The sequence below is a fragment of the Phoenix dactylifera genome, chromosome 15, assembly GCF_051530095.1.
Source record: "Phoenix dactylifera cultivar Ajwa chromosome 15, Ajwa_hap1_PhDact_Kaust_v1.1, whole genome shotgun sequence".
Taxonomy (NCBI): Eukaryota; Viridiplantae; Streptophyta; class Magnoliopsida; order Arecales; family Arecaceae; genus Phoenix; species Phoenix dactylifera.
The window spans coordinates 12,516,185-12,588,273 of NC_143204.1; the positions used below are offsets into that span (position 1 = coordinate 12,516,185).

At 36.9% G+C, this 72,089-nt stretch overlaps 2 protein-coding genes across 13 annotated transcripts; one reads left to right on the forward strand and one right to left on the reverse strand.

Annotated features, from left to right (window-relative positions):
• The first annotated feature begins 19,984 nt into the window (after window positions 1-19,984).
• LOC103695483 (arabinosyltransferase RRA3-like) lies at window positions 19,985-26,036 on the forward strand. The gene is made up of 2 exons (XM_008776823.5): window positions 19,985-20,498; window positions 24,645-26,036. Exons 1-2 carry the CDS (start codon window positions 20,310-20,312, stop codon window positions 25,755-25,757), a joined length of 1,302 nt encoding a protein of 433 aa, XP_008775045.3. The 5' UTR covers window positions 19,985-20,309; the 3' UTR covers window positions 25,758-26,036.
• A 3,304-nt stretch (window positions 26,037-29,340) lies between these two features.
• Window positions 29,341-55,025, reverse strand: LOC120107902 (uncharacterized). Of its 12 annotated transcripts, none has more exons than XR_016398460.1 (6): window positions 54,657-55,024; window positions 48,676-48,706; window positions 42,775-42,996; window positions 42,566-42,643; window positions 30,224-30,337; window positions 29,341-29,761 (listed from the first exon to the last, which is right to left on the reverse strand). XR_016398460.1 is itself a non-coding variant. In XM_089927410.1 (5 exons), the coding sequence occupies exons 1-4, from the start codon at window positions 54,798-54,800 to the stop codon at window positions 42,581-42,583; spliced, it is 453 nt and encodes a 150-aa protein (XP_089783536.1). In that variant the 5' UTR covers window positions 54,801-55,012; the 3' UTR covers window positions 35,943-36,340; window positions 42,566-42,580. The 12 variants fall into 12 exon arrangements, 2 of the variants coding, with proteins under 2 accessions (XP_038977351.2, XP_089783536.1); XR_016398459.1 differs by having other exon boundaries at window positions 30,224-30,362; XR_016398458.1 differs by having other exon boundaries at window positions 30,224-30,349; window positions 54,657-55,023.
• Window positions 55,026-72,089: the final 17,064 nt, after the last annotated feature.

Below are 72,089 nucleotides of genomic sequence, written 5' to 3' on the forward strand. Positions count from 1 at the left end.
TGTCATAATAAATTTCTAAGTTTTCTCTCTTGCTCTACTATAACCCTTATCTCAAAATTTACTCTTGAGAGTTGTTTTGATCTTATATCCATGATGTTTTATGAATGTATCGAGTATGTATCGAGCGTATCGAGAATGTATCATTTCTTTTTTTCTTGAATGTTTATGTACATATGCATTTGAGTTAATGGCATTAACACTTCCATATGACTTCAATAGCTTTGTAAGCATCAAAATAATACTAGGATCCTCAATCTTCCCCTTTTTTATTATTACAAAACATTGAGTATAAACAAATTGGCATTCATATGATAACATGCTTTTGGTTCAAGAGTTTCAAAATAGTCCAATCTAGAGTATGTATCAATGAACCAAAAGTTATCCCTATCTTATCCAAATGAATGTCAAAAGAATTTCAGCTTTGCTCCCCTTTACTCTTGTATATCATTAAAGACAAATTTTTCAAAAGTTTGTGCCAAAACAAGAGTTTCATGTTATATATCGAGGCAAGAAAAATCTCTACGATTATATGCCAAAATTCAGATTTTATTTTTGTCAAAATTCAATTTTTTTTTTTGTCACATGTCTCCCCCTTAAGTACATAATATACGCCCCTTAGTTTAATGTTGATGCTCATATTTTCTCCCCTATATTATTTTTTTTATGGAATTTGCTTCTAGTTTCTCTCTTATATTTTCTCCCCCTTTTTATCATCATCAAAAAGAATGAATAACAATGAAATGGATAGCATTGTAAGGACAATCAAAAAGATCATAACTCAAGAGAAACATTATATTTCATCTATGCCAAAAGTACAGTATTTTAGAGAAGAAATACAAACTACCACAAGTCAAAACAAATATAAAATCTAGGAGACACTTTAAAAATATACTTTATGATAATGCTTTAGAGTTAATCAGCTTTAACATAATCAATATATTTCAATCTAAACTGATTTATATTCAATTCAAAGCATAAAGCATTATGAACATATACTTAGATATTTCTCTTCCGTTTTGACAACATAAAAATGATTGCAAAATAATGAAACATTAAGGATAAAAAGTTTGGCTTTAAGAATGAGACATTTAAGATACGAGCCAGAAGAGATCTCTAAATATAGATTCCAAAGATAGTTTTCAAATCGAGTGTAGATGGAATCTTTTTCAAGTTGTTTCAAAAAGTATCAAGAATGATATTCAAAGAAAGCACGAATGGAAATCCAACCCTTTTTTTTTTTGAAAGATCATTAATATCATATGAAGTCTTTTTCATTGATTTTTTTAAAAAAAATATTAAGTATATAGCAACATGAGAGCAATCTAATTAATTTTTAGAGTATAGTATAAGATAAGATAAAGATCAAAACTTATATACTCGAAAAATACATCATGCTGAATCATTGATTCTTAATGACTTCAAAGTTCTTTCATGATATAAAAGCATTGGGGCGTAATTATCAAAACATGAATTCATATAATGTATGATACATCTTAGAGCATACACAAAATCCAAAGATTTGAAAGTTCTCTTAGAGTTCTTTTAAAGACCTTCTTTTACTTCTTTAAAGATCATAGCATTAAAATTAATTAAAATGAATTGGCTCAGGATTGAAACACTAAAGTGCAAGCCATAAGAATTCATTAGTAGATTCCAAAGTAAATTTTCAATACTAAGACAAATGGAATCCTTTTCAATTAGTTTTCAAAATAAATAATTTATCGATAAAGTACAGATGAAAATCCATCTTTCAAAAGATATTCAATGAAGCACAAAGTCTGATACTACTTGTTGGATCAAGCGCTTGCTAAAGTCTTTTGCCAAATTTATATAGAGTAACCTTTAATGATTTTTCTTTAAGAACATTCAATTCTCTTTCATTTATGTAAGTCTCTTAATATCAATTCATACTTTATAAGTCAAATAGTTAAATTCAGAAATTGACAATAATGATCATGAATCAAACATAAAATATTTAAGGTATGCATTAAATGAAAGTGACTTTTGAATAAGATGCAGAATGCAAAGAGATTTAATATTTAAAGCTCCCCCTCAAAAGATGTGTTGTTCTTTAAACATTCTTTTCTTTTATTGAATTTCAAATTTTAATGATAAGTGTGAATAAAACTGAAATTTTGTGATATCAAGAATGTAGAGTGATTTAGATTTTTTTTTTAAAGATTTATAGCAATCACTCTTTTTAATCTTTCAGGAACAAATTATGCTTCCTTTTAATTTTTGAGAATATGCACTGAAATATTAATCAGAAAATAATTCTTTTGAAGCTCAAATTTCTTTCAAAAGCAATGACATTTTCTTTTCTTTAAGAATTATTTGAGTGGGTTGAAATATTTCAAGCTTTTGGATCATTCACTCTCTACTTAAAAAATAGCTTTTTTTTAATGATAAAAGCAATTAATTTTAAGTATATATTTATAAATTTTAATTTCTTAGTCATAGTTTCTCAGCAATGTATACATGAAGCACAATAATTTTTTTTAATATGAAAATAAAATTATATATTTTGAAATATTTGTTCGTAATCAAGATTATTAAAAATATATCATTTAAACCAATTTTAGTAAACTTATAAGATAAAAAATGATATGTTTCATATGCGTATCGGAGCAAACAACCAAGGTATCACAATTAATTCTATTTTTCCTAAACTGTAGTTTTCACATAGGAATCATATTGAATTATTCTTCAGAATAATGCAATCATTGAAGCTCATAACAAAGGTTATATAAATGTAAAGATATAAGCAATTCTTATATTAAGTTTAAACTTTTATACAAGATTAGATTCTGAATTTTATAAGAATTTTCAAGAAAGCTTTCAAAATTATGGTTTGAGATATGTATCTTCTACATTGTAGTTTATCTTAAATCATTAAGATTGAAAATACATATTTCAAAAATATTAGAGCACGTTCAGAATCTTTATAGTTAATACTGAATTTTGGTATAAATTGGAGGACATTATGTACTAATGTTAGGCAAGTTGAAAGATAAATTAGAATCAATTCATTCTGCCTAATTTGCAAATTCAGATTATTCTTTTATTTTATTTTTTAGAAGATATTCACTAAAACAAAATGATGTTGTTGTTGGTAGAAACATATTTCAATCAAATTATCTAGGCATAGAGCATTACAAATTATATGTGAACAAGATCCTCAAATTTTTTTTTTTTTGAATATTGAAAACTCATAATTCAAAACATCATGCCACATGTAAAACATAGTATGCATACCATTAAAGCATTAAGAACAAGTATGTTAAGGATCAAAATCAATTCTTTTCAAATAAAGTTTCCCCTATTTAAATACAATATAGCACTGATTTTATTCTTACGGTGTGTTTTCAAGTGTTTGAAACTTCATTTGATTTTTCACAACCTTCTTATATATTTTCATTTATTTCTCATTCATTCCCCAATTTTTTTAAAAAAATTTCTTTCTTTAACCAATCAATGAACATTTTGATTATCTTCATTTATTTTTCGGTTTTACTTTTCTATGCTCTATACTCTATTTGCTCCCTATCCGGTGGAGTTGGAAGGGGCACGAGGTACTACCACTAGCCTTCCTCTTGTGCTGTTCCTGATATACCCTACATCGAATAGTTGGATCAGATAGTGCCGGGTACTACCACTAGCCTCTCCATTGGCACCATCCCTATGATGAGCAATATAGAAAGGTTAAATCGTTCGCTATACAAAAAAATATTCAATTCAAACTCTCCCTGATTAAATGTAATTGATTACGGATTTCATCCCTTTCAAAAGAATGCTCACACAAGTCTCACAAATGTGCTGAATATATTATGCGTGATTTGTTTTTCCTTAAGATTGGTGTATTTGCTTTTACTTAGCTTTTACTTTCCTTGAACAATGTTCATTTTCTTTTTCTTTATCTCTCTCTTTTTTTGCTATTTTTTTCAAGTAATTTACATAAAAGAGTAGAATAAAGAAAGAATCTAATATATCATATAAATGTATATCATGCAAACAACATTTTCATTATGCTCAAGGATTCATAGCTTATCACAAGTTATTTTATTTAAAGCATAACCTTGTGTATTTTACGGTTATGCATCACATAGGCAAAGGTATATTTCAGTTTGGGCAAACCATGAAACAATTTCTAAAAGCATAAGTCAATCAATATATATATAGACATGATATCAAAAAATCAATAATTAAAGACTTTAATCACACCATAATAAGATTTAAGTTATTGACTTTGCTCAGCTAATTTATGAGAGAGATATATGAAACTACCGATTCATTCCGCATTATTCAAGTCAAATACCTACTAGATTTTCTATGTGTGAACTTTTGGCTGAAGAAGGTCCTCTCTCTTGTTTGCATGTGAATATTTATTGTATCTTACGCGGAGGTGTCCTTCAAGTTGAAATCTCTTATTTTCTTGCTCAAGGATCCTGTATTATTAACAAAATCTTTTTCTTTCTTGAAGGAAAGTCATTAGTTTCTTCAAGATACAAAACATTCATACAACATATTTCTTAATTAGATGACTTAATATAGGATATGACAATAATTAAATATTGAGTCACTTTACTCAAGAGATTGCCTAAATATAAGCAAGCACATGTCACTTGAACTAAAGAGATAGTTTTATTAAGCAAGATGGTTGAAGGATAAGCATGTGAGACAATAGAAAGATTCATCAAGATCAAATCAATTTCTTATTTTCATAATCAATTTATTATTTTCATAATCAATTTAGCTTAGATTTTATATGCTTAAGATAATTATCGATAAGACATGCTAGCTAAGTTTTAATCAAATTATCTTAAACAGTTGTTTCTGTCAAAATTCAGATTGCTACATAGAAGCAAAATGATAAACTATATTCTCAATAAAAGATATAGTTTTAATAAGAATAATATGAAGTGATATTTCTACAACTAGTATCTTTTTATTGAATATTCTATATGTATTGCTTGAAGTGTAATATCCAAACACTACACAAAAAAAGAAAATTTCCGACTCTTATTTGTCGACGCTTATTCCAAGCGTCGGCAAAAATTTTTCTCCGCCAATATTTGCCGACGTATTTTAAAAGCGTCGGCTAACAACGACACTTAAAAGCGTCGTCGAAGTTAATATGTAATTGACGACACTTTTAACGACACTATTTAGTGTTGTTAAATAACGATGCTTTTAAGCATCGTCGGAAGCCAAAAAACCACCTCATTTTAGTCCCACATCGGCAGATCTAAAAAAGAAAGAGCTGTTTATATAGCCAAACCCAACCACTCCGCACGGATGGAAGGATGATACCGATCGGGGAGGTTGTTGTATTTCTCTTTGTGCTCCATCAGCACTACGGTTCCGGTTGTTTGTACTCCATCAACATTAGTGATGGAAGAGAATATGCAGACCACAAATGGTATTTTTTTGGCTAAAAAAGCAGTAGTGACACGCCGTAAAGCGTCGGTAGATTCTCTCTTCCAGCGACGCTTTGGAAAAGCGTCGGCAGATCCCCCTCTAGCGATGCTTTGGAAAAGCGTCGGCAAAAGTTTTTCCCACTCTTGAATAGATGACGCTTTTACGACGCTTTTAGAAGCGTCAGAAGATATTTTAGCAACGCTCTCTAGCATCGGGATAGGCTCCAAAAAGCATCGAGAATACTATATTATCCTTTAGTGAAAGAAGCACTTGTTTTAATGAATTTGGCATATCTTTCATTGTTGATAGCATAACATGTACAACTGTAAAACATAAAAGTATGCAACATTTGATTTTCTATTTTTTTTTGAGTTCACAAGGATTTTTCTTCAAAAATAGATTTAATAGAAAACCTTATAATATGACAATCTGTGATGATAGCATTAATCAAAAATCAATTAAGCACGTTACTATCACAAAGCATTGTTATTATACAAATTTTTCAATGGTTTTATTTTTATGTTTTTATAACCCCTATATGCAAGGGTGTTCTTGGTATAAGAATAATTGTATTCAATACCATTTTCTATACAAAACTTATCAACAAATTGATTTTCAAAACTGTGCCATGATACTTCTTTATTTTCATAGTTAGCAAACCTTTTTTTTCATTTGAAACCTTTTGTAAGTTTGTGCCAAAGCAAAAAATATTTCAATTTAAGTGCCAAGAACAAAACCAATGTTATCTTTGAGAAATCACCTATAATTATAAAATCAAGAAGCTTATCTCCTAGGTTCACTATCCTAGAGATCCAAATAAGTTCTTGTGGAGAATTTTCAAAGACTAAGAGGTGGAAACAATATTTTCATATTTAGAAATGATTCTAATTTATTTTTCTAGATGACATGCATAGCAAACTTTGACCTTGCAGAAATTAATCTAAGTAAGCCAATGACAAGGTCTTTGAAATTAAGTACATACTAGCATAAGTTGATTTTATATGCCAAAAGTGGTTTCTTTAATCTTGGTATTCATAGTGCATATATTCAAAGGCATACCAAGTATGTGTTCTCATATCTATGATCAATAAAAGATAATGCCATGGATAAAAACTCTCAATCAAGCATATAGAGAATTCATAATGTTATTCTTAATAAATTGATTAATCATTTAGCAACTTATCCAACAGTAAGTAAAGCATACTATAAAATGAAGTGATTTGATTACATATATACAGATATATATATTTTTAAATATTACCTATATCACTTAATTGATTAATACCTGCAATTCATGTTTGAATCAGATACTAAGGCAAAGATAATGATGAGATGCAAGGATTACTAATTTCATTATTCTTTTCATTTCAATTACTTTTCTTAAGTATATTTTAAATTGCATTTTTTAATATGTGTCTAGAGCATCCAATGTCCAAATTAACATCTTTAGTTAGAGCCTTGAGTGCTAGACACACCTACAGAAAATACTCAGGTTTTCAACTTAGGAACCCAAGCTCTTTTGGGTCCTTGCAGGTTAGCTATAATTGTTCCTTTTGGAACCCACATTTTCTTAATAGCTATTTTGTCCATAGACTTGCAGATTTTAGGATTACAAGGAGTGTACTTCTGCATCCTCTTATTAAATTTAACAAACATAGATTTAACATGAGTAGTAGATAAACCTTCAGTTTTCTGTTTTTTTTTTTTAAGTTCATCAAATTTGAATGTACAGATTTAGAAACAACAGAAGAGATTTTTTTTAGCTTTTGTTCCTGTTTATCAGCATTATAAGAAGCTATTTTAAAATAATTAGAAACTGTTTTAACAAACATATTCTTGAAAGATTTTTGGGTGTACCAAGGTTGATATCCCAATCTAACTTTATCAAATTCAGCTCTTTGATTACTTATCATTAGGTTCAATTTTTTCGAGCTAAAAGTAAATCTTTCAACAACGGATTTCAAATTATCAACTTCTTTAGTTAATTTTTCATTATCTTCTGAAAGCAATTCATTATTTTTCTTAAGTTTATCATGGCTTTCAGTGAGAAGTTGATTTCTCTGATTTAGTTCTTTAGTTTTTTTAATTAAGATTTCAGTTTTATTAGTCAGTTTTAGTTTTTCATCTATTAGGATTTGATTTTCATTCTTCAAGTTCTTGTTCCTAAAAATAAGTTTCTTATGTTCTAAATACAAATCAGAAAAGGCATCATGAAGTTCATCAGATGTAAAATCATTTTCAGTTTCAGCATGTACCTCATATATCTCATCTTCATGTGCCATTAAGCATGAATTTGTAATATGATGCTGCTCTTCTTCTACACATGATGTTTCAGATTTGTTAGTGCATTCATATTTAACTTCAAGCATATTCCATATTTCCTTAGCAGTTGTGCAAAAAGATATGCAATTAAGTTCACTATCATCTAATGCACAAAATAGAACATTCATGGCTTTTGTATTTTGCTGAGCCATTTTTTTATCATGATTAGTGCTTGTGTGTGGCCCATTGACTATGATACTCCATAAATCGTAGTCATGTGCTTGAATAAAAATGCGCATGCGTGCTTTCCAATATGTGTAGTTTATGCCATTAAAAAGTGGAGGTATCTCAATTAATTATTCCTCTTCTAGAAAACTATCTACTTGAGTTGTCATGATTTTTGGCTCTTGATCGTGAAATCAATAATTAATATTAGAGCACCTGCTTTGATACCACTTGTTGCCCAAGGTGACAACCCAAGAGGGGGGTGAATTGGGTTTTCTAAATTTTAAGGCCTCAAATTTAGTTTTTAAGTGAATGTGGTTTGGCCTATGTGATAATATAGGTGCAGTGGAAGCAATAGTAGTAAAGCTCTAAACAATTGTGATTAAGTTACTTTTAGAATTTAAGCTAGAGCAATTGCTTAACTAAAGAAAATAAACCAAGAAGCATACAATGCAAACACAATCAAGTATAGTGGTTCGGTGCACCCCAAAGCACCTACGTCCACTCTCCAAGCGTTTTCTTGAAAATTCACTATAACCCCTCGGATTACAGTTGGATTGTTTTCCGGGCTCACAATCCAAAAATCTTTACAATTGGTTTTCCGGGATCACCAACAACCTATATTGGTTTTACGGGCTCACCAACAACCTACACCGTTGGTTTTACGGGCTCACCAACAAACCTTACAATGAATAAGAAATCAAAGGTATAAAGCTCTTAAATGAGCAAATAAGAAAAATATGCACAAAAGGAAGAGATTAGAAAATAATTGTCGCTTTGTAGATTGCTCTTCTCTTTTTTCTCAAGGTCGCTTCACTCTTCAATGAATTGGTTGAGCTCTTGAAGGCACTTGAATTCTGCTCAATACACTTCTTTTGGGTTTGAACTTGAAGCAACAATTTAACTCTCTTGGATCTCCTCTTTCTCTTGAATGTACACTTAAATTTCCACCTAGATAACTTTCTTTGATGAATAATGGCTCTTAAATACTTCTCCAACCTCCAAAGATTACTTCCTAGCCGTTGGAATGGAGAAACTAGCCGTTTATAGCCGTTAGAAGCTCAAAAAGTGCTTCTACAGAACTAGCCGTTATGCTGTCAGCCGTGCTGGGGTCGACCCGAGCAAATCTGGGGTCAACCCAAGTTACTTTTCCAAGGTCCAATAGTTAAAAATTGCTATTTTACACTTAGCAACAAGTTAAGGGCTTCATTCATCAAAACTATTCATATGAAATAGATGGATGGTGGCGATTGATTGTACATGTTTTTAGTAGAAAGTTTTGTATGGTACCTATGAAACAAACAATCCCACAAATTTAGGACCAAAAGCTTATTTTAAAATTCATACTAATAAAAAATTAAAAATGGAAGGGTTAAGTTGTCAAAGAATTTTCTAAAATTAAGAGAATATCTACCTTTCCAATAACCCCCTCATCTTCCAAATCCGTAGCTTTGCTCTTAGTAAAAAGAAATAAGACACATTGTTGCCCAAGGTGGCAACCCAAGAGGGGGGGTGAATTGGGTTTTCTAAATTTTAAGGCCTCAAATTTAGTTTTTAAGTGAATGTGATTTGGCCTATGTGATAATATAGGTGCAGTAGAAGCAATAGTAGTAAAGCTCTAAACAATTATGATTAAGTTACTTTTAGAATTTAAGCTAGAGCAATTGCTTAAATAAAGAAAATAAACCAAGAAGCATACAATACAAACACAATCAAGTATAATGGTTCGGTGCATCCCAAAGCACCTACGTCCACTCCCCAAGCGTTTCCTTGAAAATTCACTACAATCCCTCGGATTACAGTTGGATTGTTTTCCGGGCTCACAATCCAAAAATCTTTATAATTGGTTTTTCGGGCTCACCAACAACCTACACCGTTGGTTTTACGGGCTCACCAACAAACCTTACAATGAATAAGAAATCAAAGGTATAAAGCTCCTAAATGAGCAAATAAGACAAATATGCACAAAAAGAAGAGATTAGAAAATAATTATCGCTTTGTAGATTGCTCTTCTCTTCTTTCTCAAGGTCGCTTCACTCTTCAATAAATTGGTTGAGCTCTTGAAGGCACTTGAATTCTGCTCAACACACTTCTTTTGGGTTTGAACTTGAAGCAATAATTTAACTCTCTTGGATCTCCTTTTTCTCTTGAATGCACACTTAGATTTCCACCTAGATAACTTTCTTTGATGAATAATGGCTCTTAAATACTTCTCCAACCTCCAAAGATTACTTCCTAGCCGTTGGAATAGAGAAACTAGCCGTTTATAGCCGTTGGGAGCTCAAAAAGTGCTTCTGCAGAACTAGCCGTTTTGCTGTCAGCCGTGCTGGGGTCGATCCGAGCAAATCTGGGATCGACCCGAGTTACTGTTCACAGGCTGGGGTCGGCTCAAGCTTTTCTGGGGCCAAGCTCAAGTCATTGTTCATTAATCTGGGGTCGGCTCAAGCTTTTTTGGGGTTGGCCCCTGCTACAGTGGGGTCGGCTCAAGAAAGCTTGAGGTCGGCTCTCTCAGTCAATTCCAGAAATCTGTTTTTGTAGTGGCTGAAGCTGGGGTCGGTCCGAGCTTTTCCGGGGTCGACCCGAGTTATTGTTTATCTATGCCATATATGCCAGGATGTGCCAGAATATTTCTAAAACGTGCCAGGGTTGACTCCATCTCTTCTGGGGTCGACTCCTACTTTGTGCAAAGTGTTCCAAAGGCGTGCCACTTTGTTCCACGGTGTGCCAAATATATCGGGATCGACTCCAAACTAATTGGGATCGACTCTAACCATATTTTTCTACACTTTGAAGGTTAGTTTTGCACATTGAAACAATAATATGATACTCCAAGCAAATTATGATGCTAGGCACAATAAGGTTTTATTCTCTTGATAGTAAAAATTACAAAATTGCCCTTTAAGGTAATCTTAACTTGAAACTTTATCATAATCAATTTCTAAGTTTTCTCTCTTGCTCTACTATAACCCTTATCTCGAAATTTACTCTTGAGAGTTGTTTTGATCTTATATCCATGATGTTTTATAAATGTATCGAGTATGTATCGAGCGTATCGAGAATGTATCATTTCTTTTTTTCTTAAGTGTTTATGTACATACGCATTTGAGTTAATGGCATTAGCACTTCCATATGGCTTCAATGGATTTGTAAGCATCAAAATAATATTAGGATCCTCACACACCTTTGAGAACTTACAATAAAAATAACCACCATTTCGTCACATATATGAAATGATAATTATAGAGAGGGATTGTCAGTTGACAATCCTAACTTGGAAATACATCTAGTTGGTAAAGACCTCCAAGCTTATACATCCACTCAGTTCAACAAGCAAGATAAACCACACTTTCCTATCTCAAACTCAATAGATACTATCAAGAACATAGTTATTTCGACATTATTTTGTAAGCTCTCTATCATAAATCCCATGTTGGTTGATAAAAGAGTTCCACATGATTTTATGAGCCTGAAGTGGTCTTCCACATAATAGCTTAAATATTTTGGATTGTGAATCCATAACAAGTAGTATCAGCTTCACGCATCGAATCGATCACCTAGGTCGACCATGTAACATGATTTTATACTTCCTAGGACAAGGTTCAAAAAAAAAAATGTAAGTCTTGTAAATTCGTGACATTCACAATATTATTGGACAATACGAACCTTATTTCATAACAAAATAAAATAATCCATTATTCACAACTATATAAGATGTCTAATTTCAATTTTCAATTATTTAACAGGTATCAATAATGTTCTAACTATTTGTCCTCTTACCAAGATCTCAAACTATAGCTAAGTATTAAGCATCTTGCAATTCTGAAAGAAAAATTGAAAAAGTGTTATGAGCTAATAGCTCAATAAAAATCTCCACCCAGATACACCAACATAAATAATTTAAAGATTGAAACTAGTAAATAATCAATACTGGAATAAATGCATAAATTATGAAATCACATGCTAACTCTCCAACAAGGCTCAATAAATCAGTATACACATGAATAAAAAATTATCATCAAATAACTATTTTATTCAAAAGTAATATAGCATATATTATCCAATAGATCTTTCTATTCGATAATGGTTTCAAGTAACTTTTCCTTTGTTTCTCATTAATAGGATTCAGATTCAACAATAGATACCTTTTTGATTTTAGACTAATCATAGTCATGCTCTAGACCATAACTAGCAAACTAAAGTACCATGTTCCCGTCCATAGCGAGACTATCCATGGTGTCACATTCCTACATGTGATGAGGCTATCCCCAATGCCATGTTCTTGTCCATGATGAGACTATCCATAATAAACATAGCTAGTCCAAATGCCTCTTTCTCAACCATCAAGTTTTTAAATCTTACTCTTGCTAAGTAAAATGTAATTTAATACTATATACTTTTGCAAATTTTGGAGCTACTGGTATCACATTCCAAGTAATTGAAAATGATCGATTTCTTATACATGCAATAAAGAAATATATACTTATATGTTCATACCAACAATCATGCAATGAACAATAATCATCCCATGCAAAACTAAAATCACTAATCTATAATACATAAATGAACCTAATTTTACAAATAGGTGATCATATATAAGGATTCTTACCTCTATCGACAACAAACTCAAATATAGTGTTTACCAGTCCGAGTGCAAATCTAATATGTTTAGTTAATTTAATATCAATATAAAACCAACTTATTCTCGATCAACCACCAACAATATTAATAAATTAATTACTTACTAATTTCTTAATTTTAAAGTTCTAATGTTCCAATTATCCATAAAATTAAGGTTGATCATAAAAAAAGCTTCGCATAGGAAGAAGGATGAGGCTGGTCGGGTGGCGCCTCGCCAAAATCGGCCAAAATGGTATACTCCAATTCATTAGATGAAGAAACGAGTATCCAATCAGGTAAGGACAACATTTCAAGATTTGTCAATAGTGGGTTCAGGCATAGCTAGCAAAGGCTGTGGTGGAGGCCGAGAGACTGAAAACAAAGGGAAAACCCCTTCGATGTTCTCTCAGCAGTGAAGAGAAGGGAAAGGGTGGGAACTAGTAGAAATGATGGTCAAAAGGTGGTGGTCCACTGCGATGATGGGTGATGGTGTTTAGATCGGATTGAGCCTCAGTCACCCATTAACAGCCAAGCTCTACTACTTGGTCATCAAGGGTCGAGGAGAGGCTTGGTTGAGACTGCTAATGGGGTTCTCGACTTCAAATCATGGCGAAAATAACTGAAACAAAGGGAGGATACCTTGAAATAATGAATAAGTTTTTGGCAAAATCCAACGATTTTCTGAGAAGATTCCTAACAATGGTAGTGGTCTGGTGGGAGGTTAGATTAGGTGAAGGTGACAGTGTTAGTGTCGGGCTCCAGCAAGGCATCGAAAAGGGTAGCACAGTGAGGAAAGGTTGTGGTAGAGAGAGGCAATTTTTTTCTTTTCTGGTGATGGAGATCGAGTCGGCGGTGGAGCCACTAGGGGTCAGAAAGAGGTTAATATAGAGTGCAGGCTACGGTTTCTTAGCCTCCGATAGAGTCTGAGAAGGAGGAGGAGAAGTCCTCTTTCTCCATGTTCGAGTAAGTTCTACCCTGTTTGGAAACTAAGGGCTAGATTGGCCTATGAGCTGGCCTCGACCTAGCATTGGATCGGCTAAAAGGGCCTAGTATCACAATCAAAGTTAGGCCTAATGTGCATCACAACCTTTTCAATTATGTGGACCCTTTACTAGAGGAAAAAGGGTCAAGTAGGATCTAATAGGGTTGGGTAAGGGCATCATGAGGTTGAATGGGTGAGATTGTTATAGTCCCACGTTGGTTGATAAAGGGATGCTACATGGCTTTATAAGTTTGGGTTGGTCTTCTACTCAATATCTTAAGCTCTTTGGGCTATGAATCTATGACATCTTGCTCTCAAAGAGCTAAGAAAAATAATGAATGCAAAGTATAGAGTTCTTGTATTAAGATCTCAAGAACTTCAGTTTATTTTCTTATGATTAAGGACAGACCACTGTTCCCACAATCCCTTACCTAATATAAGAAAAAGAGACAAATAAAGTATCATTATTCATAAGCAAGAGCATAAGTTCTTTATAGCTACTATAAGAGTTATAATGGATTATACTTTCATTAAAATTGTTGAGTGTCCAATTGACCTTAAATACTTAAGTTGATAGAAAATAAGTTAATAACAGACATAACATCCCCTCTCACATGCAAACTAGACCATGCATGTGGGGGCATAATTGAGTTAGAAACATATAAGAATTGGTTACCAGATAACTATAGATAATTAAATAAATAAATGGACCAAGGGGAATCAAACTCATAAGCATTTAATTAAATAAGTGAAGGAATTGGATTAACAAATAACTATGGATAATTAGTGAAGGAATTTGATTAATAGATAAGCCAGACAATTAACTAGACCGTGTATTTTGGGCTTAACACACTCCTTAGTGTAGCCCGAAGGATGCATATAGGTAGATAATTGAGTCAGAAACAAATTGGATTAACAGATAATGATGGATAATTAAATAACTAAGTGATAGGAGTGATTCAAACTCATGATCTCAAGCGGATAATTAAATAAGTGAAGATTTGGACTAGAAGGTAATTTGGATAATTAAATAAATAAGTGAATTGGAGGGATTTGAACTCATCATTGTAATATCTAAATTAATCATAAGGACAATGAATTCCAAAATCAAAATATTACTACCTTACTGTAACAACCTAGAACCTCACCCAAAATGGCTAGTCGGAAGTTATTATTTGGGTTTCTTGATCCTGTATAAATACTCAAGATCTACCCAGCGGATAACCGATGTGGGACTAAACACACGCCCGCACGGATCCTCACATATTCCCCCCGTTCAAGCCCTGACGTCCTCGTCAGGCTAAGGGTTCAAATCTATTCAAATCTAATCACAAACACCACGATTGGCCCGTGGTCAATCCCAATAGATCTGTGTTGCAGTATCCCCTAGTCCACATAGGTTATGAGCCGAGTCCGCTCTGATACCATTTGTAACAACCCAGGACCTCACCCAAAATGGCTAGTCGGAAGTTATTATTTGGGTTCCTTGATCCTGTATAAGTACCCAAGTTCTATCCAGCGGATAACCGATGTGGGACTAAATACACGCCCGCACGGGTCCTCGCACTTACAAGTTTAGTTTTTAAATTTTGATATCGCATTTTAATAATATTAATATAAGTAATAAAAATTATATTATTAAAGGAAATTTTGCAAAAAAAAGATGTAACTAGTTTTACTACACAAAGCTTATACACGCTCTTTTTCTTATTTAAGGAATGGGATTATTTTTCACCAAAAAATAGAATACCTTGGACCTTGTCACTTGGGTATATATATCCTGATAAGTCCAATAATTAAACTATATGTACATATAGATATATTTAAGATTTATTAAATTCAATTGAAAATTTATGCAAGCTTTTCTTTAAATTTAATTAGGTCCTAGAGTTTAGAGTTAGTTTAATTTTCATGGCTCTACGTATCTAACTTTTACAGTTCAACGTCTCTTATACTATTAGACAAGCCTAACAACTGAAAGTACAAGCCTATAAATAATATAATTAATAATAAAATCAATTTACTATAAGAATATAAATAAAAGAAAAGAAAAGATGAAAAGATAAAGAAAAATTACAGGGATACTTTTCTAACTTTCAACCAATCTCAAAAATACCCCCTCAACTTTAAAAGGTTTCAAAAAGATTCCTCGATTTTATAAATTGTTCCAAACTAGTCATGCAATTAATCTCCATTAACAAAGTTGTGACACGTGACCATTACACAGTAACATAAAATTATGTTATGAACAACCTACCCTTGTACCATAAAAGGATTATCAATCACATAATAGTGCCAAGACTTACTTTTGTCACACCCCAGATCTGGAGCATGACATGGTCGTGCTACCATAGGGTATTGCCCATAATATCACGAAGCCCACAATGAAAAATTTTTCATGAAATTTATAGAATAATAAATTCAGTCCAATTTCATTTTCTAAAAAAGAGAAACAATACAAAGCATCTAAACCCAATATTTAAATATTCAAAACTACATAATCCAAACTTTATAGTTGTAACTACATTTATAAATAGCTTGCCACTATACTCTGAGCTTTATTCTTTCATCCATCATTCACTTATTCTTTCTTGCTCCTAGCAACCTTAATTATCTGAAAAAAAATATAAAGAGATAAATGAGCTTTGTGGCTCAGTAAGTAACCATGCACCACCTTACCGGATCACGTATAATTTTACATGATTCAATGCATCATTTGAAAGGTCCATTTATACTATAAAATAAAATATTTTATAAACATAATAACAAACTGTCATAGCAAACTAATCTTGTATGCACAAATCATGCAAATTCGTAAAACTAAAGTACAATTTAAAATATCCATAATCATCAAATGTTTGCCATTTACTCATACTTTTAGTCAAAACATTGCTCAAGATTTATTTTTTTTTTTGCTACGGTCACTATAATCCGTGACAGGATTGTCTTCATAATCGATAAGATTTTATAGTTCATATTCATTACCAACTATAATCCGTTGGCAGAGGGCCATTTTCATTGGATGCTAGCTTTAGGATGTCGATTGGCCTTTATTTCTAGAGGTGGTCATAGCTATCTAAGAGCTCGTAAAATATTTCATATTTTTCATAAATCATATCTTTATAAATAGGTTGGAAATGCTAAATGGCATTGTAAAATTTTAAAATGCCTAATCATGCCATACATATCATTTTCATAGTAACATGCAAATTTTTATAATCATAATTCATTTACAATAATGTATGAAGTAATGATGCAAATTGGCCAAAAATATGAAACATTTACAATCATATGCTTAATCCTAAATTTTTTAAAAAAATCACATCAAATATAATTCATAATTTTGTGCTAAAAATTAACCTATAATTTGAAATTCATAAGGTTTGTGTCAGGGTCACTTACCTCTGTTCGCCCAAAGATCTTTATGTTCTGTTGGGCAAATCCGCTGCACCTATCCAAAACCATTTAAAAAGTATAAATTGCTTGCTATTTATTAATTAGAAATTTAAGTGCAAATTAAAAAGCCCTAAGAAACCCAAAATGGATCTAAGCATGCTTTCAAGTTCCGACTGGGTAGATCGAACCTAGATCTACAAATTTAGTAGAGAGAGAATGGTTACCCCAAGGATGGGACCTATATATATATATATATGGGCCTCCGGCCCGATGGCAGCCCCGGTCGAGGACCAATGGCGGCTGCGGCTGAAGGCCGTGGCGCACGATGGGGACGCCTACCTCACCGAGAAAATAGGGGAGGGGAAGAAAAAAGCCTCCGACCCAACGACGACTGCAAATCAACCACTGATAAGTCCTTCTCCCTTTTCTTCTTCTTCTTCTTCTTTCTTCTTTCTTCTTTTCTTGGTTTTTTGGGGGAGGAGGTGGGTGGATCAATGTCCGGGTCGATTAGAGGTTCGGCTTGCTTCTCCCCCACCCAGCAAACTCCAGCATCAAAGCCGTAGTGCGCTAGCACGCCCGAGGGCGAACAAGCTACGGATTAAGCGCACACTTCAATACAAACCCGCATATAGGCGAGCCTTGATTTACTTGTCGTAGGTTGATAAATATATAACGACTTTCCAATGGTACTCGCTATCCGACTGATCATCCTTTGAGACCACAGGTGAAGTCCCAGCTGAGTAAAACTATCCCAAACAGGAACCATCTCCAAAAGGTCTTTGCGCGCATCCATCCCCCTTTGCAACTTTCTCAAAATCATAACTCTTCCTTCTATAAGCCACGGCCCTCCTTCCAGCACCTTGTAACATTGCAGCTGATATGCGACAATTCCAGTCTTGAGGACTTTCAAAAAATAGGAATAGAAATCCAATCTCATTCTCTAAGTATCTTTTTTTTGCCAGTTCGTTTTTTCCTTCTATCTCATATCAAATAGAAAAAAGATAGTTGTCGGGGTCCAGGTCTGGTGGCGAACACCAAAGGCAGTGACGGGAGGTGGGGAGCGACTGGCATCGGCCAGTGAGAATGCCCATTCTCTGGCAAAATAGAGGAGAAAAAGTAGAGGGGCACCACCCTTAGCTGCCTCGAGGCAGCCTTCTCGGCCCAAAAAAAAAACTCTGACAGGGGATGGGGAACTCACCGGCGAGGGGTGGAGGCGGTGAAGTTTGGCCGACGGTGGTGATTTTCGGTGGTTCCCGACGAGAAGATGAAGGATGGCTCTCGAAACAGGACACTCAGAACAGAGGAAGAATGGAGGGTTTTGGGCGTCGGTGCTTGGTCGAGGTGGCTCACTGGCTACCAGAGGAGGATGAGCAAGGGGAATGGAAGCCGGATGGTGGATGGGGTGGAGTGGAATTGGGGTTTTATAACCCCCTCCCCCCAAAGAGAGGGATACGCTCGGGCATCCATGGATCTTGGCGGAGGTTGTGCCCGCCCCCAATGGCTAGCGGCGGCCCCATGGCTGTTCAACAGCCCCGCAGTAGTTCAACGATCCCACAGAGCCTTAATAGCCATGGTTTGCCATGGCTTATCTCAATGAAAGAGGGGAAGCAAAGGGTCGCGGGCATCCTCTGTTTTTTTTTTTTAATTTAAATCAAAGTTGACTAGGTCTGTCGACTTTGGTCCAGGCCAAACCTAGTTGGCTTGATTCTTACAACTTTCCTTCATGTGAAACCATTGTTGGATCATCCATTATACATATCTCAAAGTGCTTCAAACTTTTTTATTCATCCACCTGTATAGATCTCAAAGCGACAGTGCATGACCAAGATCATCCATCCACATGCATAGATCTCAAAGCAACTAGTGGATGATCTGGATTATTCATCTACCTACACAAATCTCAAAGTGACCCATGGATGATCTAGATTATTCATTCTTCAACACAGATCTGGAAGCAATTAGTCGATGATCAAGACTATTAATGCACCTGCATAGATCTCAAAGTCTAGATTATTCATCCATCTGCTTAGATCTCAAAACCATGTGGATAACCTAGATTCGTGGGAACAAGGAGACGGGGGAGGGCTTTTCCTACACCTTGACCACCATTGGCGTTGCCACCCCCCTCGGTAGGAGACTTCAGTTGTTGAAGATCCCAGCACTGCCAAAGGAGGCAAGAGGGGGGGGGGGGGGGGTAGGGGATGGTTCGAGCCCGAAAGATCGAGCTTTGATTGGGTGAGAATGGATGAGGCAGTTGAAGAGGTTGAAATTATGCCATGTCGGAGATCATCGGGGTGGAATTCGAAGTTGGAGATTGAGAAATTAGAGGGAAAAGAGGGAAATTAGGATTTGGGAGGGTGGGGAGCCCTAGATTTTGGGGAGAAGAGAGTGATTCACCCAAGTTGAAAGGGAGTGGTGCGTCAATGTTGTTGGTGTTGCTGTGAGAGGTTCACCGGTGCTATCGCTTGTGCTCTCCATTAACCGCTAGCAGCATAAAGAGGAAAAAAGGAGAAGAAGCAATTCAAAGGGGATGATGCCTGCACATATCACAAAGCAACCATGGATGATCCAAATATTCATCCACTTATATAAATTTCAAAGCAACCATGGATGATCTAGATATTCATCTGCATGCATAGATCTTAAAGTAACCGAGGATGATCTAGATATTCATTCGTCTTTATAGATCTCAAAGCAGCTGTAGGCGATCCAGATATTTATCCGCTTGCATAGATCTTAAAGCAACCGCAAGTGATCTAAATGTTCATCTTCCTGCACAAATCTTAAAGCGAAGCTGCATATGTCTCAAAGAAATCTAGATCTTCATTTTCATGCACAATCTCCAAGCAACCGCATGGATGATCCAAATATTCATCCGACTATATAGATCTCAAAGTGATCAATAGATGATTAATTTATTCATTCACCTATACATATCTTAAAGCAATCCAAATATTCATCTCTTATGAATTATTCAAATATTCATCCATCTGCACAAATCTCAAAGCGATTATATAGATGATCTGGATTATTTATCCACTGCCCAAATCTTAAAAAGATGTTAGAATAGCCTAAAAGAGGGAGAGGGTATTTTTATCAATTGAAATGGCAGAGTAGCGCCATCTGCTGGTTGGAGAGTCAAGAAGATTAGTTTGGAATAGTTTACAAATTTGAGGTATCCGTTTGAAATTTTTTAAAATCGAGGGATGTTTTTGAAATTGGCCAAGGACCGAGTTTTCCCTGAGCTTTCGACAGCCTTCCAGGGAAAGGAAAACTCTCGCATTCTGATTTCTTCCCCTATAGAAGAAGTCTTTTTTAAAAAACAAAATCCAAAAAAAAGCTTCTATCGTCCGTCTTCTCTCCTCTCCTCTCATCTCCTCCTCCGGTTTGGGATCGGAGGCCTGAGACTATGAGACTGCGGCGGGTGGGCCCCCTGACGCGTGGCGATGGCCCGCCCTCTCGCGGATCTCGGATCGCCATGGCGATCTTCATCGGCATCATCCTTGGATGCGTCTTCGCTTTCCTCTTCCCGGACGGCCTCTTCCGCTCTTCTTCCCCATCTCCTTCTCGCACCCAGGACGCCGCCAAATGGAGTCAGGTACTCTCGATTCGACTTCATTTCCTTCTTTTCTTGGATTTTATGACTTCTTCTCATCGAAAGATTGAAGCTTGAAGAGAAAAAATGCATGAAATTGTAGAAGTCGCCCCAATTTCAGAAAATATGGTGATTTGATTGTATAATTCTTCATATGCCAACTATGTGTTTTTTCTTCTTTTTCCAATTTATAAGAAGAGTTTTGGGTGTCTTATACCAGATTTTGTTAAATTTTAGCTCAGTTTTTTTGGGTGGTTCTCCATTTATGTCGGTGTTTGGAACCTAAAGCGTTGATTTTGAAGTACTCTAATTGGCCAAGGAAAAAAAAAATAATTTTTTCGGCCATTTCCAGGAGGAAAAGAAAAGACATATTATGTTTTCGTAAGTTAGCGAGAATCGTTTTTTTTTTTTCTAACAGCTACACCATGATCAATTCTTCCGACTATTTGTTAGCGTTTGGTCTGTCCTTGTATATTGAAAGTTTGGCAATTTTTATGGAATTTTCTAATTATAATTAAACTTGTTGAGGAAAACATTGAACTTATATTCACTGTTTAATAGCCCGCCAAAGATCATAACAGCTGCACATGGTTTCATTCAAACATTTGTTAACTACAAACTGTTGTGTTAAGTTATGATATAATATCTGAAGAAGTAATTTAGTGATGGACTTGTAGAAGGTTGTCCGTAACAGATATGTTGATGGCATGGCTAAAAGCATGTATGGAAAGTGATAGTAGAAGTGAAAACTACTTGTGGCTTGAGAGTCTCTATTCTATTGCTGTGCCTTTAGGTCTATTGTAGATTGGGTGCAATAGGGGTGCTATAGTTAGTTCTTGGTGGGTGAATAGAGTTAGTCATTTGATAAGTGAATGTTACACTAGTTTTTTTCATGATTGAGTAATTGATTGACAAATAGGTATTCATATTAGTGGGAGCGTTGTGGAAAGCCTTTAGTAGATTGTGATCAATGTTACTTGAACTTATGAAGTTCTTCAAATTGAGAAGTGCAGGCACTATGGAACAACTGAGTACAGCATGATGCTGCTTGGCGCATCCTGAGAGTGAGCCTTGGTGTGACAATAAGCTTACTCCATCGTGACCTTGAGGTTATAGGTTAGAAACATGGAAATAGCCTCTCAATATGCAGAAGTAAAGTTACATACATTCATTCCTTCCCAAACTCTGTAGTCGCAGGAATGTCGTGCACTGGCTATCTTTTTTTTTATTGCTTGGCACGTCGTCTAATAATTATTGATCTTAGTAATAAATGTCTAATAATCAAAATTCCAATTATTGATAATCCCCAAGAGGAATCTTGTGAGAAGATCTAATTGTTGAATGGAAACTATCATGCAATCCATTTTATTTTTATGTGAAGGTTTCAAAAAACTATTCTTATCTGATTGTGAATTGGATCAGTTGGGTTGATAAAAGAGAGTCGGAGAAGCAACAATGTGATAGATTAATGACAAGATATTATCAAGTAGGTCTTTATTAACAGCTCTTGAACATCCAATAATTGATGGGATCGAAGCATCAAAAATAGGTAGATATTATTATATTCTTTATGGGGATTAAGGCTTTTGAATTTAAAATTGATTGCTTATATTTTCTGAATCTTGTTACCACCACAACTAATAAGTTTAATGAGTAAAGATCTGAGGGTCAATTTCATCTCTATAAATGTGATTTTGTAGTGATAGATTAGTGGCAAGATATTACCAGGTTGGTCTTTACTAACGTGTCCCGAACATCCAATAGTTGGACTCAAAGATAACATTCATTAGCCAGAATTTTGGATGGGATCCAGGCATCAAGAACATATAGATATTATTAGATTCTTTGTAGGGATTTAGGCTTTGAATTTAAGATCGATTCCTTTACATGTTTTGAATCCAGTTACCGCCACCACTAGTAAGTGTCATGACTAGAGATCTGAGTGTCCATTTCATCTATATAATATGTGGTTTTGTAGTGATAGATTAATGGCAAGATATTACCAAGTTGGTCTCTATTAACAGGTCTTGAACATCCAATAGTTGGACTTAAAGATAAGATTAATTAGCTAGCATTATGGATGGGATCCAAGAACCAAAAATAATTTCATATGTATGGTATATGATTTTGAAGTGTGTGATTGACAAACATCTTTTGGAAGTATTTGAAGCACTAGATAGGTTCTTGTAACACACACACACATGCACGCATGCATATACGCATACATACATACACACATACACATACATGTATACATATATAGAGAGAGAGAAAGAGAGAGAGACCCGGCTGCACTTGAGTGGATCTCTACTCATATTTGATCAAGTTTAGATTGGACGATGAGGGCCATTGGATATGATCTGCCTCTAGATTTCTTATATACCAAAAATTATGTGATTTAGAGACCACTAGCCTATGCATCTAAGTGATCAAAAAATTAGATGATCTAAATAAAATTAAAATATTTATGTTTGATCACTTGATGCATAGGCTATGAGTCTCCAAATCATATGATTTTTCATGTTTAAGCAAACTAGAGGTAGTAGTTCATATCTAATGACTTGAATCATTGATATGGAATGCCCATTGTTCATTGTAGACCTAATTGGATCTGAGGGGAGATTCACTTAGATGTAGCCAAGTCTAGCTTATACACATACATATATGTATGTTTGTATGTGCGTGTACACACAAGTGCACGCGCGCACTCTTACACACACACACATATATACCTACGCATATCATACAGAAACAGATATAATAGTGCAAGCATATAAGCTTTCAGTCGCAGAGATATTGAAATGAAAGTACAAAGATCAAAGGAACAAGAAGTTGAGAGAAATAGTAGGAATATAAAAATCAGAAAGGTATTTTCCCTTTCTCTTCTATAGTATATGATTTTATAGTGTATGAGTGTGAGATATATTCTCGAAATGTTGTATTTTTCTAAATAGATTCATGCAAACCAAGTTATCTTGGCTTAGGATGTTGCTTGTGATGGTATTAGAGACTTGAGTTGTCCTTTCCTTTTCTGTTATGAATTTAGTTTAATGGTTTGAATTTGCTTGATTTAATCAAATTTTTGTTCAAGTGTTTCGTGATACAGGTCATTTGCCTCGAGAAAACTCTTTTCCTTTCTCTACCACCATGCATCATTTCATGCTCAATAATCCAACACTACAGTCATTGTGCTGGATTTTATATTATCTTCTCTCATTTTCAGTATCAGATACAAAATTTTGATCTATATACTTAATGTAGATCAATCATCAGGAGTCAATCTAGATCAACGGATTAGCACATTTTGTGGTTCCTTGTAAAGGGAACTCATGGCCTTGATGGAAAGGTTATTAATAAACAAGCTGCACTTCTTTAGATAGAAATCTGATTAATAAGGCATCCAGAATTACAATAAAGATGCATATAGTAAAAGGCTTTGGCTGACAAGCACAATGCCATGGGTTTGAGTCCTTGGCAGTCACTCTGTGCAAAAGAAATACCAAAGGTCAGGTCTGTCCCCAGTCCGCCCTTCTAGAATGCTGGAGTGCCGGGACCATAACAGGGTAATTGCCCTTTATGTATGACATGGTTTGTAATATTAGCATTGTGAATTAAATCATATAGGAAGAAAAGGATAGCTAATTTGATCATCAAATCTAAAAGGCGATTACCCAGTTATGATCTCGGCAATCCGGACTGGCCAAGGGCTCGAATCCATGACTCGAATCTGTGCCATTCTCTTGTCATCACAAACCTTCTAGCACTGCATCAAGCAATGGACCCTTAAATTGATCTTCAAAGCTGACATCATATAGATTTCGCTGTGCTAGGTTCCTAGAGATCTTGTAGGTGAAAATAGACTCAGCCACCTTGAAGAGAAGATCACACTGAAGATATGTGCAGCAACGGAATTAAACATCCAACCATCTAGAAAATAGTTATTGATGAATTGAGCCACACTTTCGCATCCATTTGATATAAATACAGGCCGCTAGTTTTCATCTTGGTGGCATAATTGTCTTATGACTTTAGTTCTCTTAACTGTACAGCATTCTGTTCTTTGATATATTTGTCCTAAATAATCATTTTTCTTTGCTTTCATGTCAGAATGATAGCTTTCTTCTTCTTCTTTTTTTTTGCTCATTATAGTTTAATTCAGCCCCATGTGAATCACTTGAGAGGACAAATATTTTGAAGTCAGAGTTGGCATCACTATCAGAAAAAAATGCAGAATTAAAGAAGCAGGTTAGGGAGCTAACTATGAAGCTTCAATTGGCTGAGCAAGGAAAAGATCAGGCTCAGAAGCAGTTTCTAGCTTTAGGAGTCCAGCATAAAGCAGGTCCCTTTGGAACTGTCAGGAGTTTGAGAACAAATCCAACCATCATTCCTGATGAATCTGTGAACCCAAGATTGGCAAAGATGCTAGAAAAGGTGTCTGTTCAGAAAGAGCTTATAGTTGCTCTAGCAAATTCTAACGTGAGGGAGATGGTGGAGTTATGGTTTGAGAATATCAAAAGAGTGGGTATACCTAATTATCTAGTTGTAGCGTTGGATGATGGGATGGAAAATTTCTGCAAATCAAAGGGAGTTCCTGTTTACCGAAGAAAACCTGATGAAGGCGTAGATTCTATTGGAAGGACAGGTGGGAACCATGCAGTGTCTGGATTGAAGTTCCGCATTTTGAGAGAATTTTTGCAGCTTGGTTACAGTATTCTTCTCTCAGATGTTGATATTATCTACTTACAGAACCCATTTAATCATCTCTACAGAGATTCTGATGTGGAATCCATGAGTGACGGTCACAGTAACATGACAGCTTATGGTTATGATGATGTCTTTGATGAGCCTAAAATGGGTTGGGCAAGATATGCTCATACAATGCGGATATGGGTTTACAATTCTGGTTTTTTCTATATTAGACCCACAATTCCCTCAATTGAGCTTTTGGATCGTGTAGCAAGCAGGCTATCTCGTGAAAAAGCATGGGACCAACAGGTCTTTAATGAAGAGCTTTTTTTCCCCTCACACCCAGGATATGATGGGCTTCATGCATCTAGGAGAACCATGGATATGTATCTTTTTATGAACAGCAAAGTTCTTTTCAAGACTGTGAGAAAAGATGCTAATATACGCAAGCTAAAGCCTGTGATTGTTCATCTGAATTACCATCCAGATAAATTCCGTAGAATGAAAGCTGTTGTGGAGTTTTATGTCAATGGAAATCAAAATGCACTGGATCCTTTCCCTGATGGTTCAGAGTAGTATATGGGCTCTTGCTCTGGGTTTTCACGTTTGCAATGGAAGCACAGGGTTTGACTGTATCTTGTAGACATTACTTCCCGTAGATCTATCTACAAAGCATGTTGATTGTAGTTTTCAGAAGTTGCTACCCTTGAACTTTTTATTGAGTGCTGTTACCAGAAATGCTTTTTTGTAATTTGATCACAACCCTTTCTTTACGCTCTACACTGCACTTTTTTCCCCTCTCTGGCGAATTTGATTTTACTGCCAGGCAAGGAATCTATTTGAAAGATTCGCATATTACTAGCGTTTTTATGTTTATTTATTTGTTCATGTTGGTGGGTGGCATTCCCATCAAAGTGTGGCACTACCTTTTCCTTGTTTTTCTCATCTATGTCTTGTGTGGAAATGGTTCATTGATTTGTTGAAGATATTTAGCATGATCAGTAGTTTGGTACGTTGTTTTTGGGGTAAAGATTCAGTACTTGTTGAAGCTCTATGTTTTCAGGATTTGTATGGTATCATGCAGAGTTATATAAATGCGGGCATGATTTAGTTCCACTGCAAAAGTGGAAGGAAAGTGAAATTTCCACCTTGGCTCCATCTGCAATACAATCCTCTGACAAGTTTGCAGTGCATGTAACACATGTTGGGGAACATCCATCTGAATCCTACAAATGCAGAGCAAATGGGTAAGCTAGATGAGTATATAAGTTCACTTTGTTAATACCATGTTGATGTCATTGTTATTATTTTGGTATTATTTGAGGTACAATTTGAGGTTCTTATGTGTCTGCTTAAAATATTCTGGAGAATAAACAACTTGATTGAGCTTTAAATATCCAAAAAGAACTTGGCTTAGCTTTGCAAACAGTGGGTAATGCTCAGGTGGCGGCTTAGTAGTTCATTGACTCATGTTAGTCTTAATGTGCTTGTGTGTTTAGGCATGCCCTATTGAGGAAAGATAAATGCTACGTTATGGATCTTGAGAGGCACAATTGTTGGAGTTATTCAAAGTGAAGCCCCTCTCATATCATGATGTTAGCCTGTCAACCTGATGTTTAACTTGTAGAAGGTGTCTGCTTAGGGCAAGGATCACTATGTTGTTAAAGCGCTATTCTGCGACTTTGTTATTGTGTTGACTTTCAGTAGAAGCTGTGGAAGACAGCTCTTGTTGATCTCCTTTATAATCTAGTGCTCTAATTATGATAAGGATGGAATGTTTTAGTATCATATGGAAACTCTCATCAGTTGTCTTCACCTTAAGGTGACAAATGTTAATATGATCTTGCTTGCTGGAAGGTAGTTAGCATTGTCCATTTTTTGAACTATATCCATTTGGCAAGTACTTGCACATAAGATCATTTAGTTCTACGCAAGTCGAGTTAGTAAGGTAACAAATCTTAAAATGCATGCAGGATTTAAACGTAAGTTACTGTCATTAAGCCCTTTACTTACTGAACCAGATGACATCTGCAGGTGCAAGGTATCATCATCATTCGTTAGTGTGAGACATTTTCAATGTGCATAAAAAATAATTACAGATGATTGTGATTCTCCATCCTCATAGCAATATTTTTATATTATTTATATCATATTTTTATATTATTTATGTAACTTGATAAATGTGGTTTGAAGGTATCAATCGGTTGTCATGGTGGAGATATCCAACTGCCAATTGATGTGGTTGGTGAGATGACTAGAATTTGGCATCAATGATTGAAATAAGTCCCATCTTTATCACAATTCATAATCTCAATTTCAATGAAATTCAGTGAACCTTGTCCTTCTTTTTCAAAAAAATAAATTAATAAATACACTCTTAACTTTTATGTGGTGTACTTTTTTTATTTCTCTTCCTTATATGAAGCTATTAAGGATTTTATTAAGGACTCGTTTGGTAAAAAAAAATATGATCAATAAAAAAACAAGAAAAATACTTCTTATTTGGTTAGAGTTTTTAAATAAGAGAGATGAAAAAGTAGCATTCTCATAAAAATAAGATTTTCATGTTTCACGGAAAAGAAAAATTCAAGAAAGATATGAGAAAGCTACTTTCTCATCATTTGGAAATTGGATTTTTTTTTTCAAAAGTATTCTTAAGCCATCAAAATCTATGGATAAGATTTTTTTCTTTATTAAAGGTATAATAGGTAGTTCACACAATTTTTCTATGAAAGTAGATGCTCAATCAAACATAAGCCACTCAAGGATGTGCAATTTTTCATAATCGACCAAACATGTTAAAACCATTTTTTCAAGCTCATATTTTTAGAAATTAATCTCCCAGAAAAAATATTCTAGTGAGAAAAAAAATTTTCTACGAACCAAACGAGTACTAAGTGGTGGTATATTTATTACATACGAGCATGAGAAAGGAGAAGTGGGACACCAACCTCCTTTCCCATTCGTCCAGGCTAATTAAAAATAATTTCTGTAATTGGTTTGGATTTTGGAGATTTATTAGATATTTGGGTTCGCTGCCAGGATTTCAAATAACAATATAGATCTTGCAAACAGGTTATATGTGACCTTGATAGTATGATTAGATACTCCTATCCTTTTTTAAATACTGTCCACTAAATGTGTTCCTTCAATTGTTGGCATGTATCCACTAAGATTTAGAAAACTAATTGGCAATTCATAACCTCTAAACTTGGGGATGCATTATTGATCAAAGCCATCTCATTCAAAATTGGTGGAATATAGGAGAGGTAATTTGATGATAGTGGTACTCAAGTATTATCTAAACCTTATCCATAGATCCCACCTCAAAAGATTTAAAGTCTAGTTACAAACATCTAGAAAAGATAGTTTGGATCCAAAAACTTCTTCTTAATATGGAGATAGAGACAAATATAATGAGGGTAGTTTTAGCGATGAGAAAGGTAAAATGTGGGACAATCTCCAGTTCCCAATCCCATTTAGATAGATTTTGCCATCATGAATTGAGCTTTATCCCAATGTCACACCCTTCAGTCCAAGAAGCGGAGTCTCTGTATTTGAATCTTGGGTGGTACATCTTCTATGATGTCTAAACTTGAATGATAAAATTTAGGGGGATCTTCCTCTCATAGTCTAAAAGTAAAAAAGAACAGAAAAAAAAAAGTGCAATCAGTTTTGATTTTTAGAGATTTCCTAACTATTAAGATTCTTTAAGAAGCCATTGATATTTAAATAAAATTTGGAGATACAAGTTCTATTTTCTGGAATGTTGAGATTAGCCAGAAACAGGAGCGTGGCTATAAAATCCTCTCCCTGTTAATATATTGATAGAGAGAGATGCGGATCTTTATTTTACCATCATTAGCAACTTCAGTTATTGAATGTACAAGTCAGGTCATACTACCATGGAGTGGCCTACAATTAGCTCTAACATAAGATTAGAGAAGAAAATGCAAGCAGGTTGACCTGATCTCAGTTGTTACTTTTTTAGCTTATATTATAGGCTCAACATATAACACTATTATTAGCTTGGCCTCAAAACTCATAGGAGGAACATCCTTTCACCGGTTGACGTGATAATGATCCCAATTTGTGAAGCAAGCTTAGGAGAGTTGGTTGCATGCTGCTTCCATATTTCGAACCCATAATACTCAAATCATAATGGAGCAACTTTATTATTGGAGCAATGCCTGACTGTAAATGGTGCTTAATATATAACATGAAATGAATGCAACTTTTTGCAATTATCAGTCACCGCACAGAAGTCGTTATGCTTATTTCTTATAATTGATAACAGATTCCCAAAACACATACAAACAAGAACTACTGATTAAAGATGGGTCAAAAACCTGTGGAGAGGTACATGTATTCAAGCATATCACAGAGTTAAAGGCCCTGAAAACAATGACAGAAGGAAAAGAGTTCTTCCTCATCTAACTCTAGGCTTAACCATTGAAGTTGAGCCGACTGAATCCCACCAACCTATGATGAAGATGATTGCTGCTTTCAGCATCAATTGAATGCATGGTTGGTGAATCACCACTAAAAATGCCTTCAAAGGGAAGATTTTTACTCAGCTCCTGTTTGAAGCAAAAAAAAGAAATTCAATCAACACCATGTTAAATTTATATTACGCATGATTGCCTAAACATAGATAATAGGGCTCAATGCTCTGGAACCGAAGCTCATGTCAAAGGCTCAGTTGAATTTAATTTGTTTAACACACCAGGGGCAGCCGAATGCAAACATGTTGCAGAAGATACTTATTAATGCCCCAAACAAAATATTTTTAACCAACCAGGACTTGGCCCAAGTGGTTGATATCCCCCCTCTGTCAGACAAGGTTACATGCTCGAACCATATTGAGATGCTTCAAGATATTCACGAATCTATTCGGTTGGGTGGAGTTATTTAAGGGCCTTCTGCCCAGTGTAGGGCCTTTGTATTTAAAATCAGGCTTTATTCATTGAAAAAATAAATAAAAGATAAAATTAGGGACGGCAAGATGATGTCGAGAAGAAAGATGGAGTAGAGTTACTAACTGCAATTGATGCATTTTCTGAATCCAGCTTCTTGCAGTCTTTGTCAAGTAGTTCAAGCTCATGTCTATGTGCACTGTTCTCGCGGTTCAGCACATCCACCCTCCTTGCCAAATCCTGGCATTCTTGCTGGTGAAACATACTCAAATACATACAATCAAGTTTCAAATTTTACCATAGGTCCCATAGAAAGAACTGCTAAGCTAGATACAAAACTAAACATATGAATCAAAGGGAACCAAGCACCATCATTAACGTTGATTCAACAGTTAATGCAAACACATTTACTTATGGCACCAAGAAAATGAAAATAAAGCCTGGTGGTTTGGTGGTTGCATCCTTCCTCAACATGGGAGAAGGTTCTGGGTTTGAGTCCCGGTGGTGGTGGTCACACGCACGCACACACAGAGAGCAATAGAGAGAGAGAGAGAGAGAGAACATGAAAATAACAGCCATGATAGGAGGTTCTGGGTTTGAGTCTTGGTGGTGGGGTCACACACAGATACACGTGAGCACACACACGCACAGAGAGAGACACAGAGCATGAAAATAACAGAGCAGTGTCCCTGTAAATGGACTCAAGACATGGAGTCAGGAAAAACAGTGAATATGATAATACAAGAGAACCAACTATAATATTAGTTAATCAGAAAGAAACGAAAACATCTCACAAGTACAACTTTAGTGCAACTTATTGGAGAAGATACCTCAAGAAAAAAATAAGCAGCATCAAGTAGCAATTAAAACGAATGTCACGTGATAACATTGAAATACCACTTCAGCTTTATGCCAAAATGAGGAGTTATGGCTTCTGCAGCCAGGGGAGGGAGGGAGGGAGAACAGGCAGGTGATAACTAATGCTTGGCCACCCATAGAACCAGGTCCTACCTATGATCAACTATAACTGTATTCCTCCCATGAAATAACTTCTCCTGATAGATTACATTCATGACTTCCAAGTGTCAATTACTCATTTTACCCTCATCCTTTTGAGAAAGATTGATCTAGCAATTCCATAATTGCAATCAATGTTTGCTACAGGCAGTCTGCTGGGAACCTAGGCAACTGCCTGGGCAGTTGACATGTCTCCCGAATCCTAGATGACCCTTGCCTAGCCTTCATACACTCAAATACATTAAAAATATATATATCCCATGCATATGGAAATATATGTATCCATATGCAGTTGCATATGTATGAATGAACACACATCATAAATGTACGTACATAAATACATAATACGTGTATGTATATGTCTGTACAAGTATGTATTTGTGCATGAAATATGTGTTTATATAGCATAATAAATTTATAAATTTAAGGTATTCTCTTGTGGTTTCTTTTTATACGTGACATGTGGATGCTAAGAAGGGAGTTCGATAGATCAAATTGGACCCCCAGAGTAAATAAGATTGTATTAAACAGTAATAAAGTGTTAAACAAGTGGGTTTTTCATTCAAATCCTTAATCCCAAGATCCAGCTACCATTGAAGAAGATTGGCAAACTCGATCACTTGAGCCGAGGAATCAATGACATATGTTACTACTAATATCTTTTTTTTTATATAGTTTAGTAAAGATTTCACAAAATGCAATGTACCATTAAACTGTTGTATATTATGTACATCGACTGCATGTGAAAATATGATAACACTAAGAGGATGAACTATGATCATTTAATGACTTTGTACTAAGTCTGTTGCCTAGGTACCTGGACAACCACCAATCCGATAACTGATAAGCTACAATACCATCAAAAGTGGTTGCTATTGCTATTCCTCAACTATGACTACAAGGAACAATCAGGGGGCGAAAATGTGAAATTAGAGTACAAGTAGCAAATGATGAGTCGCGGGACCAATTTTGTTTTCCAATCAAAAAGTAATGCAGCTAGTTATGTGTGGGTCAAACATACTTTAGTCATAATCCCCACTGACCATCCCACCATCATAGAACTCGAGGACAAGAAAATGTTAAGAGAGTCTTGACAGCTTAAAATGTTATGGCCGCAATCTTCCCAAATTTGGTCATCAATGTCATTTAAACAAAATAACTTCTTATGTCTAAAGTTAAGCGCCACAACATTTGGATAGAATTTCTAAGGAAGAACTCAACCAACAATACTTTGTCAAGAAATAAAACAACTCAACAAAGTCTATAAAGCCGAATAAAAACAGATGGAATATGGCATAGACCTAGTCCTATTTTGGGTTGAGTTGCACATTATTCAAGCTGGTCTCTTTATCCTTTTGATAATCACATTATTCATGTTGTTGGACTTGCTCATCCTAATACTAAATAAATCCCCAATATTTCCAACCTTCTACACTTCTGGCCCAATGATACCCCTATCCTTAAAACATCCCTATTCATAGAAGGGTCATGAAAACAACTGCCCGGAAGGCATTCAATCCACCTCCCACTTATCACTTATCCAACTATCAATTTAAATCCCACTAGAAATGCTCAGCACAACTAAGCAAAATTTAGTAGGATCAAAATTTCAAGTTTTTCCTACTTTACCCTTGACAAATCTTTCTCCGCATCTCACTTCTCACCCAAGTAATTCCATCCCAAACACCACCAAAGCCTACAGGCTCCACCTCCAAGAATAACACCCTCACTCAAACTCTTTCTTGCTGACACCACCACATCAACATTATGGGACGGGAATTGATTCATGAGCAGTAATATAGAAATAAATTCAATTAATGATCCAATTTAGGATTAAAACAGTCATGGTTTAGCATGCTAGCACCTACTGGCCTAGTAGAAAGCCGGGTGGATTTAGTGTGGTAATGCCATGTGCAGAGAGATACAAATGTAGAGAGAGAAAGAGGGGGAGAGAGAGAGAGAGAAAATTGTGGAGTGTTAATCTTTATTGGGAAAGAGATAGGCTTAGGTTGCTATGCATCAAGAGTAGGGACGCGTAGAGTAGGAGAAAATAAAATTTTGATCCTGTGAAATTTGTTTAGTTATGCTACGCACTTTTAGTAGGATTTTAACCGAATTTGGATAAAATGATAGGAGGGTGGTGGATTAAACAACATCCCTGCAGCAATTGTTAGCATGACCTCTTCTTAAAATGCCAAACATCTTATAACATCAATGCAAACGTTCCTATCCTTAAAATACCCCTATTTCTTTGAACTTTAAACTGACTGCTCTAAGTCCAGCACTATACTTCCTTATGCAAGATCTCAACTTCACAAAGTCTTATCCCTTATTATTTCTACACTAATCATTATGGACTCCATAAAGTCTAGCTCTATCCTTCATTATTCAAGTTCCCAATTTCACAAGGTCTTATCCCTTTCTTAATTTTTATTGTCTTAACTTTTTGTATAATATTACTAGATACTATTCTATATCTATATCGAGATATCATAACAATAATGTTTTAAAGTAATTTTAGTTGCTTTTTTTATAGAGCTCCATGGAAGAACAATTTTTTTGTTGGACAAGTGAATATTTTTAGAAGTCCTTTGCTACATCAAAAAATGGAAGTTAGAGCCCTAGGTTCATTTAAGGTAAGTTGGGAATCTCTACAAAAATAGAGATCTATGCATTTCTTTCTTCTGCATGAATGTCAAATACATAGATTAATTAATCATCAAACAAGGTTCTTAAAAATATAAAACAGAGAGCCAAGTATACTAAAGAATAAGTACTCCTCATATAACTAGGATTTAGAGTCGTAAACTCCAATGACATGACAATTACTGGCTTCCAATTCTTCGAAGAGCCGCATGGATTTCTGCTAAGTGTTCGATGCCTCCCTTCTTCAGTTACAAGCGCCTTAACCATTGCTCTCATATGAGCTCCTTCCTTCAATTTTTTGTGCCCCTTCCTTATCTTTGCTTTACATCACAGAGCTTTTGAAACTGGGGAAGATTTGATAAGTTTTTCAACAGTTTCTTTTTTAGATTACAGTGAATGATTGTTAGTCACCAAAATAAAAATTCCTTTTATTTCTTTATTTCATATATTTTCTCTATTTTGGTATTGCTCGTTCATGAACCACTAGTTTTCTTAATTACACATGCATAAGAATGTGCAATATAACTAATGATATTTAAGTTGCTCATTTCGCTCTATTATGGCAAATGCACCATAATTTGGTAAATCTTCTAGTTAAGAAATGAGGTAGAGAAAAGGATGAATAAATGATTAGATCATTGTTCTGATACAACTATCATGGTCTGAATAAGCTCCTTTTAATATCCTAACCACATGCAAAAGAAGACTAAAATGGATGAAAAGAAAGTTTGGATTCTAATGTTCAAATAGTGTTTAACTTGAAAATTTCTATACACCATCCAAGGTATTAAACATCTTGTTTTTGCATTAGATGACACAAGCTTCAACTCCATGCAACCATCAAATCTATAGCATCCCTATTCTTTGGCAGCAAATTACAAATAAGACCTCTTGTTTACCAAGGAACCACATTGGTTCTCCAAAAGATATTCAAAAACGGAACAAGCATAAGAACTCGACCATCAAATGGTTAATAAATACAATTTGATTTATGTTCAACTTCATTAGCTTAGATGAAGCTCCTAAGCTATTCCAGTGGGATACTCAAAAATCAGCAAGTCCAAGCTAAATTAAAATATTATTGACAAGCATTTGTAAAACTTAATTTAAGAGCTATCTACTAGGGAATTTCCTTAAACAATGGCATAATTTCTTCCTGGAAATTAAAAGAATAATATAGTAAACTGAAAATAAAATTTAAACCTAAATGATATATTTTATAAAACAAGTCCTCAAATCATGGATTTCAATACCAAACCAAACCGGTTTGTACCAAGCATCCCAGCTTGTATTAGTAGAGAATTGGTACAAAGTATGCCCCCATACCAAGTGTCAATACCAAGAACTGGACCATATTGACAATGTACTAGTTGAATATTGGTACAGGTACGACCGTACGAAACCTCGTACCAAAAACCTTGCTTTAGATTGCCAAGTCAGCTTAAAACTAAGGACTCACATTTATTTAGACAAAAGGGAGAGAAAGCAAACCAAGGGTTTCCCCTAGTCCAGGCATTTCTATGGTCAACAGCCTCTAACCACCATCTCTCTCTCTCTACATGGCCACACACTCTAAAACCTTCTCCCTCCAACATACCTCTGCCAAAAGCAAAGTTAGTGTTTTTTGTCAAAGAGAGAACATGGGTGTGGGATAGAGGATGTTGGACTCGAGAAATACCTAGATAACTAGTTTATGGGCTCGTTTGGTTCGCGGGAAAAGAAGGGGGGAAAGTGTGGTCAACGGGAAAGTAATGAGATGCCTCTTGTTTGGTTGGAGTTTTCAAAGGAGAGAGAAGGGAAAGTTATATTCCCATGGGAATGTGATTCCCACATTTCATGGAAAAGTCTTTCCCACGAGAAACATGGGAAAGTTACTTTCCCATGAGGCGGGAATCACTCCATTTTTACTTTTTCCCAAAAAGTCCTTTCAGCATTAAAGAAGCATTAAAGAGGCATTAAAAACCTAATTTTTATTAAGGGCATAATAGGAATTATATATAACTTTCCTAGGAAAGTGGATGGCCAACCAAACATAAGCACCTTGGAAATTTGTCACTTTCCCATGGTCAACCAAACATGCCAAAAGTACTTTCCTAGGCATCCTCTTCCTAGGAATTTGTTTCCCAGGAATCATATTCCTAGGAAGGAAAATGCTTCCCGCGAACCAAACGAGCCCTATGTATATAACATATCATTGCCAATTTACAAAAAAAAAAAAACACAACTATCCCTCAATTTCTAATGCATTAATTTTCTTACATACATCCGTACACCAATGCATGATTGTATGTGCATTTGCAAGACTTAAACCTAGTGATGTTTCCTTCATTTATGCCTACATAATTATAAGACTTGAACTGCAACAACTTATACCCGGTAGTGATGTTTGCTTCATTTTTGCCAATTTGATTGTATCTCCCCTACTTTGTCCTCTTTATGCTAGTCAGGGGATGGTTGTAGATGACTTTATTTGTTTGGAACTACACTTTGAGTTCCATATAATGTTTCCTTAATAGCCTATGTTTGCGCTATCTTGTCTATCAGAAGCTAGCCCCTTCTGTATTTTGCTCTCATTGTTTTCTGATAAAAATATAAAACTTAATTTGGTTATAAGATTCATAAAGTGGAAATGGAAAGAAAAGCAAACTAAAGGTAATCAAAATATATTAATATGTCCAATGTACCATCCACATGACTACAATATCAAAATGTAGAATGCAGAAATCAAAGCAAAACTATACAGGTAAAAGCTATCCATTCAAATAGGAAGAATTAAAGATTAATAAAGAACTAGTAGAGAGCATGTATTGGTCAAGTAGAGTCGAGGTAATAATCATTAAAATCCACCATCAAAGATGAGGCAAGTGAATAAAAGAATATTCACTGGACAACTCAAACTATTATATCATACACTGAACTTGAGATTGTTGAGCTCAACGCAATAAGATTTTCTCTAGATTCCTTGTAAGAGATAGGATGCAGTGAAAAGAGATGCAATATATGGGGTTGATGGAAGGACCTGAGTAGAGGTTTCAGAAAACCCAATCTCTCTTCCTTTTCCTTTTTTTCAGCTTTTGCCATTAACATTATGCTAAACGAGCGGATGGGCTGCCGTGATTAGTTTCCTAGTAGAATGGAGTCTTTGGTGTTTAAGCTAGCATAGCAATCTACAGTCTTGTTTTATAAATATATATCTTTTAATTTTAATTTTAAATTAAAGTTTGAAATATCTTCTTTAAAAAAAATCCCTATCATTTACAAACCCAATTATGACTAATGGCTTGCAAGTGACTTTGAGGAACTTTTATCATAATGGCTTTACACTCTATGAAATATTAGTTTTAGACTTATAAGCAGGATTAACCTAGCCAATTATTTCAGAAAGAAAAAAAAAAAAATCTACATCACCATAAACCAACCTGAGTGGGATAAGCTGGCTGTACTATTTTGAGGTTGGGCTGAGGAGTTTACTCTTACCTTTTAATAGATTCTAACTTAACCAAGGCTCCCTAGTTGTAGAAGACTGGAAATCTAGAATGACATGATGGAGCATTTAATGCTAAAAAGACTTTAGTCAAGAAAATCTAGAATACGATTACATACTGCATCAGTTACAAGAATTTTTCATGTAGATTCTTTTCTTCTCTCAGATTGATTTCAACAAACCACGCTAGGAATAGAAGCCACAAATGAAGATAAATAAATGGTTTTATATAGACAATTTTTTCAATGAAAATGGTTGAAGAAATGATGGAATAAATTAAGTTGGAGAAAAAAAAAATCAAAATAAGAGGACTGTGAGAACTCTAATCACAAGTGAAAAGGCTTCTTTAAGAACACTCTTGATTTGTAAAGGTTCTTGCACTCAATTATAGAATGGATGTAAAATACTGATTGTTCAGTTCATAATTGTTTTGATATATATCAACTACAAGAGAAACCAATCATCAGTCCTTTTTTCTAACTTCTATAAACTCAACGGTGAGAGAAAGTTACATTGGAAGGACTAATGACCAAGACATGCATTCAAACACAAAAAGAGTGCCTTTTAAATAATACCAAATACTTTACTATGCTATATATTATTCCTTATGGCCTTAGTTTATAATTTATTTTGTCTATCATCTTCAAAGTGCTCACATTCATTACGTTCCAACTTGGATTCTGGCCTACCGAAAGACTACTTTTTGAATACTACCAAATACTTTTATTATATTACATATTATTCTTTATGACCTCAGCTTGTAATATTATTTTGTCTAACATCTCAGTTGGATTAGTTATATGCCAACTTGGATTCTCTCTTGTGTTCTCCAGTAATTTTCTGTTATTATGTGCCATTACAAAACATCTTTTACTGCATGCAACTGCTTCACTAGGATTTCAGTTTTTTATTCCCAATATCCAGAGTTCTCTTCAAATTTCCTTTGCCACTTTCTTGTTCTTACAAAGTGATAAACCTCTGCTTCTAATGCGCTTTGTTTGCAAGAGTTGTTCAAGCTTCCCATGGAAATCACATCCTCAATCTCCAGTTGAGCATTATATTCTAGTTTGTAATTAGGATTAGACTTTGTTACTTTACGCTTCAAGATGAAATGCTTTTATCTAGCATTATTAGTCAAGAACATTTTAGGGAGAAACTTCTACACACACTTCTTTCATTTCTTTTTCTAAAGCATGCAAATGTTTTTTTTTCTATATATTGGTATTTAAATTTGTAAATATTTGAAGTGAGTTGCTGCCTTTTTGACAAACCTCAACATCCAAGCTGTCTTTTCTAGTCATCTGTCCAAATAAGATTCTTGAATTCTTTCAAGAACCCCACTATGGCCATGGGTCACAAGTTGGTTTTGCTGAAATTTCATCCTCATGATTGATTATGCTCACTCAATATTTCTATTCAAGTTTGAATGGCCGAACTAAAATAAGAAAGCCAAGATACAAATATATTGACACAATGATAAAAGGCCAAATACAAAAAATGGGCAATAATCTATAGTTAGGGAATGACTAGCTCCTAAAAGATAATGTACTTGCAGCAAGTATGTCTTAGCATTATCAAAAACTTTGCTTTCCAACACAAGTATCTCTTGGGTATAATTGTTGGCCTTTCCTATTTAAAGCTAGCGCTTTGTCATAACTCCAAAGTGGTCCTAAAATAGCAAGAATGATGGTTGGATTTCCTTGTTTCAATAAAAAGCAAGTCATGCATAAAATAAAGTGAAACAAGTACTTGTGATGATAATATAAGGAAAAATAATCCACATCAGAAATAAGAGAGTTTTGGAGAAGTCTACTCACGTATAAAAGGGGCTCAATCTAGGCCTATTGGCCTACAATTTTGCAAAATCACTTTATACACACTTATGTTGCATTTCTCCTAATCAAAATTATTCTATTACTCTCTTTATATAATCATTTGATCATGTAAAATGCTTCCAGAAATCATTTTATTAGATGGATCAGATACATCATCTTCATCGACGGCTTCCATCATCAATAGCAGTAACAAAGCCAATGTTTGAAAGTCAAGTCATTTCATTAGTACATCAATGCATTTTAATTTGGCTTGCTTAGCACAATTTGGTCAACCCAACTTAATGGGCAATTATAAAGTATACTTTTTAGATGAGAATTAAAATTTCTAAAAAGCAGCTTATGAGACATCGGGATTAGTTGAAATCATGAAGAGTACTTTAAACATTATCTCAGCACAAGCTTGAAAGAAAGAAACGAATCAACTACTGCCAAATGACTGGCAATTCACTCCAATTATTCTACAACCAAAAACCCAAATATTGAAAATAGAAAATTTAAAGGAAAATAGCATTTGTCTTTATTGCAATTATTCAGAGTAAAAACCTGAATATCAAAAATAGTAAATTTAAAGAAATAATTTAAGGCAAAAAAGCATTTGTCTCAATTGGCAGAGTATCCTTCAAAAATGTTCTCAATGAATACTGTCAAGAAAGAGGGAGAAAAGTGGGCTTGTTGCATGCAAACTACAAAGCAAACAAAATATGATCCTGACCAGGAACCAAAAATTATGCAAATGAAGACTGAGAACATTAGGTTCATTGGAAGCTAAAAGAACACTAAGAAACTGAACAAAAGCAGTAGTTTATCACTTCATGAAGGCGAGCAAACATGAGAAGAAAACTTAGGAAGATAATGTAGCTCTATTGAAGCAATTTATCTAAAAGAAGAATTATGTTCTACCAACAAGAAGAAGAAGGAGAAGAATTGGTTGTGGTGTATAACAGCCAAAAGTTTAAACTAAAGTTGTTTAAATGTCTTTCAGCATTTCAAAAGTACAGGTGTTTTTTTTCACATGCTAGCGTTTATTGGGCATGATGCACTAGAATTTGCAATATAACCTTTTATCTGATGAGGATTAAAAATTAGACCCAGAACAATCAGGGCATTTCTTGGGTTTCCACATTGTATATATATAATGTCATAGTTCCATAAACTAAGTTAAACAAAACAAACATGCATGTACTTTATGCAAGGAAGAAAAAAAGAAAGACAAGAGGCAAGAAAGCCTCTTTGATTGGCATTTGGCTAGAAGCATGATGGAAGAGTTAATCTCTCCATCATCATTCCCTAGAAATGTCGTGCTTTCAAAAAGATGACACAAAACATTAAATTCAATAGTCATAGAACATGTTAGGCACTCCAGTAGGTGCTGCACTCATGTCCTCAATTTATCCAATTCCACATAACATTATTCATGTTCTTGAATTGGTGCTTCCTCTGCTTTGGTCCACATCTACAATGGTTGGCCATCACCCAAGCTCTGATAGCAAAGTTGATGATATTGGAAAAAAGAGTGAGAACAAGTGAAGATCACTGCAAATAGGATGCTCACACCCTTCTGGAACAAACGATAAAGGATTGGAGTTATTTACCAAAAGCAGCTGTAGTACGGGGGTGCAAGTATGGCGAAGGGGCTCCTGTGATTTTTTTTTTTTGCAAAAAAAAAAAAGAAATGCTTAGGAAGCAGGTGCAAGTATGAGTTTCCAAGATGATTAGAAAGCGGATATGCCACCTTAATAGAAGATTCCTTCTAGTAAGGATTGGAGCAAGATTGATGTTTGATGAGCTCCATTTAAAGTGACTGTATGAAAACTTTCACACAACATTGGAATCCCTTCTCATGGATGGCTCATCCTTTGTGCATGCATAGGTTGGAACATCTCTCCATTCTCTACGTGCAACTTAAAAAGTAAACTCAAGGACATGTAAAAGGGCTTCAAGAATGGGCTCCTTTGTCAGCTCATAGGAATAGGCTTTATTGTGAGTCTAGTTTGATATGCCTATTAAGTAGGGAAAAGGGCTTATGGGCCAATTTTCAGTCCTGATACGTAGCTCATTAGCTACCTTGGGTGTCAAACTCCCTTTATAGGTGAGAATTCATTCTCCAATTCATGCTTCTCTATAACGAGAGAGATCTGCTCCATCATAAGTGGCCAAGACATCACAATAGGAAGCATAGTTTTGTTGATTCTCTATAATAAGCTTAGGAACTTTGAAAAGCCGATCCAGCCTCTATTTGAGCTTGTTCTTTGCCGAGGTGAATATACACTAAATCACCTTCCTTATGATATCAAAAATCTATAGGGATGTGTCTCTTCACCTCACATCTCACAGATTACTGTCATCCAAATAACAAGAAACCATAAACAACTTCCTTTTTCTGAATACCAAAAATATACTAAATAAAGATGGGACAAGAAAGAAGCACAAGAAAGTAAACTATGGATGATCCTGTAAATAACCTCTAGGTATGAAATTCTATCAACATCTTCTAATGGTCATTAATTGGATGACCATTACGCTCGATTAATGCTTACACAAAAAATGACAAACTTTATGTCCTGCTTCAATATTAGTTTGTTTCTAAGGTCATTTCCTTGAAATTGGAAGTACACTTCAGTCTCTTCTCATGACTTTCACTCAACTCTTTTGTCTCCCCATCAAAATTTATAAAATCCAATCTCTCAGTCATCTCGGAAGTGAGCAATACTAAGATAAACTGAATATCAGTTTATGTTGGTTGAGATAGGAAGATATTAAAGTAGAACCCAAGAGATGCTCAAGTAATCTCCTTTGCAATCTTATACCCAAGTTATTCTGAGAAAATATGGAAAAGAGCCCCTTGTATCCATCAAGGTGTCACCTCCCACAACCAAGGACTCTATGATCTACTCATGCTATTTGAAGATCTGTCCTCAATCTAAACCATTTAATATTTAGGACAGCAATTACCATATTTATATAATGTTTCCATTCTTTAATTCTCAGCTTCATCATTGTATTACTTGTGATCTGCATAACCAACAAAATTTGAATCATAATTCATCATACATATGTATGATATATCTAATATTATAAACTAGGTAAAGCCACTATATTTCTATCCTTGCTGCAAGAGCATTCTCTGCATCCACTGCATATTTCTAGACTTCCACAATAACTAAACTCTTAGTATGTTCCCCACTCAACATATTGTTTGAGATCGTCTTAAAATCCCATTATCCTTCAAACACCATCATCCTTACCAGAAACCAATAATCAGTAGTCTCTCACATATTTCTTTGCTCTTTTTCAAATATCTTGCTCAACAACTTTGTTTTCACTATTATCAAATGATACATACATCACCAAAAAGGTCAAAACAACTTTGATAATATAAAAACACCAACTTTAATAATATAGAAACACTCAAATAACCTGTTTCTTTGAAATTTGGTTAGAAAAGCACAAATAAGATGTTCCAAAAACAGATACAAAGGAGTATACCTGCTTCTGAAGTCTTTACCTCCTTGTTGACTCCCTATTCGACTGCTTCGTTCTTTGCCTCTTAAGTTCACTCTCTTCCTGTCAAGATAAGAAACAAGTAACTCATAAAACTGAAAGTTAAAAAGAGGTGGCATATTGGGCACTATCCTTTAAACTCGGAACGAAAAGAATATTTTGCTAGAGTTTTGAGTTCAAATGATTTGACAGACTTCTAACCCTTCTTATCATCATCCAGCTCTGTTCAGGCACAAGCCCTTTCTGTCCAGCCATCATATACGAAGATGCTACGGCTTGAATAGTGGTAGGCCATGGTAATACTGCCCTCCCTTTATCTGAAACTGGGACTTTTGTAGCAGGCCTCCTACCACTTTGAGATGATTCAGCAGTAGCATTGTTGTATCGAGTAGAACCAGTATGCTGGATACTTCCTCCTAAGCAAGCCCAAATAAAACTTTATCTGATCTAGAATAACATAATCAAGTAAGGCATGCTATCTAATCATTGATCTCATGCTTTAATAAAAAAAAAGGCATTGATCTAATGGTGGAAATTAAAGCTAATAGTCCATAGGATTTATAGGTTACATGGCTTGGTATCGACTAACATGAGCTTCATCAATTGGATATGGATGATTTATGTCTCAAATTGAGACAATTCCGAGTCCCAAAACTCCACCACATTCTCAAAACACTAAGCAATTAGTTTAGATCCAACTAATATGAGCCTAAAATTCCAGGTAGAGATTATAGCATTCAGAACCAATCCAAAACCCCACTTAATCATGATTCAGTGGGCTGAGGCTAGGTCCAAAACTTACAGTCAAAAACTATTTAGGGCACCTGACCCATTACACTTATAATTTGCCACTATCCAGGTTATTATTGATGGTGATAAGAAAGAGATTGTTGCTCCCTCTTCTCAATGGGTGAGGAATAGTGATCTAAATTGAGAATTGATATTGTTATTTTATGAGCAACAACATTTACAACGCTTTGAAACAAAAAGTACATAAGTTTTGTTGGTTTCCTACCTATGCATCAAGTGGACATGATGTCAAGAAGGCCAATTTTAAAAATAAAACATATGGTATGACATATATATTGCAACACCCATCACCAATGACAACCTAAACATCTGACATAAACACAAGAACTAAATGTCAATTAGTTCAGATACAAGATCTCTTAAATTTTTCAGAATTTTTTAGGCATTTTGATACTAAAGACAATGATCAAGAATGATGATCTTTAATTAAATAGACTGTCATTCATTTTGTATATATATTTTTTGGTTCTTGTCCTATGAATAGCATCCTAACTTTTTATGATAAGGTCGATATAGTATAGATAAAATTTGATTTGTAATAAATTAAAGATATTAGATAATACTAGCTAGCAAGTGGCTGGTTATTAGAGAATCTCCATGGTACAAAAAATGAAATTCAAAAAGAATATATACCATCTCGAACTATCTTGTTAATATTTTTCTTACGAATAGCAAAATACTTCTGAATTTGAAAAAGAAATTATAGTATGAGAAAATATATTGCCACAACATAGATATTCCGGGGCCTTGACGAATGGCCTCCCTTCCGAGTCAGATTTTTTCCGGAATTTTTTCTTAATGAGAAATCATCTTGACTCAACCTTTTTACTTATACACCAATAAATTCTTAGCCAGAAAGAATAACAAAAAAAAAAGAAAAATAACATGAATCCAGAGTGAATTGGATGCGGCATGTACATAGTTCTAAGCACTTCAATAGCACTACATGTATCATCAAGTAATAATACATCAGTCCTTAACTCCTACTGCAACACATGGCCATTAAGTACCTACAGGTCAGTGCTTGACGAACCCTGGCTTTCCATGTCACCGCTGCTCAATGTTCATTTCATGCCATCAGCACATTTAAATACCGAAACCAAAACAAGGAGGATTTCCAACTAATCCAAAAGAACTCTGATGGGGGAAAAAGTGGACCACCCCATAAGATACAATTAAAGCACCTAAATCCGACGGCAGGCATAATCCCAATAAGGATGGCCTCGGCAAGTACAACATCAACAAGCACGGCCTCAACAAACATGACCTCGGCAGGCACGATATCAACAAGTACGACCTCGGCAGGCACGGCCTCGGCAGGCATGGCCTCGGCAGGAACGACCTCAGCACGCATGATCTCGGCTGAGCAAAGCCCTATCGACCTCGAGCCGACCCCGACTCCATCAATAGTCAAGCCGGTCCGCCTAAGGAAAAGACCGTCAAATCCTCCATATCCGGGATCAAATCCCGCAATCTCCGCCTCAACGGCTATCAATATTTGAATTCACGCAATCTCAACTGATCGCCAGCTAGCCTGAAATCTCGGACCGTTTAAGATAACTCATTTAAACCAAGATTTGCGCAATCATGCTCGATTGCGTGTAACCGCTACACCCCCTCCTATAAAAAGAGGGAAGCTCTAGAGGGAGGATCTTCTCCCCTAGCCAAAAAATATCTCTCCATTATCTCCATTATCCCCAAAGTCCCTCTCTGACTTAAGCATCGGAGGGCCTTCGCCGAAACCCCCGGCCAAAGCTTCTTGCAGGTCCGCCGGAGATATTCGTCCGCCACCGTGCCGGTAGCAGAAGCACCTCCTCCTCGGCTCGCGGTCACCCCCGGGTCTATTTTTCAGCAACAGTTGGCGCTAGAGGAAAAGTCCGCGTCGTGATCATGAGACTAAGGAGCAGAGGAGCTTCTAATGCCTCCCGGCATCGTGCACCAAGCCCTGGGCGCTCAGTCTAGAATCCACCGCCAAGGCGTCCGGCAGATCAAGTTTCGCAAATCCAACCTGAACAGTTCAATGTGCTGGTGTAGTAAGTCCAAGCACTAGCCACTGCAGTTCAAAGTCTGCAACAAGTGGGGGCCCCACTTGTGCCGCCTCCACGAGTCCACATCCGATCGGCACTCCCTTCAGATGGGCCTGTCTTCCTAGGTCCCATGGTTCCTTAAGGATCAATAATGGGAAAAGGCGCCGTCACCAGGGTTCTCCCCGGGCGTCCCCCCAGGGGGAGCCACCAAAGAGTTGCCAGGATAGGAGGCCACAGCCTTCTGAAGCTGGATCGACCCTGGGTCATTCAGTACCAGGACGGACCACCACGGCGACTTTCCAAGGCGGAGAACTCGACAAGAAGGTCGAAGAGCTCAAGCGGCAAATCGAGGTACTCTGACATCAAAGAGTAAGGCGTGAGAAAGACCCTGATTTTACCACCAAGTCGCCTTTCTCCTGCCTCATCGAGGACGAGCCAATCCCACCGAGATTCAAGATGCCCCAGATAGAACCATACAATAGGACAACCAATCCACTGGATCATCTGAAGAGTTATAGAGCCTTCATGGCACTGCAAGGATCCTTGAAGGCCCTACTATGCAAGGCCTTCTCCGCAACCCTCTAAGGAACTGCCCGGCTTTGGTTCTCCGGGCTAAAGCCAAGCATCGTGTCCTCTTTTGAGCAGCTCGGCAGGCAGTTTGCGGCCAATTTTGCCGCCAGCCGACGCCAGCGGCGAACATCGGATTCTCTTCTCAACATCAAGCAAAAGGAAGGAGAATCCTTGAAAGACTACATCGACTGCTTCACCGCCACTACTTGGGAGGTCCGCGAGCTCGATCAATCAATCGCCATGTCGGCATTAAAGACGGGAGCTCGGTCTTACAAGTTTCTCTTCTCCATTGAGAAGAATTTTTCTGCCGACTTCACGGAAATGCTGGCCCGAGCTCGAATGTATGTAAAAGCTGAAGAGACCATGGCGGCGAGACGCTGTCGAACGACCCTCGAAGGGGCAGAAGAGGCGTCGCGAAGAGCGCGGCCGCCCAAGGAGCCGATCACCTCACCGCGAAAAGAACTTGCCTCGATTGAGGAGCCCGCCTCGCCTGAGGCCGCGGTCCCGACCGAGATCACCGCCTCAGCAGAGAACACCACCAGGGAGGTACGGAAACTATACTCCTCTCACTACTACTCGGTCCCAGATTTCATCTGGAAGTCAATAATTTGCAGGTTTAGGCTCCCCCCTGTCCTTATATCCGACAACGACCGACAATTCGACAATGCCCACTTTAGAAAATTTTGCTCCGAGCTCGGCATCGACCATCATTTCACCTCGGTCGCTCATCCCCAGACTAATGGAGAAACGGATGTGACAAATCGAACAATCCTTCAAGGGCTTAAAGCCAGACAATGGGTCAAAGACCTCTACCACATTCTCTGGGCCTACAGAACCACATTCTGAAACCCTACCGGCGAAACTCCATTCAACCTAGCCTATGGAACGGAAGCAGTCATCTCTTTGGAGATAGGGCTTCCATCACCAAGGGTGGAGAGCTACGATGCAGCTTCAAATTCACCGCGACTCAGAAACAATCTAGACCTCTTCGAAGAAATAAGGGAAGTCGCTCGAATCCACATGGCGAGATATCAACAGAAAGCGGCACAATATTACAATTCTAGGGTGAAAGTCAAGCTCTTCAAAGCAGGTGATCTCGTCCTGAGGAAAGCCGAAGCCTCTCGACCTACAGAGCAAAGGAAGCTTGCCCCAAATTAAGAAAGACCATATCGAGTTGCTCGGGTCCAACGGCCCGGAGCATACAAGGTGGAATCCCTCGATGGAACACTCATTCCCTGAAGTTGGCACTTCGAGAACCTCTGGATGTATTATCAATGAAGCCCTTTTAAGGGTCTCCAATGTTTGAAAATCTAACCAATAAGGCATTTTTCAAAGATTTCTCCTAACTATTCGAAATTTCTTCTAATGATGATCTGCTTGTGAACCCCAGGAGGTCCTCAAAATGTCTCGGGCACTACCTAATGACGTCCCGACCAAGCTCGGGATGCCCTGCTGCGTCGACCGCGAGCCAAGTCCCCCTCGACCTCGGGTACAATCTAATGACGTTCCGACCAAGCTCGGGACGCCCCGCTGCGTTGACCGCGAGCCAAGTCTCCCTCGACCTCGGGTACTACCTAATGACGTTCCGACCAAGCTCGGAACGTCCCGCTGCGTCGACCGCGAGCCAAGTCTTCCTCGACCTCGGGTACTACCTAATGATGCTCCGACTAAGCTCGGGACGCCCCGCTACATCGACCGCGAGCCAAGTCTCCCTCGACCTCGGGTCTACCTAATGATGCCCCGACCAAGCTCGAGATGCCCCGCTGCGTCGACCGCGAGTCAAGTCTCCCTCGATCTCGGATACAACCTAATGACGTCCCGACCAAGCTCGGGACGTCCCGCTGCATCGACTGCGAACTAAGTCTCCCTCGCCCTCGGGTACTACCTAATGACGCCCCGACTAAGCTTGGGACGCCCCACTGCGTTGACTGCGAGCTAAGTCTCCCTCGACCTCAGGTACTACTGAATGAAGATCCGACTACAGTTCGGGATGCCTAAGGCAGATACTATGGGTCGAAGGGCACTCAAGTTCCAACAGCCGAATAGTAGCCCGGCCTCGACCCGCACTACAACTAGATCCGAGCCTGAAGACTTAGTGAAATTCTTCAAAAAAAAAACACCGGAATCACATTCGAAAACGAACGACGCGCGAAGTCCTGCCCAAACAATCGAAGACAAAGGATTCGTCGAAAACACAAGAGACAAGTTCAAAAATACAAGAGAATTGAAGAAAATATGTTATTTATTGATGAAGAGCCCTGAGGCCTAATAATAAGGACACTGACTCTGAAGTCGGCCCGCTTAGCCGAACAATAGATCTAGCGGCCGACCTCACTTACAAACAACAACAAAAGAAAAAAGAGAGAAAGCAGCAAAGCTTAAGACCGCCCCTGAAGTGGAGGCCCTGGCGCCTATCACGCCCCGAGCCCGGAGCGCGGCAGACGCTGCACGCCCGCACGGCGGGGCGCACAGGCGTGCAAGGCAGCAGATCATATCGGAGCAAGTACAGATGTTCAAAACTTATTTAAGGATTAATCACAGATGCTTAAAATTGACATAAATAATTAAAGTCATTCAAAAGCAGTCTTACAAAATTCCAAAATAACATTTGCTAACATAATTCAAATGTCCAAACTAATCCAACTAAAATGCCAATAACTGAAGAAAACATCGGAAAATCTAACGCACTTCCCAATCCCGTGCGATCAATCCTCTGGATCTGAAAAACAGAGAAAATAAAATAATGAGCTACACTAGCCCAGTAAGCAACAAAATACCCCAAAGTGGGGTCAGAGCATATCAGATCAAAATATAGGATAATGTCTGGAATAAATCATAAATAACATCGTTTTACTGTTTTCAAAACTTATTATCATTTTTCCAAAAACTCTGATACCAGAATCTCAACATAATAGGCTACGGCCACGTAACCCAGTGGCATGGGTTGCACAAGATGCCAAACACCACTATTATTAAGCACCGGTGGTACGGTGTCCAAATACCACTATTCTAATCACCGGTGGTACGATGTCGAAACCGGTTCCTCATATATTACAAGTCGACAGGTCCAACGTATAATCCCCATTGGCGGGGCCAGAACAAAACAGAATAGGTCATAGCCATGCTGAGAATGCATATATACAAAAATAGATTTCATAAATTGTCTAATCATATTTTACGGATTTCAGAGCATTTAACATAATTTTCAATAAAATTCAACAAGCCTGACCCATTTTACAGAATACAAAATATATATCAAAATTTAATCAATTTATGAAATAATTTAAAAATTACACTTGAAGTATTAAGTTACTTACCTCTTCTCGCTTAACTCCTACTTCAGGCAGGCGGATCATGTTCACCTGTTTAAATTTAATTAATTCCTTTGTTAATTTCGGAGCAAAGCAGAACTAAAAATAATACTATTGGACCCCAACAGGGCCCCCAAGGTTGGCCTCTAATTGGTTTATTTATACCATAAAAATTCATTTCAGGGGCCAATACCTAATTATATAGTACTATTTCGTATAAAGCTTGAGTAAAGGGACCAAACAAATATAGTTGGGGACCTTTATGTAATAAATCTTTCCTATAGGGATCAAATACAAATTACAGAAGACCCTTTTGTTAAATAATATACTGCCAAGGGCTTAACTGCAAAATTTCATTTATTGGCCAAACGGGTTCGGATTTCAGGTGTCGGGTTTCGAGTTTCGAGTTTTGGGTCGGGTTTCGGATTTTCGGGTTTCGGATTTCGGATTTCGGATTTCGAGTTTTTTTTAACCGGGCCCAAGTCGGGCCCACGGTGAACCGGGCCCAAGTCGGGCCCACGGTGAACAGGGCCCATGCTTGGCCCTGTTCGGCCCGTAGGGGCCTTCTTCCTCCCCAAACCCCCACGGATAGGGAAGGAAGAGGAGGAAGAAGGGAAATGGGGGGGAGGAAGGGGGGCCGGCATGATGGCCAGCCTGGGTGGCCGAAGGCCATCCCTCGATCGACGGCAAAGTGTCGTGGTGGCTCGGCCATGAGAAGGAAACGAGGGCATGCTTAGTTCGGTATAGAATAAAGAAAAATAGAGGGACAAGGACGAGAACTCACTGGCGAGTGGAGGAGAGGCAGATCCCGGCCACTGCTGTCCGATCTGGCGGTCAGGCGGCGGTGGCGCTCGGAACCGAGGGGATGGATCTTGGAACAGGGGATGCGGAAGAAACCAAAGAAAAACTCCAAAGAAAGAAGAAGGCCCGGGTGGAGGAGCTTGATTGCGGTCACCGGAGGAGGAGAAGATGGAAGAAGGTGGGGAAGAAGGAGAAGCAGGGAATAGAGGGGGGGAGGAGAGAAGATGCTCGGTGGAGGATCCAAGGGAGGAGAAAAGGGGGGTTTTATAACCCCATTTCAACGGCTCTCCGCCGCGAAAATCGCGGCAGTGGGACGAAATCAACGGCCGCTCATGCGGCCGTAGGGTGCCCATGGAACGACCGCGGGGCTGCCGCATAACGCCCGCGGCTCCCCGCCCTCGCTACGCCCGAAGAAGCCGGAGGGGATCGTGTCTACGATCCCCTGCTCTGGCCCCTTCCGAAAGGGCCCCAGCCGACTTCAGCCCCGTATCTCACAGCGCCGACCTCGTCGTCTGCTAGAGGAGCCTCGGGAGCCGCTTCGGGGGCATACTCTGGTGCCACCTCAGGTAAAACCTCGTCGGCAGCCTCTGGAGCCATCTCGGCTTCGACCTCAAGAGCCGCCTCGATCTCGGCCCTGACAACTATAGGGGCGGGGCTATCAAGAGTGTTTTCATAATCAACAGCCTCGTCGGCGTCGCCTACAGCGGCCCCAAAAAGACGAGACCGAAGATTGCTAAAGTCAAGCTTGGGGCAAAGCCTTCGCACCTAGGCCCGGAAGTCCTCGGAGTTGCGGATAAGCCCATCAACCGCCTCTTCCTCGAGCTCCTCTCGGTACTTGGCCAACTCGCGGGAAATTTGCACCGCGTTCCGAGCTTCCTCCACTGCCTTCTTCTCTCGAGCCTCGAGCTGCTCGATCTTTAGACGAAGGATCCCCACCTCGTATTTTGCCCAGCGAGCTCAGACTGGGCGTCAGCCAGGCGCGCCTCGGCAGCACGGAGAGTCGACTTGGTGAGGGCGTGTGAGGCTTCCTCCTCAAGGCGCTCGGCCTTGAGTTTGAGCTCGGATTCGAGGGCCTCCGCCCTTGTGCTAGATTCCTTCCACCTGGCCTCATCCTCGGTGAGCTTCTTCTCTGCGACCTCCTGCCCTCTCTGGCTCCTCCAGAACTGGCTCTGGTAGTCAGCCATCGCGCAGACTAACACGTCAATTTCATGGAGGTGCTGAAACGAGGAGTAGTAAAAGTTAGCTGAGATTAGAAACTTGGAAGGATATGAAAGTGAAAGCATGAGAAAAGCTTACTCGGATGGCAGAGCAGTAGGCCTGACCAACAAATTTGCTGACCCCACCGGCTTTGAGCTCGGCTCGATCAGCTGGAAGCAGCGCGCAGCGGATGACCTCGCGGGCAACTTCGGTGTTATGGAGTGCTAAGTCGTCCTCACAGATCGACCACTCGGGGCAGTAGGGCCTCCTCTCAGGGCGATCTTCAACCCTTGAAGAGCTCGGAAGGTCGGATCTCGAAGAGCTCGGCAAAGGAGCGTGGGAAGAGCTCGGGACCCCGAGGCCGCTACCCGACTCGGGTCCCGAGCACCGTAGACGAATGATTTTGCGGACTGTAAAAGGGTCTGCGGACAGGAAAGCGCAGGCCGATGGTTCCTCTACGGCCTCGGAGGGGGTTGCGCGCTTGGCAGGAGTTACGCGCTCGGCAAAAGGAGCCTCTTCCAATCTAGGCTCCCCTACTTTCTTCCGGTTGCTCTTCCGAATGAGCTGGGGGGCCTCAGCCTCAAGATCTTCAACCTCCACCGGAGCAGAGGTCGAGGCCAGCCTAAGCCTCCCCTTAGGCATGGGGCGAGCTCCGCCTGCCTCGGCTGCCCTCTTATGGTACCTGGCGAGAAGGGCCTCGTTGCTGGACACCATCCTTGTGATCTCTGAAAAATAAAAAAATTTCAAGTCTCAGACTAGCTCCAAAAAGAGAAAAAAGTATAGAAAAGCAGAAGAAAAACAAAGGACGACAAAATGAAGGGAGGAGCAGTACAACCGCCGTTACCCTCAGGGCGTGCCGACGTTCACCAAGGTCACCTCGCTCAGAAGGTCGTTCAGAAGGATGTCCCCCTCCAAAGTGCGAAGAGCATCAAGGATTTCCTGCTCATTCGCGGTGAGTTCGGGGGTCTTGTTATTGGCCTTGAGTCGTGACAGGTCCCATGATGGATCAAACCCCCACGAATGCTCGGAGGAAAGAAAGAAAAATTTTTCCTTCCACCCACGAATGAAGGAAGGAGCATCTCGGAAGAATGGCCGACCTCCCCGAAGGGCAAAGTACAACCATTCTCCATCCGCGGGGTTCGATTTCAGCATGAAATACCCACGGAAGATATTTACCGAGGTCGGTATTCTATTAGCCAGGCAGAGGGACAGGAAGTCGATAATCGTCCTCCATGAGTTTGGAGCGAGCTGCGCCAGGACAAGACAATACATCATCAGCAGCTCGTTCACAAACTCGTGCAGGGGGCATCTCAGACTGGCCCGAAGTGTCTCCCAGTACACTCCAATCTGACCTAGGGGGTCTCATGACCCGATCCTCCGGCCCCGCGAGCTCGAAAGTGAACCCGTGCAGAAAGGAGAACTGGGTCCAAATCATGCCCAGTTCTTCCTCAGTCAGGTTCGATCCGACTCCATCCGGGCCATGGCCCACCTCTAGCTCGACCTCCTTCCTACCGGAAGGAGCCCTAGCAGAAGATGAAGCGTCGCCCGACATTTGTCCCACTCACGAATTCAACAAAAAAAAAGAGGAAGGAGGATGAAAAAGAAAAAGCAAGCCTCCGAGCAGGCGTGAGTGGGAGACCTACCATGGTCCTTGCCGAAAGCACCGACAGCTAAAAATGGGAAGCCAAGAAGAACCTCCAGAAAATACTCAGAGGCACCTTCGGGGAAGATTGGACCACAGTCGGAGGAAAGTAAATGGAGAAAAAAGAAGGTAAAGGCTATGGCGGTCAAATAAAGATCCTTAAGGCTAAACTGGGATTTATATAGACCATCCTAATAGATCGGATCGATAAGAGCAAGTCGCGCCTTCCGTCCAAATCATGCCATGTGCCAGCCTCGGAGATCGGCCCAGCGTATCAACCTGGATCGCCGCTTTAATGGCGGAATGGGAGCAGCCGTCTCTTCGAATACTGGAGTCCCATTATGAAGTCGTAGCATAAATCACCTCAAAAAACAAAAAGCCACCTCGCACCTTCATTAAAAATATTCAAAAGCGCCTTTTCCCCTCCTTTCGAAGCGACAAAATGATTGGAAGCCGCCTAACCTCATCAGCATGGTAGAATTAGCTACTTCCTTCGCCCGAGCTAGAAAATGGCTCGAACCGGAAGTCGGGGGTAGTGATAGGGAAAAAATTGGACCACCCCACAAGATACAATTAAAGCACCTGAATCCAACGGCAGGCGTAATACCAATAAGGATGGCCTCGGCAAGCACGACATCAACAAGCACGACCTCAACAAACATGACCTCGGCAGGCATGACCTCGGCAGGAACGACATCAACAAGCACGACCTCAACAAACACGACCCTGGCAGGAACGACCTCGACAGGAACAACCTCGGCACGTATGATCTCGGCTGAGCAAAGCCCTATCGACCTCGAGCCGACCCCGACTCCATCAATAGTCAAGCCGGTCTGCCTAAGGAAAGGACCGTCAAATCCTCCATATCCGGGATCAAATTCCGCAATCTCCGCCTCAACGGCTGTCAATATTTGAATTCACGCAATCTCAACCGATCACCAACTAGCGCGAAATCTCGGATCGTTTAAGGTAACTCATTTAAACCAAGATTTGCGCAATCACGTCCGATTGCGTGTAACCGCTACCACCCCTCCTATAAAAAAGGGGGCAAAGCTCTAGAGGAGAATCTTCTCCCGTGGCCAAAAAATATCTCTCCATTATCTCCATTATCTTCAAAGCCCCTCTCTGACTTAAGCATCGGAGGGCCTTCGCCGGAACCCCCGGCTAAAGACGTTTTGTAGGTCAGCCGTCCGCTACCGTGCCAGTAGCAGAAGCACCTCCTCCTCGGCTCGTGGTCACCCCCGGGTCTATGTTCCAGCAACAAACTCTACTAAGGCAATCAAAAAAAAAAAAAAAAAAAGATTCGTATGTCAAAGAGATCAATAGGAAAACAACGCAACACCATTGAAGCATCATCCTCATTAGGAGAACCTGAAGTTGCCTTTCTCCCATCTCCCCCATTCCAGGATTCTTCTTTAGACTTCTCCGCCAGCCTCCTCCATGCTTCCGCTGCTATGTAGACCTATCCCTAACCACGCTATGAATCAAGGTATGTCTTTCAAGAAACGGAGAAAAGGAGGAAGAACGGAACAATTACTGTGGCTATGGCGGGATGAACACATATTCCGCCATGAGGACCCATTGGACAAGCAATCGGGGTTCCATACGGCGGCATCGGATACTAATAAGGAAACAAGCATCGGAAACCAGGAAAAAAATGGAGAGAGAGTTCTCATCTTTGCGAGTAAGAGGAGAGGGAAAGGTGGTTGGTCACCGACCTGGCTTCCCCAGGGGTAAGGGGAGGAGACGGCGGACGGAGGGCGCAATGCCAGCAGTGCGGCGGAGAAGGTGGCCGCTCCACCGCCGCCGCCAGTGGTGCCGCGGATGTTGGAGTGCTTGGGGTGCTGTTCTTCGATTCCCATGCGGTGAGCTTAGCGGCGCGGCGTCAGGGTTCTGTGAAAGGGGTACGGATCGACGGCTGACAGGGCTCGGGTTTTGAGATCGATGGCAGAGGCCGCGGGGTCTCGCGCCTCGCCCGGCTCTCCGCCTCCCTGTCCCGCGGAGTAGCTACGTGCCCACCCTTAGCGTAGCACCTCTATGGACTACCTCCAAGTTCGGCGACGAAACTTTGTCGGTTTGTGATCGTATATTGCACTACGGTCATAGCGTATCATATTTTTTGCATTGGAGATATTGCCATTTCATGTATAGCAGGGCCATCGTAAAATAAACAATTGACGATGATGACGGAACACATGGATCTGAATGCATGATCATTACAGACAGTCATCATGGCGGAACCCGACCTTGCCACGTTCGTTCTCTGTGCGTAGGAGGATCGGAACCCTTCGGCTGTAGGCTCGATCCACATCCAATGGGCAGGACCGGCACGACTAAGATTCCGACCTCAAGAAGCACCACGTAAAAAAAACTTCAAAGATAAAAAAAAAAAAAAAACTATTCTTCTTAATGAGTACGTCTTAAGCCTCCAAATTCCGTCGTAGGCTCGAGTAACAGCCGCATGCCACGTTCGTTCTCTGTGCGTAGGAGGATCGGAACCCTTTGGCTGTAGGCTCGATCCACATCCAATGGGCAGGACCGGCACGACCAAGATTCCGACCTCAAGAAGCACCACGTAGAAAAAACTTCAAAGATAAAATAAAAAAAAAAACTATTCTTCTTAATGAGTACGTCTTAAGCCTCCAAATTCCGTCGTAGGCTCGAGTAACAGCCGCATAGCCATTTACACTTTACAGGCTATCCGGTGCAGGCTTTCCTCCAGATAAAATATGGCTCCACCGTCCACTGAGAAAAGATAGGGGGCATTTTAGGCTGATGAACCCAAAAAAGATGGAATGCATCAAGATTTTCCTCGCTACCAAACCCTCGAGATACGTGCTGGATTTGGTCCTCCTTTGACTCCTTTCCGTTTGTTTGGGAGGATGATGCATGTCACACCTTTCGGACATCCACCGTCCATTTTGAGTTGGATGTGAAGAAGAGATATGCAGCCAGGGGTTAGATCGAGTGTTTTTGTTCTAACACGTATGAAATCTATTTGAAATATATATTGTATTTATTCATATATGATATAATGATGCATCATAAAGTAAGAAATATAAAATAAAAAATATAGCTAAAATCATCTATAAATTATTTTAATAATACTTTTTGAAAATACCAATGGCGTCCAACAAATCCAAATTCACAGTGTAGGTTATATTTTCAAACCAAGTATAAAAGTTACCAACCATAGGTATTTGTTACAACCATTAGAAACTATATATAGAAATGGGGAAAAGAAAATGTGGAGTCCAAAGTCAATTTCATTCGATGCCTAAGCAGGCACCACTTACAAAATAAAAGTAAATTAAATATTTAGATAATACATGATTAGATAAATTTGTATACAATAATAAGAAAAAAAATATAATGTATATTATAGTAATAAATTTACAATAAAAATTAAAGTCTATGCAATGTAAGCTCCAACAACAGCTCCAATTATTCTATATCATCCACGAGGTCTTATCAAAGACTTATCATCCACTTTTCTGGTCTCAATATATATCTCTCAAAATTAAGACTCCAATACATCCCTTACCACAATTTTATTTAGATTCTTGCTTATAAGAGTCCCTAGCGCATCAAGATGAGGTATTTTGGAACTCTTTATTGCGGCTTTGTTTCCTTCTTACAAATAGAAATTCATGTGTAATAATATATAAAAAATTAACAAAAAAATAGAAATTAACAAATTATAAGTCAAATAATCATTTTATAAAGATAAATCATGTAAAGTAAGATCTGTTTACCTTAAGGAAAGAAGTATAATGTAACTTTATCTATGTTTCTCTGTAATATGAAAATATTATTATAAATTTTTATTGTAGCAAATGTGCCAAAAATGGTTTCAATTATATTAGCAATTTATTTGTTTTTTAAGCCATCACGTTTATGATGAAAGTGGAACAAAACAACATTTTGATATATGTAGCTCTAGTGAATGATACATGATAAGCAAATAGAAAATAGATATATGTAATAAGGAAATAATGCAGCAAACGAAATGGGTAGAACAAATTATACAATGGCCAAGAAATGAACAGTTTATTTTTTTAATAATTTATTTGTTTACTTTTTAAATCCATCCTTATGATGTGAGTGCATTCATCCTATAACATTTTGGAGGTTGAGTTTTCTAAAACTTTTTTTTGAAAATCTGTAACTTTTATGAGTAGGGTGTTAGAGTTATGGGAGCATCCTTAACAGATTTTACCTATATGAGTATGAGACTTTGGGCGCTCCCTATAAGAATTGGGCTTGTTCTCTAGTATGCTCATGACAAATTGGGATAGTCACAAGGTTATAACATGTTGGCTATTAAAGCTTATGTCTGCACTTGGATTACTACGTATGGGCAGTGATACTTTATTTTTTTCTTAAGCGGTTATAGTTCATGTCTAAGACTACTAGAGGCTTTGGAGTAGAGATAATATTTCATTAAGTGAATGTTCAATGCAGTGATACTGCATAGCACACCTTCATGAGGCATGACAAACCTTTTTTGGTCGATAAACTCTCTTCTTCCATTTTAATATTAAAATGAGTGGGGGGATTGTTGGTACATTTTAAAATTAACATAACAACAATTTGTCAATAAATTTGAGAAAGTTGGGAGAATATGAATGAATAAGAATTTTTGCATATTAACACTACTACTCGTATGCTAATGGGCTTAACTATTCTTTTTTTTTAGTGGAACATTTATCACCCACTCTCATACTGCTCTCATTACTTATGCATTAATGGGCCTAATTATTATTATATTTAATAGAACATTTATCACCCTCTCACCACATTAGCCTATATGTTGTTCTCATAATGGGCCATATTAATTTGGGAAAGCCTAATATGAATAGACTCCTGATGACCCAAAGATTGATTTAAAGATTGATTTTGATGATCACAAAACCTTGAAGTATAAATACTAATGTTTGTGTTACAAGAAGAAAGATAATTTGTTTTGCAAGGAACATAGCAAGTTGGAAAAATACAAGAAGGCCTCAAAAGCTCTCAAGAAAAGTTGGAAGAAAGCTATACTTTATTGGCCCAAGTTTCAAGTTCAAAGAATTCAAGTTGGAGGAGCAAATTCAAAGAAAGATTCAAAAGAATAGTCCTCGAGTCGACTCCTGAAAGTTCAGAGTCGACTCTGGCACTCTGGAGTTTCAAGGAACAGTGCTCGAGTCGACTCCGAAACTTTACGAGTCGACTCCGACTGAGAACAGACAAAAAAATAGAGAGTTGATTTTCAGTGCTACAGTACTCGAGTCGACTCCGAGACTGCAGGTCGACTCCAGGACTGCAAATAGACAAAAAACAGAGAGTTAATTTTCAGTGCTACAGTGCTCGAGTCGACTCCTACTTTAGCCGAGTCGACTCTAATACGCTGGGAGGCATAACGGCTATTTTTTTCTCAACTCCAACGGCTCTATTTTTGTCTCTAACGGCTAGATCTTTGTTTCCACGCCATCCAAAGCTATAAAATCAAGGAGAGAGCTAGGAAAGAAGTTATGGAAGTGGGAGAGAATACTTAGGAAAGAGATTTCAAGAGAAATCTCTCAAAAGCACAAAAGGTCCATTCAAAGCAAAAGAGAGAGAAGAAGAGCATCCGAGTGAATCCCAAAGCTTCTTCTCCAACTGTGTGCTGCCTCAGTTATCCTCTACCTTGTGCCAAATCAGAAGAGGGTCAAGTAAAGAAGAAGCCGAGTTCCTTCATCTTCAAAACTTGTTTGAGGGCTTCTCTTTACTCTACTTGTTTACATTGCTATATTTGCTTGTTTAAGAAGCTTGTATTTGTTTTAAATTCTTAGTCTAATATCTTGTAACTTGATTCAATCAAGGGATTGAATCAAGGGGTTAAGGTTTGTTGGTGAGCCAAAGGAAAAACCAACGGTGTTAAGGTTTGTTGGAGAGCCAAAGGAAAAACCAACGGTGTTAAGGTTTGTTGGTGAGCCAAAGGAAAAACCAACGGTGTTAAGGTTTGTTGGTGAGCCAAAGGGAAAACCAATGGTGTAAGGTTGTGGTTGGTGAACCGGAGAAAACCAACTGGGTTGGATTGTGAGCCCGTGAAAACAATTGGATTGGTTCTAGTCGGTGAGCCTGTGAAAACCGACCGAGTTCGTTGTGATCTCGCAAAAACAACAAGTTGGGTTGTGAGCTTGTAAAACAACCGGCTGTAATATAAGGGATTATAGTGAAATTCCCAAGAGGTCTTGGGAAGTGGATGTAGGTGCTAGGGTGCACCAAACCACTATACATCTTTGTGTTTATGATGCCTTATTTCTTGCGTTTCATGCCTTACATACATACTAGACTGTGTAATATCTCTAGCTTTATTTCCTAATTGATTATAGAGATTGTTTAGAACTTGCTTAGCTTTCACTCTATTCTTACCATTCACATAGATTAAATTGATCATACAACTATAAGTTAATTTAGGATCAATTGCGCCCTAAAGCCATAGTATAATTGCTCTAGCTTAATTTATCACTACATAACTTGTAATTGCCTAGAGCTTAAGTAAGTAACATCTTATCATTCCGCTGCATTCAATTTAAAGTAAAAAATTAGGAAACACAATTTTTAGAAAACCCAATTCACCCCCTCTTGGGTTGTTATCTTGGGCAACAAGTGGTATCAGAGCAGGTGCTCTAAAATTAATTGTCGATCTTACGATCAAGAGCCAAAGATCATGACAACTCAAATAGATAGTTTTCTAGGAGAGGGACAACTAATTGATAGACCTCTACTATTTAATGGCATAAACTACACACATTGGAAAGCACGCATGCGCATTTTTATTCAATCACAAAACTATGATTTATGGAATATCACAATAAATGATCTTCACACACACTCTCGAGCTGTCAATGAAAAAGACTTAGCACAATTGAATGCTAATGCTATGAACATTCTATATTGTGCTATCCATGAAACTATATTTCATAAGATTTCTGCATGCTTATCTGCTAAAGAAATCTGGGATACTTTAAGAAATATTTATGATAAATCTCAGATTAGCTCACATATGCTTCAATTGCATACTAACAATGAGACTGCAGAATCTTCCACATTAGCCGAGTCGACTCCCAGTTTGTCCAAGTCGACTCCTAGAGAAAAACAGTCTGAAAGGCAGAGACTTAGTCTTGGAGATCCTGTGAACGAGTCGACTCCAAGTATTTCAGAGTCGACCCCCAAGTTAGCCGAGTCGACTCCAACAAGGTCCGAGTCGACTCCGAGGCAGAACAGTTCAAAAGACAGAGAATCATCGTTTAGGACTCTGAGAACGAGACGTCTTCCGAAGATCTCGAGTCAACTCTCAAGTCAGTCGAGTCGACTCCAAGTAAACCCGAGTCGACTCGAGGAAGAAAGAACAACAAAAAAATTCAAAAGCTTCCTAAAGACAAAGAAGAAGAGGAAGCAAGAAGAAAGAAAGAAAGAGATAAAAAGGAAGAAAGCCTTGACCAAGAAAGAATCAAGCAAGAAAATAAAAGCTAGGAGCAACAATGATGATATTAGCTCCAAAGAACTACAAGAGGTAACTAACTTGTGCTTTATAGCACAAGAAGATAAGGTAAAATCTGAATCTACTTTTACATCAAATAATTTTCAAGAAGAATTTCCTTATGATGAATTATTAAATGCTTTTCATGATTTGTATGGTGAATGTAGAAAATTAGCTATGAAGAATAAAAATCTTAAGAAACTAAATCTAAAAATTTCAAAAGAAAGAAATTCTAGTGATGAAATACAAGATAAACTAAATTCTGAAAATGAAAGCTTAAGATTAAATTTAGAACAATTGATTCAAAAAAATCAGAGTTTAATTAAAGAAAATCAAAACTTAAGTAAAGAAATTAACCAATTAAGATCTTTTATTAACAAATTTACTGTAAGTTTAGAAAGATTAAAAATGATATTTGAAAGCCAATATGTTGCTTATGATAAATCAAAACTTGGCTTGACTCCTTTACTTAACAATAAATCTCTAGAGAAAAAGATTATCAATTCACCAAGAAAACCATTAAATAAGATAATTTATTTCAAACATGAAATGAATGGGCATAATAACTTTACCTATCGCTCTAACATAATTAAATCAAGTGGTAAAGTTATTACAATTAAACAAATTTGGGTTCCAAAAGGAACTATATGTCCTAACTCTCAAGGACCCAAGCAAGCTTGGGTACCCAAAATGAAAATATGAGGATGTAGATGTAGGTGTGCCAAGATACCCATGGAACAAATAGAACTTTCATACAAATGGGTGTTCTAGACATACATCAAAAAATAAAACTTAAAATATACTTATGAAAAGTAATTAAAAAATAATAATAATAAAATCAGTAACCCTTGCATCTCATCATTATTTTTGCTTTAGTATTTGATTAAAATATGAATTGCAAGTATTGATCAATTTTGTGATATAGAAAATACTTTTGGAAATATAATCAAATCACTTCATTTTATAGTATGCTTTACTCACTATTGGATAAGTTGCTAAATGATTAATTAATTTATTAAGAATAACTCTATGAATTCTCTATATGCTTGATTGAGAGTTTTTATCCATGGCATTATTGTTTATTGATCATAGATATGAAAATGTGTACTTGGTATGCCTTTGAATATATGCACTGTGAATACCAAGATTAAAGAAACCATCTTTGGCATATAAAATCAACTCATGCTAGTATGTACTTAATCTCAAAAGACCTTGCCATTGGCTTACTTAGATTATCTTCTGAAAGGTCAAAGTTTGCTATGCATGTTAACTAAGGAAACAAACAAAAATCAATTTCTAAATCTAAAGATGTTGTTTCCATCACTAAGTTTTCAAAAGCTTACATTAGTTTTGTTCTTGGCACTCAAATTGAAATATTTTCTACATTAGCACAAACTCACAAAAAGGGTTCAAATGAAAAAGATTTGCAAACTATGAAAATAAAGAAGTATCATGGCATAGTTTTGAAAACCAATTTTGTATTAAGTTATGCACAGAAAATAATATTGAATACAATTGTTTCTACACCAAGAACACCATAAGTAAAATACGATTAATAGAATCCTTGAAGAAATGAAAAAGGCAATGTTGTATGATAGTCATCTACTTAAATAATTTTTTGTTAAAAGCTATCATCATTGCTTGTCATATATATGGTTTCTATTAGATCTATTTTTGATGAAAACTCCATTTGATCTTCTGAAAAATAGAAAATGATCTATTGCATATCTTTCATATTTTTCAGTAGTATATGTTATGCTTGATATGGTCTCTTGAAAATAATGCCAAATCTGATAAAGATATTTCTATCTTTGGATATCATTCATCAAGCAATGCATATAGAACATTCAATGAAAAGATTCTAGTTGTAGAATATCAATTCATTTTATTCTTTATGAGACTAATGATTTATTATCAAGATACTAAAATCAAATTATATATGTATATGGTTAATCTTTTACATATAACAATATGAAAACTTGTTAATAATTAGAACCAAATTGAGTTTTTCAGAAATGCACTTAATGAAGAAAAATTGATGACTACTAAAAAACTAAATCAAGAAAAGATGAAATAGATCTTGATGAAATTCTTGCATGATTAGAAGTAAAGATCACCATTATCATTTGCTTGCTTTATGAGCTTTATATTCTGTCAAATGAATGTATAGAATGCACTCCTATGTGGTTATTTCATTAGAAAAGATCTATGTAAAATAATCACCTTATTTGAAATCACTCATTACAAATATGATAAAGCAATATGTGATTTGGAACAAGCATCAAAAGCATGATATATAAAAGCTTGAGTAACTTTTTGATAAAAAGTAAAAATGATAAACCTATACATTAAAAAGAAGAACTTGTGATATCTTGCTTGCTCAAAGCATACATTGATGGCATCATTTTTGGTTCTACTAATGAAGATTTATATGGAGATTTTACTAAGCTCATGCAAAGTGAGTTTGAAATATGTATAATGAATGAATTAATATTTTTTTTTGAACTCCAAATTAAGACAAACAAGAAAGGGGATCTTCATTGACCAAAGTTAATCCACAAGAAAACTCTTATAGAAGATTGGCATGAAGAAGGTATGTCTATGATCCCATCTTGTAGAATTTGAAAAGGATGAGCAAAGTAGATCTATTGTTTTAAAGCTGTATTGAAGCATGATAGTGATGACCCAAAGATTGATTCATAGATTGATTTTGATGATCACAAAACCTTGAAGTATAGATACTAATGTTTATGTTGCAAGGAGAAAGATATTTATTTTGCAAGGAACATAGCAAGTTGGAAGAACACAAGAAGGCCTCCAAAGCTCTCAAGTTGGAAGAAAGCTACAATTTATTGGCCCAAGTTTAAAGTTCAAAGGATTCAAATTGGAGGAGTAAAATCAAAAGAAAAATTCAAAAGAACAGTCTTCGAGTCGACTCCAGTGGAATTCGAGTCGACTCCGGAGAAGTATGAGTCGACTCCGGAGAAGTATGAGTCGACTCCTAGGAGTCACAGGCAGAAAAGTCAGAGAGCAGTTTTCGGGTCTGAGATTCGAGTCGACTCAGTGGAACGCGAGTCGACTCCGATGGTTGGTAGGTCGACTCCAAAGAAAGCAAGAGTCGACTCTCAGCGGAACACAAGGAAAAAGTCAGAGAGCATTTTTGGGACTCTGAGATTCGAGTCGACTCCCGCATTGCACGAGTCGACTCCGAGACTCCGCGACCATCAACAGACAGAAAACCAAGTTACTGCCTCTGAGATTCGAGTCGACTCCCAGACAGCTCGAGTCGACTCCAAGGCAGCGCTACACCAAGATGGCAGAAGGCTGTGTTTCGCAAACTGAGAGCCGAGTCGACTCCAAGGAAGTTCGAGTCGACTCCAAGACTGGATGAGCCAAAAGACAGAGAATCGGGAGTTCGGGCTCTGAGATTCGAGTCGACTCCCAGGACAGTCGAGTCGACTCGAGTGGACAAAATTCAAATTTGGATCCACGGACTACAGAGGAAGAGCCGACTCCAAAATTGCCAGGTCAGCGCCAGAAGTTGGCGAGTCGACTCCGGGTCAAGACGAGTCGACTCCCAGTCAAGACGGCAACTTTAATTCAAACTGGGAACAGTTGCCGAGTCGACTCCAGTAAAGCACGAGCCGACTCCTGCAACAGGCGAGTCGACTCCTGATCGCGCGAGTCGACTCCGATCCCAACGGTAATATTGTCAGGAAGTGCAGACTGTGTCCAACGGCTCTATTTTTGTCTCTAACGGCTATATTCTTGTTTCCACGCCATCTAAAGCTATAAAAACAAGAAGAGAGCTAGGGGAGAAATGATGGAAGTGGGAGAAAACATTTAGGGAAGAGATTTGAAAGAGATTACAAGGAAAATCTTCCATAAGCACAAAAGGGCCATTCAAAGTAAAATAGAGAGAAGAAGAGCATCCAAGTGAATCCCAAAGCTTCCTCTCCATCCGTGTGCTGCCTCGGAGATCCTCTACTTCGTGCAAAATCAGAAGAGGGGGCAAGTGAAGAAGAAGCCGAGTTCCTCCATCTACAAATTAGTTTGAGGGCTTCTTCTCTTTTCTTTACTTATTTACATTTGCTATATTTGCTTATTTGAGAAGCTTGTATTTGATTTAAACTCTTGTTCTAATATCTTGTAACTTGATTCAATCAAGGGATTGAATCAAGGGGTTAAGGTTTGTTGGTGAGCCAAAGGGAAAAACCAACGTTGTAAGGTTGTGGTTGGTGAGCCTTTGGGGAAAACCAACCGGGTTGATTGTGAACCCGGAAAACAATCATTGTAAGGTTGTGGTTGGTGAGCCTTTGGGAAAACCAACTGGGTTGGATTGTGAGCCCGTGAAAACAATCGGTTGGTTCTAGTCGGTGAGCCTGTGAAAACCGACCGAGTTCGTTGTGATCTCGCAAAACAACAAGTTGGGTTGTGAGCTTGTAAAACAACCGACTGTAATCTAAGGGATTATAGTGAAATTCCCAAGAGGTCTTGGGGAGTGGATGTAGGTGCTGGGGTGCACCGAACCACTATACATCTTTGTGTTTGTGATGCTTTATCTCTTGTATTTCATGCCTTCCATTCATGCTTGATTGTGTAATATCTCTAGATTTGTTTCTATAGAGTTATAAGTGATTTGCTTAGCTTCCACACCATTCTTACCATACACATAGATTAAAATTGATCATACAACTATAAGTTAATGTTAGATCAATTGCACCCTAAAGCCATAGTATAATTGCTCTAGCTTAATCTTCCACTGCTTTACTTGTAATTGCCTAGAGCTTAAGTAAATAACATCTTATTATTCCGCTGCATTCTATTCAAAGTAAAAATTAGGGAACATAATTTTTAGAAAACCCAATTCACCCCCCCTCTTGGGTTGTCACCTTGGGCAACAAGTGGTATCAGAGCCAGGTTCTCTAAGTTTAATCATTGATCTCACGATCAAGAGCCAAAGATCATGACAACTCAAATAGATAGTTTTCTAGGAGAAGGACATTCAATTAATACACCTCCACTATTTAATGGCATAAACTATACACATTGGAAAATATGCATGCGCATCTTTATTCAATCACAAAACTATTACTTATGGAAAATCATAATAAATGATCTTCACATACTCTCTCAAACTTTTAATGAAAAGGACTTAGCACAATTGAATGCTGATGCTATGAACATATTATATTGTGCTATTCAAGAAACAAAGTTTAATGAAATTTCTGCATGCTTATCTGCTAAGGAGATCTGGGATACTTTAGAAAATATTTATGATAAATCTCAGATTAGCTCTCATGTGCTTCAATTACATTCTAACAATGAGACTGCAGAAAAAGGTGTTGAATCTCTCACCTCAGTCGAGTCGACTCCAAGTATTTCAGAGTCGACCCTCAAGATAACCGAGTCGACTCCAATAAGGTCCGAGTCGACTCCGAGGCAAATCAGCTTCCTAAAGACAAAGAAAAAGAGGAAGCAAGAAGAAAGGAAGAAAGAGATAAAAAGGAAGAAAGCCTTGACCAAGAAAGAGTCAAGCCAAAAAATAAAGGTTAGGAGCAACAATGATGATATTAGCTCCAAGAAACTACAAGAGGTAACTGACTTGTGCTTTATGGGACAAGAAGACAAGGTAAAATCTGAATCTACTCTTACCTCAAATGATTTTTAAGAAGAATTCTCTTATGATGAATTATTAAATGCTTTTCATGAGTTGTATAGTGAATGTAGAAAATTAACTGTAAAGAATAAAAATCTTAAGAAACTAAATTCTGAAAATGAAAGCTTAAGGTCATTTTCAGAAGAATTGATTCAGAAAAATCATAGCTTAATTAAAGAAAATCAAAACTTAAGTAAAGAAATTAACCAATTAAGATGTTTTATTAACAAATTCACTGTAAGTTCAGAAAGATTAAAAATGATGTTTGAAAGCCAACATACTGATTTTGATAAATCAAAATTTAGCTTGACTCCTTCACTTAGCCATAAATCTCTAGAGAAAAAGGTTATCAATTTACCAAGCAAACCATTAAATAAGATAACTTATTTCAAAAATGAAAAGGATGGGAATAACAACTTTACCTATCGTTCTAGTATAATTAAATCAAATGGTAAAGTTATTACTATTAAACAGATATGGGTTCCAAAAGGAACCATATGTCCTAACTCTCAAGGACTCAAGCAAGCTTGGGTACCCAAAATGAGAAAATGAGGATGTACACATAGGTGTACCAAGGTACCTATGGAACATAAAGAAGCTTAAAAAGTTATTAACAAAAAAAAATAATAATGAAATCAGTAATTCTTGCATCTCATCATTATTTGTGCCTTAGTATTTGATATGATTTGCTAGTAGTGATCAATTTTGTGATATAGAAAATACTTTTGGAAATATAATCAAATCATTTCATTTTACTCACTAGTGGATAAGGTGCTAAATGATTAATCAACTTATTAAGAATAACTCTATGAATTCTCTATATGCTTGATTGAGAGTTTTTATCTATGGCATTATTGTTTATTGATCATAGGTATGATAATGTGTACTTGGTATGCTTTTGAATATATGCACTATGAATACCAAGATTAAAGAAACCATATTTGGCATATGAAATCAGCTCATTCTAGTATGTACTTAATCTCAAAAGATCTTGCCATAGGCTTACTTAGATTATCCTCTTAAAGGTCAAAGTTTTACTATGCATGCTAACTAAGGAAACAAACAAAAATAATTTCTAAATCTAGAGTTGTTGTTTCCAACACTAATTTTTTCAAAAGCTTACATTAGCATTGTTCTTGGCACTCAAATTAAAATATTTTCTGCATTGGCACAAACTCACAAGGAGCGATCAAATGATAAAGGTTTGCAAACTATGAAATCATGGCATAGTGATTGAAAACCAATTTTGTGTTAAGTTGTGCACAGAAAAATAATATTTTCAGCACCAAGGACACCTTAAGTAAAACAGGATTAATAGAATTCTTGAAGAAATAAAAAAAAGACAATTGTGTATGATAGTCATCTACTTAAATGATTTTTTTTTAAAAAAAAAGGTATCATCACTGCTTGTCATACATATGATTTCTATTAGATCTATTTTTGATGAAAACTCCTTTTGATCTTCTGAAAAATGGAAAAGGAACCATTGCATATCTTTCATATTTTTCAGTCGTACGTGTTATGCTTGATATGTTCTTATGAAAAATAATGCCAAATCTGATAGAGATATGTCTATCCTTGGATATCATTCATCAAGCAATGCATATAGAATATTCAATGAAAAGATTTTAGTTGCAAAAATATCAAGTCATCTTATTCTCTATGAAACTAAGGATTTATTGTCAAGCTACTAAGATCAAATTATATATGGTTAATCTTTTACCTATAACAAACTGAAAACTTGTTAATAATTATAACAAAATTGAGTTTTTCAGAAATGCACTTAATGAAGGAAAATTGATAGCTACTAAAAGACTAAATTAAGAAAAGATGTAATAGATCTTAATTCTTGCATGATTAAAAGTAAAGATCACCACTATCATTTGCTTGCCTCATGAGCTTTATATTCTGTCAAATGAATGTGTAGAATTCACTCCTATGTGGTTATTTCATTAAAAAGGAGATCTAAATAAAATAACCACCATATTTAAAGATTACACATTACATATATGATAAAGCAATATGTGATTTGGAACAAGCATCAAAAGCATGATAGCTTAAGTAACCTTTTTGATAGAAAGTAATCGTGATAAATCTATGCATCAAAAAGAAGAACTTGTGATGTCTTATTTGCTCAAAGTATACATAATTTCTGGTTCTACTAATGAAAAGTTATGTGAAGATTTTACTTAGCTCATGTTAAGTGAGTTTAAAATATATATGATGAATGAATTAACATCTTCTCTCAAACTCCAAATTAAGACAAACAAGAAAGGGGATCTTCATTGACCAACACTAGTCCACAAGAAAACTCTGATAGAAGATTGGCATGAAGAAGGTATGTCTATAACCCCATCTTGTAGAATTTGTAAAGGATGAGCAAAGTAGATCTATTGTTTAAAGCTGTATTGAAGTATGATAGAATAATTATTTTATCATACAGCTAGTAGACCAGATTGTATGCTCATTATGTGACCTTGTGCAAGACTTCAATCTAACTTTAATTAATCATATTTTATTGATAACAAATACGTCATAATCTGAATTTTGATAGAAACAAACGTTTAAGATAAGTTGATTAAAACTTAGTTAACACATCTTATTGATAATTATCTTAAGCAAATAAAATCTAAACTAAATTGATTTGACCTTGATAAATCTGTCTATTGCCTCACATGCTTGTCCTTGAACTATCTTGGTTAATGAATTTATCTCTTTAGTTCAAGTGATATGTGCCTGCTTATATTTAGGCAATCTCTTGTGTAAAGTGACTCAACATGCAACTATTGTCATATATCATATTGAGTCATCTAATTAAAAAAATATATATATATGTTGGATGAATGCTTTGTATCTTAAAGAAACTAATGACCTTCCTTCAAGAAAGAAAAATGAGAAATTTCAACTTGAAGGATATCTTCATGTAAGATACACTAAACATTCACATGCAAACAAGAGAGAGGACCTTCTTCAGCCAAAGGTTCATACATAAGAAATCTAGTAGGTATTTGATTGAAGAATGCAGAATGAATTGGTAATTCTAGATACTTCTTGAGCAAAGTCAACAACTTAAACCTTATTATGGCATGATTAAGGTCTTTAATTATTAATTTTTGATATCATGGCTCTATATATATTGATTGACTTATGCTTTTAGAAATTGTTTCATGGTTTGCTCAATCTAAAATATTTCTATGGCTGTATCATAACCATGAAATATACAAGTATATGATTAAAACTCTAATTTAGAATGACTTGTGAGAAGCTACGAATTCTTGGGCATAATAAAAATGTTGTTTGCATGATATACATATATATGATACACAAGATTAATTCTTTATTCTGCTCTTTCATGTAAATTACTTGAGAATAACAAAAAGAGAGAGAGATAAAGAAAAGAAAATGAATATTATTCAAGAGGTGTAGAATCTAAGCAAAGGCAAATACTCCAATCTTAAGGAAAAGTAAAACAAGCATAATATATTTGGCACATTTGGAAGGGATAAAATCCATAATTAATTACACTTAAACAGGGAGAATTCGAAGCAAACATTTTAATCCTTCTATATTGCTCATCATAGGAATGGTGCCAATGGGGAGGCTAGTGGTAGTACCCGGCACTATTTGACCCAACTATTCGGTGTAGGGCATATTAGGGACGGCACAAGAGGGAGGCTAGTGGTAGTACCTCGTGCCCCTTCCCAACTCCACCGGATAGGGAGCAAATAGAATATAAAGCATAAGAAAGTTGAAAATGAAAGACAAAGTAAATGAAAATATATAAGAAGAATCAAGTCTAATTATTAGTCACTTGGAAACACACCATAAGGATGAAGTCAATGCAAGATGATATTTAAATAGGGGGAGTGTATTTGAAAAGAATTGACTTTGATCCTTGACATGCTTGTTATTATTATTTTAATGCATGACTTAACACTTAATATATTTTGCATATAGTATGATGTCTTGATTTATGGGTTCTCAATATTTTGTAATGTTTCATACTTGGACAATTTGATTGAATGCATGAATTGCTACATAACATCTTTTGTTTAGTTTTATTGAAAAGAAATTTCAGATTTGTCATTCACAATCATTGTTAAAATCTGAAAGCTAAATAAAATTGTAGAAAGGAGAAGAGAAGAATATCTCTATTAAGGAAAAATAAATTGATTTTGATCTATCTTTCTACTCGCCTAACTTTGATACATAATGTCCTAATACTTGTTAAAATATCCTTTATTTTGTATCGAAACTCAAAATTAAACACAAAGATTCTGAAAGTGCTTTAATGGTATTGAAATATGTATTTTTCAATCATAATAATTTAAGATGAGCCACAATGTGAAGATACATATCTCAAATTATGACTTAAAAGGCCTCTATTGAAAATCTTTATGAAATTCAGAATTTGATTTTGTATAAAAGCTTAAACTCCATATGATTACTAAATAAAATGTTAATGTAAGAAAAACAGAATTTATTTTGATTGCTCCGATACGCATCCGAAACATATCTTTTCTTATCATTAAAATGTACCAATATTGGTCTAAATGATGTGTCTTTCAATGATCTTGATTGCAAGTAAATATTTTTAAAATATATGACTTTATTTTAATATTTAAAAATTTATTGAGTTTCATGTATACATTGCTGAAAAATTGTGATTAAGAAATTTAGTTCTATAAATACATATACTTCCATGATCATCTATATGTTTTTTCTCTCCTATATCATTAAAGACTTTCATCAATAGAGTGAATGATCTAAAAGAAAGAAAATGTAAATGCTTTTGAAAGAAACTAAGCTTCAAATGAATTACTTTTGATTAATATTTTCATACATTTTCTCTAAGATTAGGAGAAAGCATAACTTGTTCTTAAAAGATTATAAAGAGTGATTACTATAAATTGTGAATATTTCTAGATCACTCTACATTCTTGATATCATAAAGTTTCAGCTCTATTCACGTTTATCATTAAAATCTGAAATTCGACAAAAGAAAAGAAAGATTAAAGAAGAATGCATCTTTTAAGGGGGAGCTTTAGATATTCAGTATCTTATCCTAAAGTCACTTCAATTTGATGCATACCTTGCACTTTATGGATTGATTTTGATGAACCTCCTTATATTGCAAGACATGCTTTAATTACCTTGAGATGAGTTCTATAAAGGTTGTCTTATCTCAAACCTTGAGTCTTGTGAAAATAAGCTGAAACTTATAGAAAATATATTTTTGAGATTGACGATTTTATTGAACATTATCTTCAAATTTTAAAACTCTTAGATGGAATGATCAATTGAGGGGGAGAAAGAAAATTTCAGAAGGAGAGGTCTGATGGAACTTAATTGCATAAATTTATAAAGGAGAGAGAATGAATACTAAATGAAAAGTGATCCTAATACTCTCCAATATGTATCATCTGAAATTTAAATCTGAAAACCTTTATGATACACCTTGAGGCGTGTTATTTGGTTAGTATATCTTATGCATAAATCATGAACCAAATTGCAAGTTGATCTTAAGAGCCTTTAACTTAATGACAAAGGGGGAGAATAACGTGTTGAATGGTCTTGAGTATCTCTTAGAAAATTTATTTTGAAATTCACTAATAAGTCCTAATTAGCTTGCTCTTTAGAACGTCAATTCTGTGCCAATTCATATTTTTATATATGTATCAAATTGTGCTTATTTTCTAAAGGAATAAAAGAACTTTGAAGATATTAAAAATTAATGATCCAACATGATGATATGTCTCTCAAATATATAAGTTTTGATCTTTTACTCTGAAAATTAACTAAAATTGCTCTCATGTTTGATAAAATACTTAATAGATTGGGCAAAAGGTCTTAAATGAACAAGCTTTCATACTTATTATTGAAGAGAGGTTAGATTTCCACTCGTGTTTTCTTTGAATATCATTTGTAGTACTTCTTGGATTAACCTAAGGAAGATTCCACCTACACTTGAATAGAAAACTATCT

Bases quoted from the DNA above. Each gene is read 5' to 3' on its own strand.
- LOC120107902 (XM_089927410.1), bottom strand. From the start codon at position 54,800: ATGGGAATCGAAGAACAGCACCCCAAGCACTCCAACATCCGCGGCACC. The intron at 42,997-48,675 runs GTGCGTTAGATT...GGGCTTGCTTAG, and splicing joins TGATCGCACGGGATTGGGAA to GAGGAAGTATCCAGCATACT. The intron at 42,644-42,781 runs GTTAGAAGTCTG...TTATCTTGACAG, and splicing joins GCTGGATGATGATAAGAAGG to GAAGAGAGTGAACTTAAGAG.
- LOC103695483 (XM_008776823.5), top strand. From the start codon at position 20,310: ATGAGACTGCGGCGGGTGGGCCCCCTGACGCGTGGCGATGGCCCGCCC. The intron at 20,499-24,644 runs GTACTCTCGATT...TGCTCATTATAG, and splicing joins ACGCCGCCAAATGGAGTCAG to TTTAATTCAGCCCCATGTGA.